The sequence below is a fragment of the Chelon labrosus genome (assembly GCF_963514085.1).
Source record: "Chelon labrosus genome assembly, chromosome: 14".
Lineage (NCBI taxonomy): Eukaryota > Metazoa > Chordata > Actinopteri > Mugiliformes > Mugilidae > Chelon > Chelon labrosus.
Window position 1 is genome coordinate 3,694,729 of NC_140347.1, and position 72,089 is coordinate 3,766,817.

The window sequence follows — 72,089 nt, forward strand, 5'->3', positions numbered from 1 at the left end:
ACGCTCCAAGTCGCTGTCGTCATGGTGGATGTTGAGGTAGGGACCAAAGTAGTGGACGGCGTTTCCTTCAGGTAAACATTAATGTCAATCAGCTGTATCCGTGGCTACCATTGGTAATCAAAGTTGACATTAGTTAAACTTCTCCAAAGGTTTTATTTCTCCTATCATCACAACGACTTTGAATTTCAACTCAACATTCATGGTTTTATGTGTTCGCCACTTAAAATGAAAATGTTCCCAAAGCAAATGCATGTAAATACAGGTAACATAAATATATTACAGAGTTTACACACTATGGTTAATTTACATGTAATGAATTCACTATCATTCCTTCGTGACTAAAGCTGTCAGTAGGTGTCTGTTTTTGTGCGTTTTGCACACCCACCATCCACCCCAACCACCTCCTGATGATTCTGATGATTCTGATGAATGTGATCCAGCCAGACATTACAGTACGTCTCCATAGAGTTGTATAGGAGTTATAAAAAGCTTTACTATAATAAAAATAATAATAGAAAGAGTTCTAAAACACAGACAGACGTGGTTATTTTGAATAATTTCAAGGAGATGCTGATAGAATGAGGTGCCCTTAAAGCTCAAAGCTTGATCACAGAACATCTCTCTGTGGGTGTTTAAGGAAAGTAGTGAAAGGGGACAAGGTGACGGGGACAACACTGCGGCTCCTGTCCTAAAGATAGTTTGCTCCTGATCTGTCCTCTTCTTTAGTGTCTTTACATATTCCACTCGAATGTGGGTGAAAGGAACACTTCTAAGTCCAGAGGTGTCCTGTATAAGGATCACACTGTGGCCTGGTTACCAACATATACACAGAGTCTTCTCAATGAATGCAAGTCAAGATTTTAGTCCTTTCTCAGTTGTTTTTTTTTTTTTTTTTTTAACTCCAGTAGCACTGCATAAATTAAAGCAGATATTTTCTGAAACGATGCCCAAGAATGTGACACGGGATATTAAAGCAGGCAACACTTACACCAAATTGTTGCGTGACTTGTTGGCAGTGAGATGTCTGCTTGTGAATCCTGTAATCACTGCTGCTTTGCTTATTCTGTAAACGGTTTTGTTAGTTTCATCTTAATCATCATAATACTGTAACGCCTTTTCATTATATTCACGTCTAAAACTAAAACTGTGCTCCTCGCCCTCGATGCTTGTTCTTCTTCTGCAGAGCTTTCGTCACGGCTCTTTTCCCTGTTACTGATAACGTCTTATTAAATTTCCTTCCCACAGCTTGTATTATAATTACTGTGGGCACACATTGGCCTAAATTGCGGCCCCCCGTCTGAGCGGCCGGGACACAGTCTAACTGGGACATTGATCTACGCCCGCACACTCATTTTTTTGGCCTTTTAAATTTCGACTACCCTGGCGGCTGCAAATGTTGATAAGTCGTACTGTGACTATTGTACATGAGTCCACTCACTGAGCTGGGTATTGTCAGGATCTGAGCTCTGAGGTGCAGCATAGAAACATAATACTGTACTGTAATGTAGAAAGGCATCATACTGTATGGGGAGTGTTGTGCAAACATTCACGTTTAATGATTCAGCTAAAAGTGTGGAGTTTTCTCCTCTGGGAAGGAAGAATGTGCAATATGATTCATTATATTTTAATAATTGACGTACATACTTCAGGTGGACGCTTCAAACTGACAGTGGTGCTATAGGGAAGCTCACAAAATTACAAGGATCCATCCTCTGGGGACCATGAAGTGAAATTCAGGACATCTCTGCACTGGACAGATTTGTATCTGATGCAAATTATGCTACCAAGCTAACATGCTAAACTATGGCAGCAAATTTGGTAAAAACGTTCTATCTGCTAGCACATTCTGAGATTAGCATTTAGCATTTACAAAGTGTTGCCTTATAGAGACATCACCGCTCTTTAAGTGCAAATGGTAACATGCTAACATGCTAAGCTAAGATTGTTGTACGAGTTTAGTGTTACTCCTGCTAAATATCTACATGTTAGCACTGCTGCATTGTAGTATGGAAATTATTTAGCATCAGCATTTCAGTACTACAGTCAATACCTTATGGGCACTGTTGCTCATTAGCTTAGCTTATTTTCTCTGGTCAACCAATAGCCTACCAAGTTTTACACCCATTAGCAGTCCGACAAGTTCCATTAGCTATAGTTAACATGCTAACATACATGCTAAACATTGTCATGCCAGTATTATGTTTCATTTTACACAATTCATTCACATGTTATAAAGTATTGCCATGTTGAGCATGTTAGCATTTAGCTGCTGCAGCAAACAACAGCCCCACTGAAACAACCAGAGGCTGTTGGATGTAAACGTGCTGCAAAGGTCACACTTCCGTCAGGTTCAATTAGAACAACAAGCTGAGTTTTGCAGCGTGAACGTTTGGTGCAGATGGATTTCACCCCTGTGAGTTTGTTCTCCCGTTTACGGGCGTCGTTATCATTCGCATTCAGCTGTATCACGTTTAAATTTATAATGTCACCTCTTCTTTTGCAATTAATAATGATGAGGTGGCGACTACTAACAGCTAAAGGCCCGTGTTAAAGTGAAACCGAGCACCGGGTGTTAATGATGTTTTGCCCAGGTGATGCAGGTACACGGAGTAATTAGTTTCCATTAATCTTCCTTTGTGTGCGCTGAAGGAATTAGACATTAGTTGTGATTTGTATTCCTCCCTGCTCCTTTTAATTGGCTCCTCTCTTCTAATTTTTTCTTTTTCTTTAATTGTCTTGCTACAGAGTCAGAAAGGTGATAATGAGGTTTGTGAGAAGGTGAAACTCTGCTTTGGTTTTGAGCCTAAAAATGAAACATCCTGCAGCTCTGTGGAGATTAGCAGAGTGTGCATGGGCTCGGAGTAAAAGAAGCCTTAAAAGGTTTAGGAACTGTGTCCAAATTCAAAGTTAAACACTGAGAGGGCATGATTTAATTAAGGAAATAAGTAAAAAACCATGAGGCCACAAGTCTCACTGATCCTGTCATACACTGATTTTGCCCATTTTTATGTGCATGCTTTAATTTGCACTGGATTAAGAAGTATTTGTTGTATTGAAAAGTTTTAAAAGTTATTGTTTAATAAAACCTAAATTTTATTGTAGTGGACAAATTCATATAGATGATTGCTTTAAGGTCCATACGTTTCCTGACTTCATCTAACTTCCAGCTTATTCAACAGCTGTCAAAGATAAATCTGTTTAAATCTGTCTAAATCTGTTCTTTTTCTGTCAACTCAAAAGGATTAATCTGCCCTTTGGTCCAGTCATGAGTATATAATAGCATGGTTATATCAAAATATATACCTTACTAAGATGATTTAGTGCTGCTTAAAAGTATTTGCCCTGTTCATAATATTCTACATTTCTGCATAAAAATGTTTCAAAACATCAGATTTTCAGACTAGTCCTGAAACTAGACAAAGAGAACCCAATCAAACACACAAAACATTAGACTTGTGTATTTATTTATTGAAGAAAACTCATCATTTGTTCACATCAGCGAGGTGCAAAACTAAGTGAACTCATATCTGCTGTACCCTAAATGTTTCTGGTAACTGCTGATCAGTGGTCTACAGCAGCTTGGAGGAATTATAGCCCATTCCTCAGAACAGAACCACTTCAGTTCTGAGATGTTGGTGGGTTTCCTCACATCAACTGCTTGCTTCAGGTCCTTCCACAACATTTCTATTGGATTAAGGTCAGGACTTTGACCTGGCCGTTCCTAAACATTCATCTTGTTCTTCTTTAACCGTTCTTTCTCTGAGGTACATGCTGCTGGAAAGGGAATAACCTGTCACCTCTCCTGGACCAAGATCTGGAAGGCAGAACCCCAGCAGATCAAGTTCTTGGTCCAGTTGGTGTATCATGTTCCTTCCTAGCCATTCTCCTTGGTCTGGGGAAATAACGACTGACCCCCATGTTCAAAAGGACTCCCTGGAGAACGGCCCTGGTTGTCTTTGTCTGTTATTTCAGTTATTTGAGGTTTAGAGCATTTAAGAAAAAAATGTTATTAAATGTTTTAACATTTCGTAGAACCAGACAATCAGGAACATAATCGTCAGTGATGACATCGCCACATTTTCTTGGAGAACAACTGCTGCAATCAATAAAAAGTTTCAGCTTCGCTTCGTATCACAGATTTGGCTGTTAGCGTAGGAACAGGAAGCATGAGAGAGTGAAATTACATTTCCTGAGGCAACAAACGTAATCTCATGGACACTGATTCACATCCAAATGGTCTTTTATTCATTATAAATTGCGGCAGCGTCATTAATGAAATCTTTCTATCTCTGCTGGCCTTTAAAAATATATTTCTTCCAGTGACGTTAAGTTCCCCTTCAGTCAGCTTTCTGTTTCAATTGAGGCTTTTTCTCCCAAATGTCAGCATTTAAGGATCACCGGAAACCTTCTTCTCACTCTGAGAACGATGTAAAATACTTTATGTGGATTTAAAAATGACTTTAATACAATAAACAAGAGAAGACTTTGAGAGAGCTGGTACAGGACATTATCTCATATATCATTATACGAGTCTAATAAATCCACCAAATAGAAAATGATCCGATGTGATGCTGCAGGATGTACCAATGACCACCCTCTCATTGGTTTGAATATCGTCTCGGAGGAGACAGGAAGTCAGTTAGCGTGCATCCATTCCTACATTACACATGTAGTCATTAATGCTCTGCATCCATTCATCATCCTTAAACAGCTCTAATTTGGTCGTAATGGAAACCAGGCTCATCAGCAGCTTTAATTGGCCTCGCTGATGAAGTGGTGGAGAGAAGGGAGTTTAAACTCAGTCAGGACCAACTTTGCAGATTAAAGGAATAATTGTTTGGTATTGTTCATATTGTTTTTGTCACATACTTGAAAACTTGTGGCGGCCCGCCTCCACTATTCACAGTCATTTATCTTAATTTGTCCTTAACTTCCTCTATTTACTGAGACAAATGTCTCTGCAAACATCCTGCAGGGTCAATGTGACGTCTTCAATATATCTGTCCATCAACCCAAAGCTCAAAGATGTTTCATAAACTACTGTCGATTTACTGTTTTTGCAGAATTTGTTTTGACAGAATTAGCTTTTTCTTTTTTCCACTGTCCACTCAGTAATCTGTAACAATCAAAGCTGCAGCTCCCGATGCCTCAGCAGAGCCAGGAACATTAGTATTGCTCAGAACCATCCAGGACATAAACTGTTCTCTGTCCTGCCCTCTGGCAAAAGACACATAAAGCTGAAAGCACAAATAGATTTAGTTTTTTATCCATGGGGCATCAGCCTGTCAAATCTACAACCTGCTCTGCAGTCTTAGTGCATTATTTGAATATTTTACTACATTTTACTACTTTAAGTCACGTTTACTGACATCATATGATGTAGGAGGTCTCTACTCTGTTGGTTTCTTATACAGAATAAATATCTGGCACTTGATTCAGACGTAGCATCTTAATCTTGTTGTATGCGCTCGTAAAATTACAATGAAGGCTTCTATCTATCTATCTATCTATCTATCTATCTGTCTATCTATCTATCTATCTATCTATCTAAATGAATGGCGCCCCCTTGTGGTGTTAAAAACCTCTTAAAGGGGAACTACTGCTTTTTACAACCCGGACCTTATTTCTGGCATAAAATATGGCCGTTTACTCACCCATATAACTTTTGTGTAATTCGTATTCCTTCGGGAGATAATTAGATCAGCTTATATCCATATAGTGGGAGTGACTGGGGCACCGAAATGCAGCCTCTGAATAACACATTATCTTCCGTGAAACTCGTTCATTTCACCAATATTTTGTCATGAAGGAATACAAATAACACAAAAGTTATATGGGTGAGTAAACAACCATATTTTATGCCAGAAATAAGGTCCAAAAAAAACAGTAACTGTAAACTGTAAAAAACAGTAGTTCCCCTTTAAATGAAAATTTTAAGAAACCTCAGAGTTCACAACTTCATTTTTTCAGAGACAGTGGAGGCTTCATCCTTCTATTAAGTCTTTTCTGTTCCTATATTCGTTTGCCCAGTCATTAGCTTGCTAGCTGTTAGCCTTGGTGGCCTCTAGACAACAAGTGTTGCAACCGCGACCTCACGTTCCATTTGACGGCAGCAGGAGGTAGCCTACTTGTGTAAAACCAGTTCTTTGTGCTGTTCCTGGTGTTTGGCCTCAGCGCTCGCAGTGATTTTATCTGTGACCGCCGTCCAAGCGGTCCTGTAGCTTTGTGTTTATTTTCGGCGTTCATGCAGTCTGAGCTGCTGGCTCGCTCCAAGCACGCGGCTAATGCCTGAGGGCAATCCATTGTCAAGCTAATCACTTTAAACTGTAAATATGCAATGTATGAATTGCAAATTATGTGCTAATCACAGAGTGCGACGACTCAATTACACGTTAATTGAGTTGATGCGACATCCCTCCACAGCTTTCATCACTGACTTGGTGCTTCCATCCAGTGATAAATGCTGTGAATCTGGTTTGGATCCAGCCCTTCAAAAAGTCAAGCAAAAAAAAAATAAAAAAAGCTGTTTAGTTAAATGTGATTCTCTGGCAGAGAAGATCACAGGGTACAGAAGTGTAGCTCTGACTCAGCTCTTCATGAAGTTCATTACGAGCTGAAGAAGCTACTTAGATGAGCATCAAAACATCTTCAAGAAACTCCTTAAAGAAAAACCTTAGTTTTTTTCATACGTACGATGACCTGGATGACTGAAAACCTTCACAGACAAATCTCACTTCAGTCTCTGAAAGTAAAACAATAAAAATGCCAATTTCTTATTCCCAGAATCCAACTTCATCCATCTTCAAATGTCTTTTTTTATTGTTTTTGCATCGTTCCTCGGTGAATCTCTGACTGTGAATGAGTCTTAAAGGATGGACTCGTCCTTGACAGCTGCTGATTGAAGCGTCGCTTTCCTTCTCATGAAAGTAGAACCAGCGATTCTTTGAGAAATGAGAAAATTCTTTTTGAATGTCACTTTTATGAAAATATTTTATTTGTCCCTCAGTGACAGTGTGTTCCAGTTTGACAAAATCAAATCAATGTTCGTTTGACTTCACAGAAACATATTATCTTTATTAAAAACATCCTACTTATATATCTATATGTATATACACAACCTTCTTATCGTCCTACTAGAGAAGATCTGGAGTCGGCTACTTTGACATGTGACGTGAATGAACTAACGAACACCAAAGAAAAGTTGTTCTCAAAGCTGAAACTGTTCTTCTGGCTGTAGTGTTTTTTTTAGGGTAATCATATTTAAGCTGCAGCGCTTGTCTTCATGAACATTTTTATTTGATTTATTCTATACCTGAGAGTAAACAGGGGTCTTAAGATTGACTGTGACAGCCTCTAGTGTAAGGCCGTTCAAATACGATCAAGTACGTAGCGACCGATGCCTAAAACCAAGCTACAGTTAATCACAGTCCTCTGATATTTGTCTAAGAAACGAGATCTGGAAGAACTTATATTCCACCAAATCTCGTTGCACCGCATAACTTAACATGAACTTTAATAATAACCTCAAACAAACAAACAAATACCAAATAAATTGGTATGATTATGTGGTGTATTATCCTGCCGTGTGAACGTTATACGGCGATTATTCTGTAAATAAACCGCGGTAAAGGAGACTTGAACCCCGGCAGGTACAGATCAAAAACAGGAATTTGTTTTGTAACCGGCGCTGTTGATGCGGCGTCTGCGGGGGAAGTCAGGAGGATTATTTTTAGGCTCAACAGAGACGCTCTGCAGACTAAATTAACTGGATTATGTGTCGTTCTGTCTGGATTTCATCGAGGTAGGATTCACCGGGAGCGGAGCCATCTGAGACGCTTCACCTCTTGACACCGTAGTACTCTGGAAACAAATATTACATTTAAGGCGTTGATTCGTCCGGCGGCTTTGTCCTTGAGAAAATATATGAAAGACTGAAATGGACCGGCTGCAGAAGCTCCCGCTGAATATGAAGTCACTTCACCCATTTTCTCAGAGAGATTCCTGCCGTCACTTCCTCTTCACTTGTCCCTGAATGCACGGCTAAATATGAGCTTTGAAAATTTCCCTATTTAATCAGATGTCAGAGTGTAGTAGTTTCCACCCAGAGAGGAGGTTTGCCTTTTTAAAATTTTAAACACATAATGCGACGGGTTGGACTTTAATGTGTGAAGTGAAACTTTAATTAGCCCCTCTTCTGCTTTATTAGATAAGGCAGCTGAGGGGCCAGAGGACAGATGGGCTGACAAAGTGTAATCAGTAACAACAAAGACTTAAATGTAGAGTGAAGTACCGCAGGACTCTGGTTTAAATGAGCTGCTTCAAACGCTGCAACGGCCGTGACAAACTGTAATTGAGTCCAGGTCAAAGCACCAGACAAACAACAAAGTACCGGCTGCTGAACAGTTGTATCACAAAGTACAACAAGGCCTAGGGACCATAAAACAGGTGTTTCTGCCAATAATACTAAAACTACTGGCATCTAGGGGTGTTGAATCTACAACACTTCTACCAACCTACCAACCAACCAACCAACCAACCACAGGAACCAAAGGAACCAAAGCGTTGGACGGTGTTTCCGTCAGGTTAACGTTTGGAGTAACTCTGTGTTTGAGTCCGATAGACACATAATCCAGTTCATGTAGTCTGCAGAGCGTCTCTGTTGAACCTTCCACCACTACAACTAATCCTCCCGACTTCCCACACAGACGCCTCATCAACAGAACCGGTTACAAAACAATTTCCTGTTTCTTGATCTGTACCTGATTCAAGTCTCCTCTACCGCGGTTTATTTACGGAACAATCGCCTTATGACGAGAGATAACGCCAAATTAAAGGCAGTGAATTGGATAATTCACAAACCACAGAGTTATATCTGGTATTTGTTTGCAGACGTGACATAAGGAGATAATAATTAACGTTCAGGTAAAGCAAAGTTTTGCAGCGGCTCAATATTTGGTGAAATATGAGTTTGAGAGTTTGTCAAGATCTTGTCAAATATTAGAGGACTGTTTCAGATACAGGAGTCCTCTGACTGCTCTTTAGTTGTAGCTTGGTTTTAGGTGTCAGGTTGGATTTTATTGACCCTGCTGACTCTCAAGCGTAGAATAACTTTCTGATTTTCATTAACATTCATAGTCGACACATCCCTCTCCGTCTCGCCCCGTAACTCTTACTACTCCCGCCACTAATCCTTCCACTACAACCACTACTACTCTACTACTACTACTGCTGCCGCTGCTGCTGCTGCTCTACATTCTGGCAGCGGCGAACCAAACCCGACGGAGCTGGAGAGTGAAACAGCCCCCGGATTAGAGATTAAATGCAATTTCTAATCTCCTTTTGCCCGGCTCCTCAGATATGGCCGAACTTGGTGATGTCTGAGCTTCGGCCGACCTACAGTAGCTTCAACTTCACCCCATTTCCTCGGGTTAAACGGGTCACCTGAAAACAACAACGACAAAAACCAAAGACGCTGCTGTGGCTGTTTCCTTACGAGGAAAAACAGCAAGAAAGTCAGCTGATAAGATACCCTCCTGAGAGGACAGTAAATCCACACGTCTTACTCCAAATCCTCGGAGAGACACAATAACCACCACCACCCCACCCCTCAATACGCGCCGACCTTCTTCCATGTTTCTTCATCCTCTGAGGATGAGGGTTGGTGTTCACTGGTATTATGGGACGGTTCATCTTGTTAGATATGCATACAACGTTGTTTATGTTTACTCTATTCAGGAAGACAGAGTGATTCAGCAAAAAGTGATTAAAAATTAAATGGTCACAGCTTTTTAAATGTGGATATTTGCTTGATAGAAGAGTTTTGGACTTCTGGACGTCAAAACAAGACTTTTTGAGGAAAGTCCTTGTTTTCAGTATCTGCTGTGACCTCTTTGTGGAGCAATAACAGCAACTAAACATTTCCAGAAACTGCTGATCAGTCGTCTACAGCTTAGAGGAATTTCAGTCCACTCCTCAGCTTTCCTGTATAATCATATATACACTTGTCAACAACACAGAGTTAAGCCTGGATTATGCTTCCGCGTAGTGATCACGCAATGGTCACGCAATGGCCACGCAGTTGCTTGGACGCAGTCGTGAGACCATGATGGTTCTGCGTGGGGTTTACGTGTCGAAATGCAATTCAATGCCACACCGGTAGAGGGCGGTATGATTTTTTGTGACCGACCGACCGAGACTCTTGTGACGTATCTCGCCTCGTATAGTTATTTACCTTCCGGCTTTTGTCGTAGTCACAGTGAACGATGGACACCGAGACAGAGAGACTGTTGTCCATTCTCAAAGACCAACCAAACTGAAGACTTTGTAAAAATGGCAGTGTTTGAGTGGAAACCGGAAAAGCGGTCTCCAGCGGATGTAGTTAGCGGACCAATCACAGCCAATGCCGCTGCGTTGCTGCTGCGTTGCTGTTGCGTCGCCTCGACGCATGTCGAGGATTTTTGGGAGGTGCACGTCTGGCCCTTGCGTAGGATGTACGGGGGTCCGCAAGGACGTAATAGGTCCGTACGCCCCCTCGCGCTGTGTCAACGCGGAAGCATAACTTGGGCTTTAGTGTTTATAGCTACAGCTATCCCGTATGGTTGTACATTTCTGCATAAAAATGACTCAAAACTTCAACAGATTTTCACACTAAGTCCTAGAAGTGTTTATTTATTCAAGTAAAACAATCATGTGACCTCCTTGAGCAGCAATAACAACTAAACGTTTCTGGTAACTGCTGACCAGTCGTCTACAGCTACAGTGGTGCTTAAACATTTGACTCAAAAAATGACTCAAAACTTCAACAGATTTTCACACAAGTCCTGAAAGTGGACAAGGAGAACCAGATCAAACCCATGAAACAGGAATATTTGACTTGTGTGTTTATTTAATCAAGTAAAACAGTCATGTGACCTCCTTAGAAGCAATGACAACTAAAACATTTCCAGTAACTGCTGACCAGTCGTCTACAGCGTCTTGGAGGAATTTTAGCTATTCTGTATAATTGTATACATCAATAACAATACAGATTTCCTATGCAGGTCTGTTTACATATTATTTTGTGTATTCTGTGTTGACATATGTTGTAGCTGGAGTAGCTAGAGTAGTAAAAGTAGTGTGGCAGCAGTTGTAGAAGTAGTTATTAGCATTTCTGCCCTATAAATGGGCATGTGACTGGAAGAAACAGTATTACACATCTCTATATGTAAATCCTGAATATTGAATAGAGCAGAATAAAAGGTTAAAAAATATATACTATACTGTGTCTCACATATGGAGCAGTTATTTTTTATTATTTTTTCTGTTTTAGCTATAATTCGGCTCCTCTAAATCTTAGTGAAGATCTTCTAAGAGACTTCCTCCCGTCTGTTACAAACACGATGTGTCTGAAGCTCTCGTGGGACTTAAAGCCTGACATGGCATAAGCTTTTGGACTTATGGGATTTGTAACAAAAGCATGAAAGTACATTGAATAGAGGGTTTAAGTATTTTTTCCTCAGAGCCCGTCGCAGTCAGAGATCCATGGACGTAAGACTGAAATAACCTGGAGGGAAGAGTCCTCTGGTCTGAGCAGACCTTTCCTTGCCTCTTAAGGACTACTCCGGCCTGTGACGACTCTCAGAGGTGAAGATGTTACTTCACAGGATAAGCACAAGCTGTCCAGTTTCCATGAGCTCCGTGATTAGTTTCGGCAGAGCGTCGGGTCTCCGTCCTGCTTTCTAAGAACTTAAAAAACTTAGAGGAGACACTGGTGTGAAGCGCCAGGGTGGGCCTGGAGGGTAGTTGTCGAACAAACTGACCGCTGTGGTTGACAGATGCCCCCAGAAAGCCACTAACAGGATGACGCCTGCGCTGCTAGGGCCGCGGGGTAAAGACGGATTATGTCTGAGCAGTAGATAAACAGATTATTCCCGAAACGGTGCCTACTCTTTTTAACCTCGTCACTCTTGCCACACTCACAGTTCCCTTTGGCCGGAGGTGGTTCAAACTGCCTCAGATGCACAACCCCGCTGGAAATCATCAGGAGCCGTTCAGACGAAGCTCAGGGCCCTGAAAGATCCGGCCCGTCCACATGCAAGCTGGACCTGCACCCATGATCTCCACCTGAGCTAGAGGACACCACCAGCTCCCTCCTCCCCTCACCCTGACGGACTTTCACGTTTTTTGGGAAACTCATCGTCTACCGTGATGATTTGGGCTTTTGGATTTGTTCTTCTGTTCGCTGCCCTCTCTACACCTGCTGCTGGAATTAAAGGTGAGCCTCGTTTTCTCTGCAAAGCCACAATCCTTTGAGCCTCGACACTTGAAAAGAAGTCACATGCTTTTATTCTTCTGAAAGTGAATAAGGCTGGCGGTTAGATATGAGGATTTTAAAGAGTAAGACTATCTTTACACCTACTAAACGGGGTCACAATGTGAAGAAAAGCTTATTACGATTGCATAAGTTCTTGGCTCTGAAATCGTTGAGGTGTTGGACCCTATCGCCACAGAGAGGCTTAGAGGTGATGATAAAACAACTCACAGTCGAGCAAATCCTCCCGAACCAAAGTGAAACGACGGGCCATGAATATGTGCAAACACGATCACAATGCAACTGCAAATACAAAACGGATAATAGCACCATTTAGTAGATTTTATTGCCGGCTCGCTGACAGCTTGACAATTTGAATTACAGCTCTCTGCTCCCTTGTTTGTGGAGGAAAGCTAAAAAAAAAAAAATTTTTAAATAAATAAAAACACGACAAAGCAGAGACTGGTGTTCAGTTTGCTGAATCATTGAAACGCCTGTGACGTCTGACACGAGAAACACCAGAGGTCTTCAATCGAGAACATTTCTTACTCTGAACGGCTCAATCTGAGAACGCCCACACTGACTCGTGCCTTTCCAACCGTATCAAACACAAACACAGGCATGAACAGGTCACTGTTGTTTAGTAGATGCCATTTATTCCAAGCACCCTTCACGTACAGTGAGTGCTTTTATATTTAGCGCGAGCGGGAGCGAGGAGGGAGAGTCGACCCTGGAACTTCACTCGGCTCGGAGCCACATTTAACGTGAAATAAAGCCACGGCGTATATAAAGACTGTAAGGAAAAATGGCCACACTAGACTCGGGCTCCTATTATAATTAAAGCTTAACACTGCTGTAGTTGAAGTTTGTCGTAAACACGATAGGATAGGGAGGTCTCAGGGAGGTCTCCTACTGTCATAACAAACCTTAAACTATAGCAACGGCAAAAACCCTCAGGGAGGTCTCCTTCTGTCATTGATTGAAAACTTAGCACATCACCACTGCTGTAATTTAAGGTCTGGGGCCCCTACTGTTGTTGGAAACTTTGCACATTGACACTGCTGTAGTTTAAGGTTTGTTATGTCGGGTAGGGGCCCCTCAGGGAGGTCTCCTACTGTCATTGATTGAAAACTAGATTTAGCTCATTGCCACTGCAGTAGTTTAAAGTTCGTCACCTCAGGTGGGGGCTCCTACTGTTGTTGGAAACTTTGCACATTGACCCTGGTGTAGTTTGAGGTTTGTTATGTCAGGTGGGGGGCCCTTAGGGAGGTCTCCTACTGTTATAACAAACTCTAAACTACAGCAGTGGCAATGTGCTAGGTTTTCAGTATCAGGTCGGGCCCCCTTAAGGAGGTCTTCTACTGTAATTTAAGACTTAGCACATTGCCACTGGTGTAGTTTGAGGTTTGTTATGCCAGTTAGGTGCCCCTCAGGGAGGTCTCCTACTCTCATTGATTGAAGACTTGGTTTAGCAGACTGCCACTTCAGTAGTTGGAAACATAGCACATTTAGGTTTTCTGGGTGCAGACTAATTCCTGTGACATGTTGTGTTTATTGTCACTGGCAGTGTTTTATGAACGTTACAGATGAATTTCCATTTCCTTCCATCAGATTTTTGTTGATCATTCTCGTGTTCGTTCTCTGGCAGCATCGTTTCTGCCGCATGTGACAGAAAATAATCTGTAAATCCTGTTTCAAGTGTTTTCAAATGTTGTCTGCGTCTCGTAGTAAACACTGTCCATCTGTCGCTCTAAACCGATGCCAGGGACCTGATCTGACCAGGCGCTGGTCTGTGGCGACTCTAACTTCCTGTTTTTTGTTTTCCTGCTCAGATGTGGACGGCAGCGGCGGAGGGCTGGATTTAGGGGTGAACACAGAGGCTGTGGTCCCTGTGGTGCGTTTGGCTGAGCTGCTAAAGATAGCCACGAACACCAGGACTCCAGGATTTGAGTTGGACAGACATCGACCCAAGAGGTCGGTGTTTTTACACTCTGGAGTGAGAATCTGCCCCCAGGAGACCATCAATGAAGTCCTCGCCAGCCACCAGGCTTACTACCAGCTCAGAGGTACTGGCCTTCCTTCATGTTACTGTTGATCTTTGAACTTCATTCCAAATAAATTCACCTTAATTTGAGCTCTTAGTTAAAGAGACACTGATTAAAGTCTTCTAAGCACCACTATCTGGCCTTTAGTGGCACATCAGCAGCACTTTTTAACAATAACTGTCATTGTCATACCTAACTGGAGACTCTTCTGCTACTGACATCTAATACACAGTTTTCTTGGTGTTACAGTGTACTTAAAGTGCATAAAACATTTAAATATTTGTACATTTCCAGGTTCTTGTGCATGATTGGACCTGAGTTAATTGAAATTGTAGTTAGTTACTTAAACTTGGTACAGTAAATACAGGGTTTCTCTTTCTCTTCTCTTATTCTGTTTTGTATCTAAATTTGTATTTTTGCACTTTGCACAAGAGCTACATTTACCCATGGGGATTAATCAAGTTGTATCGTATCTCTTTCCGAATTGTATCATATATTATCTTAGCTTAGCTTAAAATATCTCATATTATCTCATATTATCTCATTATCTCATATCGTATTGTATCATATCGTATCATTTATCTTATTTCATATTCTATATCTTGTCTCTTATCTCTTATCTTAATGTAACGTATCGTATTGTAGTGTACCGTATCGTATCGTATCGTATCGTATCGTACCGTGTATCTTATTTTATATCCTATATCTTGTCTCTTATCTCTTATCGTATCGTATCGTATCGTATTGTATCGTACCGCATCATATCGTTTATCTTATTTTATATCCTATATCTTATCTCTTCGTATCGTACCGCATCATATCGTTTATCTTATTTTATATCCTATATCTTATCTCTTCGTATCGTACCGCATCATATCATTTATCTTATTTTATATCCTATCTCTTATCTCTTATCTCTTATCGTATCGTATCGTATCGTAACGTATCGTATCGTATCGTATCGTATCGTATCGCATCATATCGTTTATCTTATTTTAAATCCTATATCTTATCTCTTGTCTTAATGTATCGTATCGTATTGTAGGGTATTATATGGTATCGTATCGTACCGCATATCTTACCTCGTATCGTAACGTATCGTATTGATTCATATCTCATTTATCTTATTTTATATCCAACATCTTATCTCTTATTGTATTGTATATTTTCTTTTATCGTATCTTATCTTATCGTCATATTGTATCCTAGCTTATCTTATCTTATTATATCTTAGCTTAGCATTACTTAGCTTATCGTAGCCTGTTTCTTGTCATCTCAAAATGATTTCAGTGATGAGCTCATTTCTTACAGATTCACATCAAGGTTTTGTCATTTCTTGCGCTGCAGATGTTTCACTGCTGACTCATATGTCAGTGAATCACTGAATGTAAAATCAGAGGAATGTTTGTTTATTATTATTTTGAGGCATCGATGAGAAGTTGATTTTCATATTTGAAAATCAAACTTGTTGTATTATGGACATTTTAGGCTCAACCAGAGAGAGATTCAGTCTACCAGGTGAACTAAAGGATGTTTCAGGATCCAGACTGGAGCCTCCGGTAGAACCACCGAGGAGCAATGTAGTGAGTCATGGACGTGACTCATCCGCCTCCTCCACAAAAGTTCTCAGAGAAAACTGACAAGCTGTGCCGTAAACTCTCTCCGTGAGCACAGAAACAAACTCCAACCTAGAAATCAAATCTTCTGCATAAAATATACACGTCGCTTTCTCCTCCATCACCGTCGGGAGTCCGATCTCTGAGTCCGATCTCTGATTCATTCTTCATCCAGAGGAAGGAGTCCTGATCTGATCCTCAGACATAAGACGCTGTGACAGACTGAATCACAGGCTTCTCCAAAAATATATACAGTATATTTGATTTAGTTTCTTTTTAGTGAATCTTACATTAGTGGGTTCCTCAAACGTCTGCCACGCCATCCCACGGCTGTCACATGTAAATCTGTTCCTTCCTCTGCTGCCATCAGTTCTCACTTCAGTGTCGATTAGGATTCTCAGAAATCTCATCAGTGATACCTCACGCCCGACACCACCAGACTCTCTGAGAATATCTCTGACACATTGATGACGAAAATCCATCAAATGGATCTGATCCCAAAAGTCTATTCAACTTTTTCTTCATTGTGTCAAACAAAATCATTTAATGTGCAATACTTTAACAATAATTTAACAAAACAAACTCTTAATTGTCAAAGTAGCACTGATGCCTCGCAGCCAGAAGGTTCTGGGTTCTAATCCATGTCTGTGTGGAGTTTGCATGGTCTCCCTGTGTCTGCATGGGTTCTCTCCAGGTTCTCCAGCTTCCTCCCACCATCCAAAGACATGCTGGTTAGGTTCACTGGTGATTCTAAATGTCCTGTCCAGCGTGTACCCCGCCTCTCGCCCCAAAGACAGCTGGGATAGGCTCAAGTCCCCCCACAACCCTCCAGAGGACAAGCGGTTACAGAAAATGAATGAATGGATGAATATTGTCAAAGTGAAAACAGATTTCTAACTAATGTCCATTAATAGAAATATAAAGTGACTCAAGGACACCAAGACACCGATGGCTGCTCTAAAGGAGACTAAAGCCCTTTGCCAACAATATTCAAACTTTATTCAAAATCTATTTAAATGTAATCCAAACATTAACCAAAGTTTATTCAAGCACTAATTAAGCTTTATTTAAACTCCCCTATTCCATCTTTACTTCTGTTTGGTCTTTATCTGTTTCTGACATAGACTTTAACGTCTCATTAAACGATGATTAACAGCAGACGTTATTGTTTTAGTTCATGATCCAGGCCTTCTGAGCAGATTTACTTCTGTAAATGTTGAAAACGTTGGAATTAACAGGAGTTAGAAATGTTAAAATCCACACTCAGAGACTCTGGTTTTATTTAAATAATCCTCTCTTCTTTTATCTCTTGCCTTGTGTCCGTCTAATGTCTAACAGCTGAGACAGGTGTTGTGTGGTGTGTTTTGTTCTGAGCGTCCGGTGTTGACGACATCATGTTGTGTTGTGTCTCTGTTTGTCGGGTCAGTCTGTCAGGAGGCCGTGTGGGAGGCGTTCAGGATCTTCTTCGACAGGATCCCCGGCACGGCCGAGTACCAGCGATGGGTTCACACGTGTCAACACGAGTCGCTCTGCATCTCCGACCTCGCCAAAAACTTCAGCAGCTCTGATGAGCACATGAGCATGATCCACAGGGTGAGGGAGACAGAAAACAGTCGGTCCAGCGTGGAAACCTTCACAATAAACGCGTCTGCTGGACGATTTTCATTAAGCTGTAAACTGAAGCATGGGTTCTGTTTATTTATGGATGTACTGAAGCTTGAATTCTGCAGATTTGTCTCTATTAAACAAGTAATTTGAGGGATGACATAAAACTGACGAGAAAAAACAGAGATAAGAAAAAATGATTCGTATAGGGCTGGGAACAAAAAACAACATTTTAGACGGAGCTTACCCAAACTTAAACATGGTGTAACTCTAGGCACAAAAATGACATTTAATCTTATTTAGCATACCCAGTTTACATCATTAAATTCTGTTCAACTCATATGATAATTATTGTAATCTGCATAACAACTTCAACTTTAATCAAAACAGGAAGTACGAAATCTAATTTTCATATTTAATAAGAAGAATGGATATCTTGATTAAAAAATCCATTTAGTTCATTAAGAAGTTGCATTTCAAATGTCACTATATTGGACTCTAGACAAAATCATTTTATTTAAATTTAGTCAAGACACAAAATAACCACTTTACTACTTCAGGTTTTAATGAACATGTTGTTTTGGGGTCATTTAGAGATATTGGTTCCAGAGAATTGTGGTATTTCTACAACATTTTCCTTTTACATCTTGATCTCGTGAGACGTTCATTATAATAAATGTTTTTATTCATTGTTTCCAGAGGATGAGCCGACTGAGAGACAGCAGGCCTCCTTCACGGTAACGTCTGAATTCACTCTGCTATAGACAGGGACATTAGACAGAGCCAGGTCAGAGGTCAGAGGTCAGACGTCAGACTGAAACTACAGGGAGGTAAAGTGAATAAAGAGATTCATGTGACAAGACTGGGTCTCAGCTATTTACTGGAAAGAAAGGAGGGAAGAGAGGAGAAGACATGAGGAGGACATGAAAGTGAGAAGTAAAGAAAAAAGAGAGGAAGAAGGAAAAAATAGATGAAGGAGGAAAGAGAGAGAAAGAAAAGCAAAAGGAAAGAGGAGAGACAAAGGAGAATAAATGAGGAGAAAAATAAGAACACTATTAACATGTATATATTTAATATTAGATTGTGAAGGTATTTCCACTCAGATTATTAATCTATGGTATTAATTAATTTATTAATTATCAGTCCAACAGTGCATTGTCATTCCATCCATTTGTCTGGATCATAAATGAATGAAGTGTGTACGTTATCAAGAAGATAACGTCTGTGTTCAGAGATAAATGAAGTCAAAGTCATTTCATCATCATAAAATAAGAAGAACGTTTCCTCTTTTCTGCCTCAAGAAAAACTAAAACTGGTTTATTTTTACTCCTGCAGAGTGGTGACTCCAGCTCCGACAAAGAAGCTTCCTCAGGCTCCAGGTAGAACATCTGTAACCATGGATATCTTTTTTCATCCCGTCTTTATTCATCCCATCTTTTTTCATTTTTTGTATTCACCTCATATTTTTCATCCCATCTGTATTCTTCCTGTCTTTTTCCACCCTGTCTTTATTCATCCCGTTTTTATTCATCCAGTCATTTTTCATCTCGTCTTTATTCATCCCATCACCTTTTTTCATCCCGTCTTTATTCATCCCATCACCTTTTTTCATCCCGTCTTTATTCATCCCATCCTTTTTCATTGTTTGTATTCACCTCATCTTTTTCATCCCATCTTTATTCTTCCTCTCTTTTTCCACCCTGTCTTTTTTCATCCCATCTTTATTCATCCCATCCTTTTTCATTGTTTGTATTCACCTCACCTTTTTTCATCCTATCTTTTTCTTCCTGACTTTTTTCATCCGTTTTTATTCATCTCATCTTTTTTATCCTGTCCTTTTTCCAGCCTGTCTTTATTCATCTCATCATAATTTTTTCATCCCGTCTTTATTCATCCTGTCCCATCTGAAAACATATTCTGTTGTTTCTGCAGCTCCAGGTCCCGAGGCTGCAACTGTTCCTCCATCAGCATCCACGCCGATTGTCACTGGCATCACCGTCTTCCTTATCCCGACCAGTAGCTCTCAGGGCCCCGGCCCCACTCAGACCCCACCCGCTGAGGAGCCGGAGGAGGAGGAGGAGGAGGAGGAGCAGCAGGAGGAGCAGCAGGAGGAGGTGGAGGAGGTACAGACGAGCTGTCCAGTAATTTACATTTATTTCCACAACAGTCTTATCAACAGCTTGAAGGAGGCATTCGATCGAGGCTGAGGAGGTCACACTGGAGAATCTGTTCAAACTGTTTTCAAACTCTATTTAAACGTTATTCAAACTTTATTTAGACATTAATCTAACTTTTTTAAACTCTATTCAACCTTTTTTCAAACTTGATTCCTAATGTATTCAAACATTAATTAGAGTTTGAATAAAGTTTCATTAAGCTTTGAATAAACTCTGTTCAAACTTTATTCAAACAACTTGAAAACCAACCTGGCGAAAACTTGAGTTTATTAGTGTGTCATAAAGATGGATCACATGACCTTCCGGTCTCAAGATGGCGTCTCTGCAGGTTGTCCTTTGGGTTCATTATCAGGGTTCTAACAGTGAGGACAGTTCACCTCCAGCTGGTTCTGCTCCTGCTCTAAAGTCCAGGTCACACTCTGTCCTCTAAGTCCTTGATGTCAGTTGTTTCTCTTTTCATCCCTCACAAATCTTTTTGGAGAAGTTGAGTTTATACGAAGGTGGATAATTTATTCCCTTCCTGGAGTTTAAAGTATTGTACCAGAGAATCAGAGGGAAATTATGTCTTTAATATCTTCTTTTCATTTCTTTCCTTCTGTCCTTTCTTATTTCCCAGCTTCCTGGCTTTATTCTCTCTTCCCTTTCATCTGTGAATCCTCCTTTCTCATTATCTGACATTTGGAGATTTTAGCAACAGAAAACCTGTCAAACATCACTACATTTCAGTTGCCGAAATCTGACGGTTTTGTTGCAGCTGGTGATATGTATGACTGGAATGTCTAATGTCTGACGATGTACTTCAAAGTGCAAATCAAAATATGAGAAAAACCTGAGCAACAGCAGAAGTTGTGTGAACTGATCCATAAATGCTGATTATGTCATATATTCTTAATGTACCCCAAGAAATAACAATAACCGGGAATAAAGCCAGGGACATTTTTGGAATATATCTTGTTAAAATATTAAAAGAAGCCTGAGGCAGATTATGAAGGAAGTCTCTCTGCAAGAAATTAAAATGGGGAAGAAGTTGAAAGACATAGACACTATCTTTGTTGACTTTCAATCGACAAAATGAATCGATCGGATGTGAGCACTTTACCATTAACAGGTTACTAATACTTGATTGGGCCTTTCTTAGCTTCAGATCTTGTTGAGATGTTCTCTATAGTCTGATTTGTTTGTTGTCCTGAAGGACTCAGACCTTCCTAACGTGGTCCCTGAGAGTCCGGTGGAGCAGATCGTTGAATTCAGTATCGATCTGGTGGATCCGGGTTACAGGGAGCTGCTGGACGACCCCGACTCCCCTCAGTACATTGACCTGGCTCAGCACCTGCAGGACCAGGTAGGACATTTTGCCCTGTCAGTTTAACTGAGGACACATCTGGAGGTAACATGTGTGGACTTGGGACAGCCAAGTATCCAAGAAGGCATTTCAAGAACAATTCTAATTCCAGGGTGACTGTACTGCGGAATCCCGTCATCCGGAATCCATACGTTAGAATCTAAGTAGTCCAAACTACCAAGATCGAGGTTGCTGCACTTTTTATTGATAAATTCCCTGAGAGTCTGCTCACCAACTCATCAGGTCCCACTGTTTGTGTTCTTGACTAGCTGAGCTGCATGGCAGGTAGAATCAGCACACAGATTGGTCGACGCTTAACTTCCTTCCTAGTCCCAAAGCATTTCATATCAATCAGAGAACTTTTCTAGTGCACTTCACTTTTTAACCAGGAGATCTTGACATTCATCCAAACCTTGCCAGTAACTAGAGATTATCATTAAGGAAAGGATCTCCATTCATATCAGCGCTGATGGTTCTGCGGCTCAGACTGTTGGTAAAGAAGCTTACACCACAGGGCAGTAAGGTCAGGGCCCAGAGAAAGGGAGAAGATTACCCTCAGTCTTACTCTTTCTGCAAGTGTTTCCTTTTTTTTGTCAAGCCCTTCAGTGTTTTTTCCTCATTTAGAGCTGCACGCGATTCGCAGCAGGACATTACCTGAGGGAGCCTTAAAGACGATTATGTCATGAGAGAGTCCATGTGCTTAACTCGCCCAAGGATAGATATCAGCGAGGGTTTCCCATTCATGCAGTCTGTTTTTATAGGCACGCACTGGCAGCTTCTTAACAAGACAACTCAGAGTTAATTACCCTGGCATCTGTGGATGGAGGAGGTGGATGGTGATGATGAGAGGTGACTGATATCTGAGGTATTAAAAAGTCATTATTTGTTTCGCAGATGCAGCATGTTTTTGACAAACTTCCAGGATTCAAAGGCATCCATGTGCTGCATATCAGGTAGGTCCTCACCGTGTAATACGCAATTAATTGTAAAAAGGAATCTGGGTGAGCAGATGAGAGGGGGGAAAACGGGGACGCCGGGGGTTAAGGCATAATCAAATCTTCAGTGGCAGCGGTGGCAAGACACTGCACCGAGTCTGGGTAATTTCATTAAATTCAAACTGAGCAGATCGTTTTGGCACGGACAGGACGGTTGTTACTGGGACTTCGTCACATGTCGCTGCAGGTGAATGTTTTCTAGCCACGACTAACTAGACTGAACAGAGTATGGTGAACTGTAAGCCGAGCACAAAATCTGCCAAAAAAGTCGACCAGAAATGATTGAAGATGTGAGGAAATTAAAAACGTTCTCAAAGTTCCTGAAGAAGAAGAAGTCTGATAAACAGAGTCACAGCAGTTTATCTAATAAAAGACACAATCAAGATCTGATCATCTGCTGGAAATAGAAAATAAGAAGAAGGAGAAGAAGGAGGAGGACGAAAAGAAGTGCACCACCTGTCCAACAAGTCCAGTCATGAAATTTCCACAGTCAACTGTCAGAGGTATTACAACAAAGTGGAGGAGATTGGAAACGACAGCAACTCAACCATGTAAAATGACAGAGTGGGGTCAGTGGATGCTGAGGTTCATAGCTCTCAGAGGTCACCAACTTTCTGCAGAGTCAATCTCTACAGACCTCCATACTTCATGTGGCCTTCAGATTAGCTCAAGAACAGTGTAGAGAGCTTCATGGAATAGGTTTCCATGGCCGAGCAGCTGCATCCAAGCCATACATCACCAAGTGCAATGCAAAGCGTCGGATGCAGTGTTGTAAAGTACGTCACCACTGCACTCTAGAGTGATGAATCATGCTTCTTCATCTGGTAATCTGATGGACCTATCTGGGTTTGGTGGTTGCCAGGAGAATGGTACTTGTCTGAATGCATTGTGCCAAGAGTGAAGTTTGGTGGTGGGGGGGATTATGATGTGGGTTTGTTTTTCAGGAGCTGGGCTTGGCCCCTTAGTTCCCGTGAGATGAACTCTGAATGCTTCAGCATACCAAGAGATTTTGGACAATTCCATGCTCCCAACTTTGTGGGAACAGTTTGGGGATGGCCCCTTCCCGTTATTGAGCACCAGTGCACAAAGAAAGGTCCATAAAGACATGGGTGAGAGAGTTTGGTGTGGAAGAACTTGACTGTCCTGCACAGAGTCCTGACCTAAACCTGATAGAACACCTTTGGGATGAATTAGAGTGAAGACTGTGAGCCAGGCCTTCTAGTCTAACATCAGTGTCTGAACTCACAAATGTGATTCTAGAAGAATGGTTAAAAATTCCCATAAACACACTCCTAAACCTTGTGGAAAGCCTTCCCAGAACGTCCACGTCATAATAAGGCAGATGAGCCAATACTGTTGGGAATATAGTGAAGGATATGAAGAAAGAGGAGGAGTAGGAGGAAGAAGAGGAGAAGAAAATCACGGAGGAGAGGAAGGTGTCTCCAGTTCCGAAAGTCTCGAGTAGAAGAAGACGACCAAGATGTCTCCACGTCTCCATCGTCTCTGTCCACATTGATTGCATCTTGGTTCATCTTGTTTTTCTACCTCCATGTTTCTGACCCTCCTGGAAACTACTCAGCCTGGTGTTGATTTATTCAGAGATGATTAGGAAACATCTCCATGGTTACCACCACACCTCCACACCTCATCCATCAGTCTGAGGTTTGATTCTGATTATTGGAGGAAGAGATACTTTATTAATAGTTAATAATAAGGGAAACTGCAGCAGCCAAGTTTCATAAAACAGAAACAATGAGAATTAAATGCACTGAAAAATCTCAGCCTTGACAAGAATACATTACAGACGCAGAAAACAATATGTACACGAGTATTACATGAGAAATCTTTTCAGAATTTCCCCGACACCGCCGTAGAGTGTATGTTTGATTCAAAGTGACACATCAGCGGGGCTCCATCTGATGCCGTTGTTATCGCTCTTCCTGTTACAGTTTCCAGCTCTGATTCCTTCTTTTCTTCTTCCCCAATGCAAGCGAGACCCAGGACGCCGACGGGTGAGTGACACGGAGATGAAACGTTCCCTGTAGCATCCAGCTCCCGTCGTTTGTGTTTGCAGCTTCCTGTTGGTATGCAGCGTTTATTTGGCTCCAGGTCAGATGCACAGAGGGCAGATTATTAGATCAGGGAGCAAAGAACTGCTAAGAGAAGAAGACGCTTTGACTCGTCTGAAGGTTACGATGCTCCGTCTTGTTCCCAAAAGTTTGTCAGAGCTCTCAGGCTGCGTCTCATTATCAGAGAAGGCAGGTGAGCAGTGAAACAGGAGGAGGACTTGTGGATACACTAATTGTCAGGCTGCTCCCGCGATTAATTTGCCTTCCCCTGTGGCGTCTGGTGCTGTCACAGCCAATAATTCGTAGGCGAGGCCTCAGTGGGAGCTCATCCCATTCCCTAATCTGGGGGAGGAATCACAACTCCTCCTGTTTGTGTCTGACAAAACAAACAAATACAAGAGGCCTCGTTCAGACCTCACATTAACATCTGATCTCCACATGGTCTTAAATAAAATGTGTCTCCACATGCGTCCCCAGCCAGCACTTGAGATCTGATATCAGTTTGTGTGTCTGTAAATAAGCAGCCCCATCATGTGGTCAGTAGAATATTGTACCAGCTGCTGTCTCTAATGGATCTCTACCTACCGCTGGATCAGAACCATCAACAGCTGGTTGTTGACTTGGAGACATGATCCAGATTTTAGAAGCTGGAGAGTCTCTCACATTTTATCCAAGTTTTCAGGGCTAAACGACTGATAGGGAGTTGGGGTTGAACCAAACCAAAGAAACCCAACAAGTCCAGTTCTCCTCGTTTCGGCTTTGTTTTTTTGGGATGTTACCTCAGAACTATTCACTTCTTCTTCTTTTGGTCTGATTGAAGGTTGGTAATCCATCTTGCAGGTGCATTATCGCCCCCTACTGGATTTTGTTTGCAGTTGTTATCAGCTTCACCATGAGATCATGAGTAAGATAATGCATTAAATGCTCTGTGATGCAACATTACAGTCAAAATAATATCTTATAGTGTGTGTGGCACTAAGATTTTCAAATCATGTAGTCGGTGCAGCTTTGAGATTAAGTGGGCAGAATGTCCATGTGAATGAGAATTTTCTCCAAAAAACAAGCTGATCCAGAGGCCCCTGGACTTGTTTCAGCCTTTATTTTGGGAATATCTGTGAAGATTCTCTTTAAGTATGTAATGCACACTGATTTCGTAGTCATTTAGGATTTTAAAAAAACAATGGAAGTCTGTGCTTGGCATGTTGAGATTCTCTAGGAAAAGGTCTCTGAAGGTTCTCAGTCATCCAGGCCATGATATATCCAAAAAATGCTTCAATAAGAGCAACTGAACTTGGAGTTCATATCAAATGAAAAAGTAAAAAGATCCACCAGAGCTTTGCACGGCAGACAAATGAAAGTGAGATGTTCACATAAAAAGACTAACAATAAAGACTACAGGTGTTTTGATGTATCCCGGAGAGGGTTCTTCCCTGAGGAAAACTTCAAGGCTCATTTCTCTGCTTGAAAAGATAAAAAAAAAGGAATCCTTTAATGTGTTGCTGCGCTCATGTGCCTCCCCAGATTTCATCAGAGCAAAAAAAAATAAGAAGAACAAAGACATTTCGACTTAGATGCTTGGATTAGGAGCCTCAAAACTGTAGTGTAACAGGTGTAGCATTTCCAAGAGCAGCATGTGGGTGGAGACTCGTGCTACCACTGTCAGGCTCTGAATCTACTGGCATGAGGCAACAGCTGTTCAGAGGGAAGAACGGCTCAAATGAAAAGAGACAATAGCAGGTGTCTTCAGAGAGCGGGAGAGGGTTTATGTTTCCAGATATGAGACTCAATCAGATCCACCCGAGACGTGGAGCTGTCTGAGTCGGGAGTAAAGTGATGCGGAGTTGAGCTGTTTCAGACACACGACAGTCACTAATGAAGAAGTACTCCTGCTCGGCAGACGTTACTTCACACAAAAGCAAGAAAAGTTCAATCAGAGCCACGTCTAGTAAATCAGCTTATGCTCTCCTGATGATTGTAGCAGAGCAGAATATTGATGAAGTTTTGATGCGGCCCCTCTTTTCACTCTCTCTCTTTTTTAAACTCTATCTATAGATAATCGTGCCTGGCATATTCATTTCTTATATCAACACTATATGACTTTCATTGCCTTTGTTGTGCAGCTGCTGGGTATTAAACTGAGGTCGTAGAGGGGGGAACGCTAAAATCCCTTTAATCCAGAAGAACATTTGAAGTCCTCACAGAAGACCTTCTGTATATGTGCATATTTGGATCGGTCCAGTTTGTGTGATCATATCTCCTCTTCCAGGCCCGGAGGAATCTCAGTGCACTACTCCCTCGTCTTTGAGATCAACTCCCCACGAATCAACTCTGAGAATTCAGAAGTGACGACCAATTCACCCAAGTCTCCAGCTGATCCTGGACTCAGGGAAATGGTGACAAAGGCTTTGCGTGAGGAGGCGTCTCTGCCAATCGATCTGGACTCACTGAACTTCGAACCAGGTATGTTAGGAAGCTTTCTCATTGATATTTCAATCCGATTCAGGGAGTAGCTGATGTAATATTTAACCATAGCTTGACTGGTGTTCACGTGACAGTCAAGAAAAAGTTCTGACAGGCCCCCAACACGACAGTCTTGCACACAGTTTTACGATTGGTCATAAATTCGTGAAAAAAATTGGATTTCAACAAATAATAATGAATATTGGTAGGACTGCATCATCAAGATGACCGCCGTGGGCTTTTAAGGGAGCATTTAAGGGAGTGTTATCGCTGTGTTCGCAGAAAGATTAACGTTCCTGGTTTCAGAACAAAGGCCTTGATGTGAAAGTAGCCTTAGTTACATCTTTTTCAGAGATGTTCCTGTTCTAACTTTTAAACGAACAAAGCCAGTGGGAAAAAGTAAATAATTGATGGTATTGGACGAGACTGTTACTTAACTTTTAAAATGCTTTTTCTGTTTTTGCAGAAACCGTCCACCTGCCAGCACTGACATCAACTTCTGCAGCAGAAATAGTGGATGAGGTGAGACAATTTGTAATTTCTAATGGAAGCAGGGTGCCTCTGCTTTGCCTCTAAGATCATTTTAAATTGCACGAAAAGGCTCAAAACTATCACTAGAGGGGATTACAAACAGGAAGAGATGGATAAGAGATCATAAACGTTACAGAAATTCACAGAGTTGTAGCTCTGAGAGAAAAACTGTGAAGTCTGTAGCACTTCTGGTAGACATCATATTTAAAAATAGAGCAATACTGCTATTGCATCATGACTCTTTGGGATTGGACTCTACAAGCCCAATTGCCTTTGATTCATTGTTTTTTTGTTGGATGAACCATGAACTGGATGACTGAGAACCTTCACATTTAAACCATCTGCTCATGCTGTGAATTTATCTCTCCACAGTCCGGTGAGCCCGATTCACATAACGAGTTTGAGGTTTTCACCGACGAGCCGGAGGCTGACAAACCTCGGCTAGTGGAGCCCCTCACCCCCAGGGAGAAAGAAAACGCCCTTGTGACGCTTCTAGATCCCACCGCTGTCCCGGATGAGGATGAGACAACGGCAGCAACGAGTTTGATATCAGACACCAGCCATCGTCCCCCGGAAGACCATACCGATGAGTCGGCTGATGTGACCGAACCCGAGCCATCAAACGAAGAAGAGGAAGAGGACGAGGAAGAAATTCTAATCATTACACATGAGATTGAAACCATTCATCACGATGAAACCGGCGAACTTGTGAGAGACTACATCCCGACCCCTCCTGAGATTCTTGAGCTGGAGACAGAGGCTCCATCTACCAGTTTGTCTCCTAACGTGATATCAGAGGACGTCCTGACTCCTGTTGAGGAGGACAGAGAGAGTCCTCGTTTGGATGTGGTTCATCTTGTCCCCACCACTCAGACTTTATTCACTGCAGCTCCTGCTGGAGCAGAGTTGACTGATATAGGACTCTCAGTCACGACACTCTCCGCCATCACAGGCCAGCCGCCCACAGAGCCAACCGCAAACCTTCAAGACGAAGAAATCAATGCTCTTCCAGATGAGGAGGAGGTAGATTTGGAAACCAAGGATGCGTCAGAGTTGGAAACTGAAGTTGAACTGCTAGAACCAGAAGAAGAGTCAGTACTCAAACCTGAAGAAGAGGGTCTTAAGGTCACCCCTGAACAACCTGAACCAGAGGAAGAGGAATTAGATGGGTCAGAACCAGAAGTAGAAACTGTTGAAATTTCAGAGTCCGATAAAGAAGTAGCGGACATTTCAGAGGAGGAAAAAGAAGAAAGAGAAGATTTAGAATCAGAGGAAGAGTCAGTGGGTGAAAGTCAAGAGGAGGTAGCAGTTTCAGAGAAACCACCAGTTGGGGTTTCAGTGCCAGAGGAGTCAGAGCCAAAGACAGAACCAGAAGATAGCACAGTAGAAGTGGAAGAAGAAGTGAGTGTTTTGCAAACAGAGGAGACAATTCATGAAGTTACAGAAGAGGTTGAAGAACCAGAGGAAGGTGGAGCTGAGGGGCCCAAGGAAGATGTGACTGAGGTTTCTGAGCAAGTTCCAGAACCAGGTGAAGAGTCAAAGGACGTTGGTGGGGATGTAGACAAGGACATTTCTGAATCAGAACTAATACCTGAAACAGTGCCTGAAGTTCCTGAGGAAACAGTATCTGAAATAGTACCCGAAGTTCCTGAAGAAACTGTACCTGAAGTTACTGAGGAATTAGTACCCGAAGTTCCTAGGGAAACAATACCTGAAGTTACTAAGGAAATAGTACCTGAAGTTCCTAAGGAAACAGTACCTGAGGTTACTAAGGAAATAGTACCTGAAGTTCCTGAGGAAACTTTACCTAAAGTTCCTAAGGAAACAGTACCTGAAGTTCCTGAGGAAACATTACCTGAAGTTCCTAATGAAATAGAACCTGAAGTTCCTAAGGAATCATTACCCGAAGTTCCTAAGGAAACAGTATCTGAAGTTCCTGAGGAAACAGTACCCGAAGTTCCTGTGGAAACATTACCTGAAGTTCCTGAGCAAATAGTACCCGAAGTTCCTAATGAAATAGTACCTGAAGTTCCTAAGGAATCATTACCCGAAGTTCCAAAGGAAATAGTACCTGAAGTTCCTAAGGAAACATTACCTGAAAGTCCTGAGGATATAGTACGTGAAGTTCCTGGGGAAACAATACCTGAAGTTCCTAAGGAAACAGTACCTGAAGTTCCTGGGGAAACAACACCTGAAGTTCCTAAGGAAATATTACCTGAAATTCCTGAGGAAATAGTACCCGAAGTTCCTGAGGAAGCAGTACCTGAAGTTCCTAAGGAAACATTACCTGAAAGTCCTGAGGATATAGTACGTGAAGTTCCGGGGGAAACAATACCTGAAGTTCCTAAGGAAACAGTACCTGAAGTTCCTGGGGAAACAATACCTGAAGTTCCTAAGGAAATATTACCTGAAATTCCTGAGGAAATAGTACCCGAAGTTCCTGAGGAAGCAGTACCTGAAGTTACTAAGGAAACAGTGGCTGAAGTTCCTGAGGAAACTTTACTTGAAGTTCCTAAGGAAACTTTACCTGAAATTCCTGAGGAAATAGTACCCGAGGTTCCTGAGGAAGTAGTACCTGAAGTTTCAAAGGAAACAATACCTGAAGTTCCAAAGGAAATAGTATCCGAAGTTCCTAATGAAATAGTACCTGAAGTTCCTAAGGAATCATTACCCAAGGTTCCTGAGGAAACAGTACCTGAAGTTCCTGAGGAAACATTGCCTGAAGTTTCAAAAGCAGAAATAGACATTACTGATGTTGTAAAACCAGGAGAAGAAAAAGTTGATGAGATTCCAGCACCAGAAGATGAAGTTGCACAAACAGAGAGGGAAGTGGTGTTGGATTTGGAAGTCGGAGAGGAAGTCGTTGCTGCTCCGACACCACTGGAACCAAAGCCAGAACCAGAATCTGGGCCAGCAGAGGAAAGCCAAGTAACGGACGTGACCGATACAAGGGCTGAAGATGTTGGTACTGCAGACTTAGAAGAGGAGCAAGTTTCAGAAGATGGTGAAAAAGTGGTAGAGGTTGTAGAGCCAGGTCCAGAACTAGAACCTGGGAAGGAATCAGTAGAAGTGCCAGAGGTAACTGAAATCACAGAACCAGAGATGGAAGTTGTTAAGGATATAAAACCACTGGTACCAGCAGAGGAGCCAGTGGATACCTCAGAGCCACAGCTTCCTTCAGAAACTGAAGAAGAATCAGAACCGGAGGAGGTAATTGTTAGTCCAGAACCAGAGGAACCATCAGAAACAGGCCCAGTGGATATTTTACCACCAGTGGAAGAGCTACCTGAGACTTCAGAGCCAGAATCAAAAGGGGAAGGTGCTGACGTAACAGAACCACTTCCAGAGGAGGGCATAGTTGAGATTTTAGAACCAGAACCGAAGAAAGACGTGACTGAGCCACCCGCTGAATCAATTAAAATCCTTCGCCCCTTGGATGGTTTGGATGATCTTCACTTTGGTCAGGACTCTATTCAGGTTGTCAAAGATAATGAGTTCCTCCATCCGGCCGGCTCCGACTATCATCGCCCATCACAAGATAATCTACCCGTGATACCGATAGACATCCAGCCCTCTGAGGAGGACACAGGCCGTCCTGAATATCCCATCATCGATGACTTTTACATCGAGGAGGATGTTGACAGTGTCGACACTCAGGTGTCAGACACGACGGCTGATATCGCAGGTGAGAAGGCATCAGTTGGTGTGCAAAGCATAATGAGACCAAAGGCAGTGAATTATGTTAATAGAGATGTGCACTGACATCATGACAGATAATTATAAATCCTCTCACGTATTAATGTTTTCTTCTAAGCTTCCTTGTAATATGTTTTAAATACAACCCCCTGCATTACATTTTCAATACTTAAGACAATACAATATATGCTGTATCATAAGTTTAAGGCTGTATGGATCATTTTAGATACCGAGATGTAATTACAAATGTAGAGATTCAAACCAAAGTTCTGCCTTTGAATGTATTTTGTATGATTTACTCAGCAGGCATATTTTGTGGAAATCTTTTGATTTTGAGCAATCGTGATTTAATACATCCTTTTCTTCCTGATATTTGAAAGAGGTGACAGCTCTTGAAGAGGAAGAAACATCAGAGGGCACAGAAGACTTGACAGAGGAAATACAAAAAGGAGATTCCTCCCCAGAAACAGACATGAGTGTGACAGCAGCGCCAGTCTCAGACTCCTTCCCTACACCTCCGGCAGTGTCGGTCGACGTGCCTAAAGTGTCCTCAGCCAGCCCGACTATAGACTCAGGACTCTTTGAGGTAGCAGAGCAATCTGTAATCCCCTCGGCTGCTGAGTCTTCAGAGGACGACAGCGCCGAGCTGGGGGCCGAGTCAGAGCACAGCGAGCCGTCTGTCATCATTATCGATGAGGACTTGGAGGAGGCAGCTAAGAAAGATGTTGAAAGCCCCACAAACCCACCGGCAGCTGCTGAAGAAACTGTCGATGAGGCCGTACAGGACCTCGCCATGGAGCTTGATCAGACAGATTTGCCGGCCACTGAGGCAAACGCGCTGCCGGACGAGGGGAGTGGTTTCGCCTCTCTGGGGGAGCAAAGCGTCACAGCCCCGCCTCCGGTTAGATACCTCACCACACCATCCACGACCACGGCCACCCATGGCCGGGAGCTGGTGGTATTCTTCAGCCTGCGTGTCACCAACATGGACTTCTCTGAGGACCTCTTCAACAAGACGTCGTCTGAGTACAGATCCCTGGAGAACACTTTCTTAGATGTGGTAAGTTGGAAAACACACGGCACCTAACCTGAAGATGATTGAAGGAGTTTTTATCCAAGTTTTCAGTTCTCAAAAAAAGGGTGGGAGTTGAGGTTTAAACAGGAACATCAGCCAAACTTCAAGTTTCACAGTCATATGTCTCAATATTTCATAAAATCCAAAAACTATTGAGAACAAATGCAATTTATATAGTTTTTATGACCTTTTGTTGTCCTTTTGAGTCTATCCGCACAATTCTCCATCAACTATGCACCACATGGTGACTTGCCTAAAAGAATTTGAGCCCTGTGCCTCAGTTTAATACATTATCCATTGCCTCCGTCTAGTGGGCTAATGGTGGTATTACGATAAAGCCATCTTGTACTGAGCAAGACCTTTACACTGATATGCAACATGCCTTGGTGATGGTTTCCCTGGGGGGAGTGAACAACAGCCATAATGATGAAGTTGCACAAACAGAATTTTCTTCTGGATTGTATAATGTGCACAACGGTAAAATGTGATGATGTCCAGGCTAAATTAAATTGTCCAAAGGTTGAATTGTGTGTACATTGCCTCCTGTAGTGGAATCAGTAGTATTTTGTAGCCAGATTCAATTTCAAGAGGTAAAAACCCAATGTGGAACACTTTGGGTTCTTTGGTTCTCCAAATGTCCAAATGGAGAGTGGGCCTGGTTCTATTTTTACTAGAACCTTTGTGGTATTTCTCTAAACTCTTGGTCCAGTTCTAGTCAAGGGGTTCCTGAATGAGTTCAGAATGATGATGATCATTGCTGTCAGGGTGTTTTCTACTATCTAATCTAGAAGACATTTTAGTTTATCACTAATTAATCAGACACAATGAAGTCTGACTTATCCATGGAGACCAGGGTCCATAGAGACCAGGGTCATAGACACCAGGGACCTGATTTATTTTGTCTTTTTAGGCAAGACTCACCTGCCAGTACTGTAGGTCTTAAGAGGTTGAAAAAGAAAATACATCCAGAACTGAAACCACGTGAAACATCTTTCATTTACTATAATTACAGGATTTTGTCCGATCTCTTTATTGGGTCTAGTTCCATTAAGTAAAATCAGTTGCTGTGATAAAGCTCCTGAATTTTAATGCTGGTGCGTGTGTGACCTTCCCATGTGAATTTCATTACGACTTGTCGGATAAAGTAGAAAAGCCAAAGACAATTACCAAACACGAGCAGCTGCCCCGTTTGTTTGCGTCTTTGTTTTCAGTCTGAATGTGTTCTCCAGAAGCCCTCGGAGTCAGACTTGCAGCCTGTTGTGTTGTGAATGGATATGTTTTGATGTATCGCATGAATAGAGGAAGCGAGACAATGATTTCAGACTCAGGCAGGTACAATGCAGCTTTTATTTCACTGCAAACAATGGCTGGGCTAAATTAATACGGCAGCCAGAACATGACTTGGGAATAGAGTCGTAAATAGATGCTGTGAGTTATCCTTGCCATGAGACACATATTACCATGCTGTAGATGATTTTGTTAAGATATTTAACTGGGTTTGTTTAAGTTGAGAGGAGGTGAAAAATGTCAGTTTTTATTTTTTCATTATCAGCAACTATCAGCATCCGTTTGTAAATTTTTACAGCGTACCAGGAAAATTAGCTCAACTCTTCTTTCTGCCACTTCTAAATACTCAGCGGGATGCTTCTTCGTAGTGACTCTCGTTTGAATGCAGCTGTGATTAGCACTCTTCCCTAAACAAGTGAGTAAATCCCTTCAATAAGCAGCCAGGCAGCAGCTTAATTTAGATGCCCTTTTGGCTGCCTGACTTATTTGCATCAAAGTAGCAATGTTGGGGTTTCTCTGAGAAACTACTCCATAAAAAAAATACTCCCTCTGATCTCAACTGCAGCGGAGGAATTACGCTTTAAAAGCAGATATTTGTAATTAATTGATAGTCATGAAGCAGAGCTGCAGCAGCAAGGGTTTATTTTGTTACAGATGAATGATTCGTTCATTGATTTCCCTGATCGATTTGTTTGTTCTATGAAATGTCAGGAACTGCTTCTGTAGCCCAAGTTGATTTCTTCAACTTCATGTTTAGTTCAACATCAGTGCAAAACTTAAAGAGGCCCAGTGATGCTTGAAGTGATTCTCTGTTTGTCCATCTCTTTGGGTTAGTGTCCCTCACTGGAGTATGGAGATATAAACTCACAGCATGACATCGAAAAAAAAAAACAAAAAACATTAAACATTATTTTAAGCCTTAAACATTTATTTAATCCCAACGGCTCATGTTGTAGTATCAGCATCACTTTAGTTTGAAAGATGAAAGATGCTAGAAGTGCTACAAACCACCCTCACAACTTTAAAGACCAATTGTTTTGGTTGTTTCAGTTGGTCTCTAGAGATGTTTCAGACTCTGTTTGCTTTCTTTTATAGTTCACATAATAAACAGAACATGAAAATTCGTCTAGTGGATGGACGGAGCTAGCTCTTCTTCTATTTGAAAATACCGTCAGTGACATCAACACCGCTCCGTCTGGGTTCACCCACCGCCAACCAAACTTTTGGACGGTGTTTTGTCAGTGTTTGTGGTCAATCAACTGTATTAGTTGCTCCCATTGGTCGTTGCCTCAAAGATGTGCTTTGCATCAAAGTAGCCTGCAAGCTCACCCGACTTCCTCCACCCACAAAAGTTTTGCTGCAGAAATTGGTCTGGAGTCTCTGTTGGGAACTAATTATTATGATTCCTGAGACCTCTGAACTCGCCACATAATCAATATCTGCCCCCTGGTGGATTTAGTCATGCTCTGCAGTCGGTAGCTTTTGGCAGTCATTTCCAATATGGCCGCTTTCACAATGCAATCTGCATTATCCCTGCAACAATTTGTAGTCAAATTTTATAATTAAACTATTATTTAAAATGTCATCTTAAAATACATATACATTTATTCCATGAGTGGAATTTTTTGAATATTTAGATGTGGTTTTGTTTTTTGTTCTAAAAAAAGAGCAATGGTCAGTTCTATCAAATATGATACAAGACAAAAATTATAAAAAAAAAATCTTTTAAGTCCTGATATATATACAGTTTAGCTCCAAATTAATGAGCTGATTTGTAGTTTTTCTACTGTGGGTGAATCAAACTCCTTAAATAGCAGCGATCCATCAGTTGCATTGGGACGTTCCCAGTGGCCTCTATTAGGAGTGTGAGACTGCACAAGAAAACTCTCAGGAGTGAATATTAATCAGGCCAGGACCATGCACACTCAGCAAAGCTACATATGATCAAGGGAAACTCTCTGAGGTTTGAGTCTCTGTGAGCTGCAACCTAATGTTCTTCACATGATGACAGCATAAAAATCAATCAGACTTACTCTGGGTTTGTCGTGGGGGCGGCACAGAAACACTGTGTTAATCCAAACCAAATAAAGATCGTTAGAGATCTTTAGTTCTCATTAATTTATTATATTCTACTCACAATTTACAATCTACTGTGTAGAAATCAATGGTAATATTTTGTAAAATGAACCAATTGAACGGACGTGGTGCAGAAAAAGTGTGGAGCTAGTAGAGCACAAAAACAAGAATAAGAACTAAAAGAACTGGAATTAGAAGGCTAGAACTTTAACAAGAAGAAGAACTAGAATTAGAATAACTGCAAGAACTGGGATGACAACTAGAACTGAAAGAAGAACTACAACTACTAGAAAAGGAATCAATATAAGAAGATCTAAAACTACAGAAAAAAAAGAAGAACAAAAGAAGAACTTGAACCAGAAGAAGAAAGAGGAACCAAAATAAGAACTAGAAGTAGAACTGGAATTAGAAGAAGAACTAGAGGAAGAAGAACTGAGACCAGAAGAAGACTTAAGAAGACTACTAAGGAAATCTAGAATTTGAAGAAGAACTAGAATTAGAACTAGATGAAGAATAACCAGGACTAAGAGAACAACAAGAACTTGAAGAAGAGCTAGAAAATGAGGAAGAACCAACCAAAGAACATTTTAGTTTATTTTTGCAGGGGAACTGAAGATAGCTGCAGGAGAAGCTGACTGGATCATCAGTTAACCCTCAGCTCATTGTCAAAGAGCACGAGGTGAAGATTAATGATGAATAAATGGAGATGGAGCAGAGTTCCTCCGAGACCCTGGACTCGGCTGGAGAGATGAATACCACCGTTTGAAAAGGTGCGTGAAAGTCACTGCCTCGAACTCCCCACGATCAATAAACCTGAACTAACCAAACCAAGTGAACATGTAGTCAGACTCTTTTTAATCATCTGTTTACCTCGAGGAATCAAACCAGCAGCATTTCACATCACAATAAGAAAAAAATAAACAATTCAGAAAGTGTAATTATCTGATGAATAGAATATATTCGCTCAGACCCGTAGACATCAGCTCTTTAGAAAAAGGCTTTAAATCCTTGAGAGGCTCAGATTCTCTGAATAGATTTCACTAAACAGTTTGGTTCAATGCATCAATAGGTAATTACAGACGGCCGAATGGGACAGAAACCAAATTATAGTTTGTGTTTTATTTTTATTTTTTTTGTGATTGTTCAGGAATGCAGCATCTCTGAGGCTTTTTGGGAGTGAATGAGGTTAAGGGAGTTTTCAAATATTCCATGATATTGATGTGGCGTCTGTTTTGAGGTGAAAGAAACCTCGATGGTGGAAGGAACAGATGAATAAAACTCAATGGGTGGAGCCAAGTGATTCAACCAGAGAGCAGCGTGATGCTTTACTGCATCTCCTCAGTAAACAGTTTAATCACACCAGTGACCGGCGCTGCTAGCAGCACATAGAGATGGATTTAGAAGTTTAGTGTCCAGCCATATTGCGCAAAAATGACAATAAGTAGATAGGGAAATATAAGAAGAAGATAAATTTGAGTATACTGGAGTTTAGGTGCTCTCCATTAAACATTTCTGCAGCCGATTGTGAAGAGAAGAGCTTCTGGTTGATATCGATCATGGGGTCTGTCTGAAGCCTCCTCAAAATTGATTTTAACTCATTTCTGTTCAGTGTGTGGATCGAATAACTTTAAAAGTCACTATAAGGAGTTTCTCTTCCATCAGTTCCTCTGGAATACTGAACCTGGACAGCTGGCAGAAAGTAGAACAGCTACTATAGACCTGCCTTCCTCTGAAATAAACCTTAGCTTTGGTTTCAGACGTGTAGAACAACTAAAAGAAGAAAAACTAGAGTTAGAAGAAATAGCTAAAATGAGAAGAACTAGAACTAGAAGAACTAATAGAATACTAAGAACTAAAAGAAGTAGAAAAACTAGAGTTCTGTCAAACTAGAACAGGTAGAATAAAGCCTAGTTGGTGCTTTTATCTTGAGTTTCTTATTATCTGTGTGATGCTAACTGATTTTAAACCTCCCATAGCCTTAAAAGCATGACTGATTAAACTCGTACAGGACTGATCTGGTGTCCAGCGTCTGGTCGAGGTGAAGAATAATCTTCACATTTTAAATAAAATAAACCTTAAGAAGCTCAACATCTTCTCAAACCAGCGCCTTGAAACCAAACTCAAGCTGAACGATTCGGCTATCCACACAGTTTGGGAGATGGTTTTGAAGACTATATTGGTCTCCTGCATATGTTTGTGAAATAACGTGGCTGTGGTGCGGTGACACGACCGTGAACTAAGATAAACCAAGCAACGACTACTGTTGGATTTACTTCAGATCAGGTATCACCTCAAGTTTCTCAATTTGACGAATGAGAAAAAAAAATAAATGTCAAGTTCTCAGGTGGAGTAGAACCCAAACTCTCAAAATTTAGAGTTAAAGGTGCTGCAGGGAGGGAAGGAAAGACAGAAACCAACATGAAACTGGTGAAGACCAAAAAATAAATCAAGACAAGAAGACAGAAACACAAGGAAGCAAGAGGAACTGAAGAGATAAGACTAAGACAAGACCATATATACACCTGGGCAGAGGAGTTGTAACGAGACACAGGTGAGACTAATGAGGGCGGAGCCACAAGGACAAACCAATCAATCAAAGTAGGAAAACACAGGAAGTAAAGCAAGACAAGAAACACCAAGGAGGAACTTCACAAAATAAGAACGGGAAACACAAGGCCAAACCCAGAGTTTAGTGACTCCACTCTAACCTGTACGTTAAATAACAAATAAACACGTTTAAATTAAACAAGTTTAGGATTATGTTTGTCTTTCTTCAGCAGCTCAGTAAAGCCAGAGCTCCCGCTGTGGTCTGGAGTACCTGAACCCAGTGGGTTCAGTTAGACGTGTGATTGTCTCCATTGTTCATTCTGGACTCAGGATCAAGTGCTTCAGTCGTGGCATCAGTAATAATAGTGTTGGAGCTCGTTCACTCGTGTACAGGCTACAGATGGAAAGGCATGCTCTTTGTGAGAGATGAATGTGTTTTCTTTGAGGAGACGACAAAGAAATTAATTAAACGTAGTGAGAAGAGAATGGAAAATAGGAATTTAAAAGAAAAAAAGGCTTGGATGATAGTGGATGAACATGAAGAAGTGATGAGTATCGATCTGACGAGGCCGTGAGGGGAAGGAAATATTAACAGGGACTAATTCTGACGTTTCTGAAGACCGGGCCGTGCATCAGCTTTTAAAATATGAGTTTAATCTCTGCGAGCAGAAGATGGCATGATTTCTTCCTCCAGAGCTCCGGCTCGTCCTCCAGGGAGATGTTTGTATGATTTAAATAGACGTGCTGTGGTCTTTCACAAGCCATGAATGAGAATGTAAATCTTTAATTCATGCGCAGGAAACAGTGGAGCGCTCTGCTCCAACCAGCGGGACGACAAAGTGAGGCATTGATTTATGGAAAGAAATCTGAGGCGCTCATACTCAGACTGGACGGGTCGATTCACGCAGCAGTCGAGGCTGAACCAAGTTATTCACAACCTTAGTCGCTTTGGACAGAAGAGACGCTTTAATTGACACAAAGACACATTTATATGCGTTTTAATTTTCTGTGTTTGTCTCCTGGAGCAGTTTGGAGAGTTTTTAAGGAGAAATCCGACCTCTCATGTTTGTAAATGAGACCCAACCCTTGTTTGTAAATGAGACCCAACCCTTGTTTGTAAATGAGACCCAACCCTCGGTCATTGGCGTCGTCCTTCTCCCTGCAGCTGCTGCCGTTCCTCCAGGCCAACCTGACCGGCTTCAAGAAGCTGGAGATCCTCAACTTCAGGAAGGGCAGCGTGGTCGTCAACAGCAAGATGAAGTTCGCCAAGTCAGTGCCGTACAACATCACCGAGGCCGTCCACTGCGTCCTGGAGGAGTTCTGCTCCTCCGCCGCCAGAAACCTGCACATCCAGATCGACACGCACTCCCTGGACGTCGAACCAGGTACGGAGTCATGACCAGGAAGTGGTAACCGTGGTAACCGGAAACATGGAGGTAGAAAGACAGAGATGGATCAAGATGGAATCCATGTGGACAGAGACGTTGGAGACGTGGAGACATCTTGGTTCATCTTCTGAGACTCTACACATTCAGGACATGGAGGAGGACATGGAGGAGGACATACTTGTTCTCATCCTCCTCCTTCTCTTCCTCCTCCTCCTTGTCCTCTTCCTTCTTCTCCTCTGTTCCCTTCCTTCTCCTTTCTCTCCTCCCTCTTGTCCTTCATCCTCCTCTACCTCATTTGTCCTTCTCTTCTTTCTTTTTCTCCATCCCATTCCTCCTCCTTGTCTATCCTCTTCCTCTCTTCCTCTTCTTTTTCTCCTCCTCCCCCTCCTCCTCCTCCTCCTCCACCACCACCTTCCACTTCTCCTCCTCTCCTCCTCCTTCTACTCCCTTCTTGTTACTCCTCTTCTCCCCCTCCTTCCTTCTTCTCCCTGCTCTTCTCCTCCTTCCTCTTCTCCTCCTCCTCCTCCTTTTTCTTGTCCTCCACCCTCTTCTTTTTCTCCTCCTCCCTCTCCTCCTCCTCCACCTCCTCTTCTTCCCCCCCTCCTCCTCCCTCTCCTCCTCCTCCACCTCCTCTTCTTCCCCCCCTCCTCCTCCCTCTCCTGCTCCTCCACCTCCTCTCCCCTCTCCTCCTCCTTCTCCCTTCTCCCTCTTCTTTTTCTCCTCCTCCTCCTCCTCACCCTCCTTCTCCTCCTTACCCTCCCTCTCCTCCTCCCCCCTCTCCACCTCCTCCTCCTCCCCCCCCATTTCCAGTAGATGTGATGTATCTGATCACATCATTTTTATCCGGTCTCCATGGTAACGGCTCGTCCCTGATCAGACGTATTGATTGGTGTAAAGCTTTAATGACATGTGTCAGAGTTGCATCACTTCTTCTCCAGCTGGTCTGTTGATGAGAGAAACTCTTTCACTGTCGTCGTCCTGGGAAAGAGACTTCTGTCTTTAGTCTGACAGCTTCTCTACTATGTATATTCCTAATTCGTGCACTAAAGATGTAGTTTTATAACCTACCACTGAGGATGAAACCCCCTGAGTGTCTCCTCGCCTCACAGAGATGATCTGTATCGTCCCATGATGTCTATTCATTCAGCAGATAGAACACAGACCAGCGGCGTATCATAAGTCTGACTGTAGCCTCGGCGGCTCTTCTTTGTATTCAGCTCACGCTCCTCCAGCTTTGTGTTGTAATATTCTCCTCAGATGAGTGTTGAGGCAGCGAGCCCAGATCACAAACACATTCCAGTAGACTCAGTAATTAGGTCTATATGTCAAATCCACCAATACACAGCGGGATGGTTCAGAACATTACAGGGCTGGAATAATAGAGATGGAGAGATGCATTTCTTTTTTTTTTTGTGTCTCGGAGGCGCACGGTTGTGTTTCAGCAGATTCTTGATTGGGGATCAGCTTTTTGCTGAAACGGTCGTGTTGTACATGAGGCCCAACAGAATATTTAATGCTCAGCCCAACACGAGCAACGTGAGGTTTAGATCCCTGAATCAAAGCAGCAGCAACAAAACCACTTCAACATTAGAAGACCACTACAAATCTGGGCCGCCACTAGATTGTGGCGCTGTACGACGGTTTGTAGCTCTACCTAGCTTCCTAACCTCCAAGCCAATAGTAGCTTTTCCTAGCTTTCTAGCCTCCTAGCTTAAATTAGCTCTTCCCAGCCTCCCAGCTAACAGTAGCTCTTCCCAGCTCCCCAGCTAACAGTAGCCCTCCTATCTTCCTAGCCTCTAAGCTAACAATAGCTCTTCCTAGCTTCCCAGCTAACAGTAGCTCTTCCTAGCTTCCTGGCCTCCCAGCTAACAATAGCTCTTCCTAGCTTCCCAGCTAACAGTAACTCTTCCTAGCTTCCTGGCCTCCCAGCTAACAATAGCTCTTCCTAGCTTCACAGCTAACAATAGCTCTTCCTAGCTTCCCAGCTAACAGTAGCTGTTCCTAGCTTCCTGGCCTCCCGGCTAACAATAACTCTTCCTAGCTTCCCAGCTAACAATAGCTCTTCCTAGCTTCCCAGCTAACAGTAGCTCTTCCTAGCTTCCTGGCCTCCCAGCTAACAATAGCTCTTCCTAGCTTCCCAGCTAACAATAGCTCTTCCTAGCTTCCCAGCAAACAGTAGCTGTTCCTAGCTTCCTGGCCTCCCGGCTAACAATAGCTCTTCCTAGCTTCCCAGCTAACAATAGCTCTTCCCAGCTTCCCAGCTAACAGTAGCTCTTCCCAGCTTCCCAGCTAACAGTAGCTCTTCCTAGATTCCTAACCTTCCAGCTAACAGTAGCTTTTCCTATCTTCCTAACCCCCCAGCTAACAGTAGCCCTCCTATCTTCCTAGCCTCTAAGCTAACAGTAGCTGTTCCTAGCTTCCTGGCCTCCCAGCTAATAGTAGCTCTTCCTAGCTTCCTAGCCTCCCAGCTAATGGTAGCTATTCCTAGCATTGAAACACGTCAGTCAGGCAACAGTTTCTAAATAACTGACAATAAACCCCTTTCACATTTCTGTACTACACATATTTCTGAGCAGCTGATATGTACTGATGTCTTTGTGACCAGATAAATGAGAGACGTTCTCCGTTAGCGTTGCCCAAGCTGTGCATCCGTGTTGACCTCAGCAGAAACTTTGATTCACCCGTGCACGCTGATGTATGTGTGATTTACAGATGCATACTGACCGCATGCTGGGGAGTCCATCTCATGCCTAAAACCCTCCAGACATGCTAATTTAGTCTCGTTTAGTCTCAGAAGCCGTCCACGCCAGAGGCTAAATCTTACGTTTTGCTGCAGACCAGAAGCTGAGGATCTCATTAAAATCAAAAGCACCTCCCGGAGAGAGGAGCGTGGGTTGGAGGAGGTGCAGACACACTCCTCAAGAATACTAATGTTTGTGATGTGTCTGTTTTTTTCCCCTCTCTCTCTTTCTCTCTCAACAGCTGATCAGGCAGATCCCTGCAAGTTCCAGGCGTGCGATGAGTTTTCTCGCTGTGTGGTGAACGTCCGCACAAAGGAAGCTCAGTGTCTGTGCAAGCCGGGCTTCCTGTCGGTGGACGGCCTGCCCTGTCAAAGCCTGTGTGTGCTCCAGCCGGACTACTGCCAAGGAGGACGGGAGTGCCACATAGTACCTGGACGCGGAGCCATGTGCAGGTAAATAAGTCACATATAGCCTCAATCATCGTCGTCTTTATTTACCTATTCCTTCCATATCATGACGCACACACAACAGCTGTTCTTGGTTCTGAAACGGCGGTAGAGATCCATTAAGCTTGTTACATACTCTGTGAGAAATAGGAAATTTCATAGCGAGAACAAAGTTCGTTCAGGTCAGGCCGTTGATACCGAACTCTGAGGAAGTCCTCCTAGGCCCCGCCCACTGCAGCATATGTCACACACGCTAAGCATTGTGGGAGATGCGGGAGACAGATCATGAGAGGCACTTTCCGTATTATTTTTGGATGTTGGCCGGTCGTTTTGACGACTGTGTCCGGCATTCATTCAGTATGCACCCACACACAGTATGAGCTCTACCCAGGAGAGATTAGTGGTCACACTGCAAATATTAGCATCTGGGAGCTAACAGAGAGGCAGCTAGCATTTCTGCTTTTCCCCATTAACCACGCCCACTACCAATTTCTGACCAATTACAGCATAGTAAACGGACACCACACAAGAAGAAAGTTCTGCCCGGTTGATGTGTAGAGAACAAGCTGAGAGAACAAACCTCTGTATATAAATAAACTTCATCATTTGGGGCGGCGCAGTAGAGTATTTTAACAGCGACTGTCGCTAAAGGCTGTTACATACACGAGAAGCGAGATCTCTAAACTGTGATCAGATCTCAAGTGCTGGCTGGGGACGCATGTGGAGACATTTTAAAACACAGAGTGACCAGCATGAGTTAAGTATTGTTTAACGACCCCGTCCTTGAATTTGCACAAGTGATGACGCTTGAAAGGCTAATTAATATTGTGGTTCATTAACCGTCAACCTGCATGCATGAGGTTTTATTCAATTATGAAACTTTTACTGAATTAAAAGTTAATAAGCTGCCTCGTTGGGGGTCATGGGACATTTAGTGATGACAGGACGGCTTTCACAGACTGAATCAACATTTGAAAAACGTTCCCTGACTGTTATAGAAACTTTCAGTGACTCTTATTGGTGATGAATCCTATAAAGAAATCTTTAAAAACTCTTCATAAACAAAAAATACTCCAATAAGATTTCACTTTAACTCCATTTGCACACTACCTCAATTCATTGCTGTTAAATTCTATGTTGATACTTTTACCGCCTATATTTATACATTTTTTTTTTATACCTGCTATTTTGTATAATACTTGGAAAGCTAATTTTTATTCTATATTCTATATTTATACTTTTGTTTTTTTGTTTCTTTACTTACGGCTTGAATCGGGACCAGAGTAACCAATTTCGTTCCTTCCCATGTACCAACATGTGTCGTAATGACAATAAAGAATCCTTGAATCCTTGAATTATGAGGCGTGTTTCAACTCATACAGAGACAAAAAAAGCTGATTTGACTTCCAGCTGCAGCCTGAATGCGCTGAGCGCTAGCGGAGATATTAAAGGTTTTATAGAAACATTAACTTCAACCATTCGTACAATAAACTACATCCTCCAGCAGGTGCGTCTCAGTTCAAGGAGAAACCTGAAGCCTTTAAGACGTCTAACAAATGATTCAACGCCAGTGTGTCTGCAGAGTAAAGCTAACAGGAGGGTGAAGATGAACAGCTTTGTGCGAAAGCTTTAGGCCCTAAAAGTAAAGAGAGGAGGGTTTTAAAGGAGTGATGCAGCCTTTTATTCCTGCTCGTCAGGTACGGTGGCCGGCTGTAAATCTTTTAAATAGTTTCCCTCTCACAAGTTAAATGTTGTAGAGAAGAAATATCTCAAACTATGCATGTTTTTAATGGCCTTTGGTTGCTGTTGATTTATTTTAATGGAGGTTTCCATCCCGTTTTTATATACACAGTCCTACTTAACAGTTTTTGCACCCCTCACATTTTTCAACATTTCTGCATAAAATGACTCAAAACTTTGGTGGATGTTGGACCACTCCTGTGGAGGGGAACAGTCGTCTTCAATCTGTCTGACTGGATTATTTGTGGGTTCCAAACTATTTAGAGATGGCTCTGGAACCTTTTCCAGCCTGATGAGCAACAACAACTCTTTCTCTGAGCTCCTCAGAAAGCTCCTTTGTCCACAAACATGTGTTGTGAAGATCAGACTGAGACAAATCCCTGATTTATTGAAACTAAACCAGGAACTGAACCACACCTGAGTCTCATTACATTGATGGAAACACTTCTGAACACATGGACTCTGATTGGATCCTTGAGGAGCACCTCTAGAAAATTCTAAAGTGATCAAATACTTTTTAAGTGTCTGTATTTGAGGGAATTGAATCAAAGTCATAGACGTTTTCTTACTTGTATTTTGTCTATTTGCATGTGGTTTCTTGAAATGCATTGCGTTGAGCTTTCTCGACAACGTAAACGTCCTAAACTGCTAGTAGACTAATATCAGACACGATATTTAGGATTTAATTCAAGTGATTACATCAGTGCTTTTCACTTCTTCTGATTGATGGTTGCAAACACAACCTGCAGCGGCCAGAAGGGCCCTTTGAAAGATTGCAGAGCACCAAAAGTAACATGACAAAGTAGTTTTAAATAGGTAAATATAAAACTAGAGCGCTATATTCTAAATAAAGATGGCAGCTAAACATCCTTCCGGCCACAAATGACAAGTGAATGATTTGCAATCACCCGCAGCAGCACCAGACATTTCAATACTGACATTTAGTCGATGAACTGAATGTCTTCATTTGCATGTGGAGCTGGAGACTCTGAAGTCATTTTTCTCCAAATTGGAGCCACAGTGGTTTTGTTCCACATGAATATTTGATCACGAAGGAACAGCAGAGGGAAGAAAGCTGAAGCTGGTGTCCTCTCGTCTGGGGGATGGAAGACGTTCCGAGGAGGAGGAGGATAAGGAGGGATGTGGGTGGGGGGAGGGGAGGTGGAGGGGGTTTGCAGTTGTCTTGGATTTGCCACATTTCATTAACACTGAACCCAGTTTGGTCTAATCCAGCCTCCAGACCGGCCAGCGACGGGCCAGAGAGTCAGAAAACGTCAGTAAACACTGAGCGCAGCCCGGCAGGTTAATACCGTGGAGCTGCATGCTCCTTTTAATCTCAGTCGGCAGCTTGACGGCGCAGTGAGCAGGTGGGGAGACGCAATTTAAAGGCTTGTTAATCAAACCAGTCCTTAAAAAAAAAGATAAATAAATAAATCCCAGAGAAGAAGACAGGCTTTTTTGTCCATAGTAGTAGTTTAAGTTTCACCTTGCTCTCCGTGTGCCCCTGGTACTCCGGGTCATGTTGTTGTTTTTTAAAACCTGCACATTTAAACCAATTATCTTGTTGTCCGTCTCTTGGTAGCAGTTGACAGTTGGTCTCTAGTGGATGTTCTGTGCTCTGGTTGCCTAGGCAACCCTCTTGTATATTGAATGAAAAATATTGCCAGTGTTCGGACGGAGCTAGCTCTTCTTCCGTTTGGAAGAAGAAAATCCCGCCAACAATGCCACTACTCCATCTGGGTTCACCCGAAGTGCCAGGTCGCTATCAGCACGGTGAATTTAGTGAAATGTTTAGAAATGGTGGAGGCCTCGTTTCATTTAACCTTTGCATTTCCTACTTTCAGTTGTTAGCTTGCTAGCTGTTTGCCTTCATAGCCTCTAGATTTTTGCTGGAGCAGAATCGGTTGCCAGTGGAGAGACTCCGGATGAAGTTTCCCAAACTAAAATTTTGTAGGTGGAAGAAGTTCAGGTTAATTAGGATGAGACAGGATTTGGAATTTGTCCAGAGCAGCAGCTGCTTGAACGACAACTATATTCCAAGAAAACAGTGAATATCTTCATCGTCTTTATCAATAGTCCACGTCGTCACGTGGTTCATCTCCTGCGTTTAATATCCCAACAATTCAGCTAATAAACACTTTCCAGCTTTGAACTCTCAAGATTCACATGTCCAAAAGATGACGTGTACAACCACAGTTACTCTTCTGTCCTTCACCTCATTAAGCCCCGTCCCCAAACAATCTGATCGGCCTGGCAGATCTTTGCTCGAGCAGAATCAGTTACAGATCAAAAAAGTTTTTTTAATTTGTGAAAACGTAAAAACAACAAAACTCTGAAGAAGAAAAAAACTACTAGAGCTTAACAAATACCAGAGGTATCTGGACAGAGGGCCACATGTTTTCAATGCCGACACCACGTCCCACTAGATCAGAACTAGTCTCTCTGGCCTCCAGGCTGTTACGACCCAGCTCAAGGGCGGCAACATAAAGTGGAGACACATGACACAGTTACAGAAATAAAGGTTTATTTTATTAAAAATAAAACAAAAAAGCTACAGGTGAGATTCTGCTGCTGAAGTAATTAAGCACAAACACTGGAGCCAACTTCCCCACACACACTAAAGATCACAAACACACAAAGCACCTTTAATATGATGTTCACACATACAGTAATACCTCCTGTCAGCTCATTCAAAACACCCCCCATTTAAACAAAGAACACTGTAAAAACAAAGGCCAGTGAATGCCGCCACAAAATTAGAGTCTCTCCAGTCAAACTGTTCCAGTACTTGCCTGGTCTCCTCTCTACCTAAGAGACTGAACTTCTAACTAACTAGACCTCAACTAGTCTTCATCGGTTTTCCCGGCCGCGTCGGGGGCCGTGCCAGGGTTATCGCACAAAATAATAAAATTTGGAAAATTGACCTCATGTAGCAACATTAGCTTGGACCTACCATCTCCTCAAAAAAATAAAAAACATCTACTGCAAGTTAAGCTTCGGATAATAATGATTCTAACCCCAAGAAAAAGAAAAGCACTCATCAGTCTCAAAAAAAACACCCAAAAGAGTGGAGACACATGACTGAGTTACAGAAATAAAGGTTTATTTCCTTAAAAAGAAATGATGAGACATGGTGATCTGCTGCTGCTGCTGCTGAAGACTGGTCGTCTTCAACAACGTCCTTTACTCACATCATCTCAGGTGTATCTAGTTAAGGTAATTAAGCTCAGGCCAACCACTGCAAGGCCAGTGGAGGAGCAGAGGGCTGGACCACGTTCTGGTTTATATTATCTATTATTTACTGCCAGCAAATAAATCAGAGTGAGTAATGTCCAGACACCAGGACTTCAACATAAAGGTCACAACCAGCATCCATCACCTCCAGATTAACGGCATGCATGTATGGTGTCAGAAAGGGAGGAGACCACGCGACTTAAACTTTACATTTTAAGATTTTACTGCTTGTTTTTGAAGCGTTGCAGGACCTGGCCACCATCACATTTGTGTCCTTTACTGCTTATGAGTTAGATTGTTGTCCGAGACCTTTTGCCGGTGACCAGAGACCAATGGGTCTTCCTCCCTTTTATCATGACACCTTCTCTGAATTATTTTGGGATCTGCTCTGTTCCACTGTGGTCATTTTCTTTTTGTGTCTGCTTGTTTTAATCCCTTGCATTTAAACGGCTCCTTCGTTCACACCTTGTTCAGGAAGGTGCTGTGTAAAATGCACTAAGTATCATCCTTATTATTATTACTGGAGTAATGTGAGTCTAATTAATCCGCTGACTGCCCTTGTGGCTTCCTGCAGAGAGGACTCTTTCTCCTCCTCCTCTCCTGTATTCTAACACACTTGCCATATTTGCAGATCCTTTATCTCTGAATCTCTTTTAACGTTTCGGGACGTGTGCCGAGTTGCTGTGGCTGCAGTTTCGTTTTCACACCTGCCTCATTTTTCTCTTTTCACAGACACAAAGGCAGATCCTCTCCCCCGGGCCTGACCAGTTAAGAGAGAGCACCGGATCGGACGGCACCTGAGAATAAGGTAAAAGATGGTGCACACTCAGCAAGGCTTTACAAATTAGAGCCGATTAAGGTGATGCCGTTATCAGATGACGCGGGGGAACCCTCCCCACCTCCGTGCTCCAATCCCAGTTTGAGATCAGCTCCAAGCCCAAACACAAACACCTGCGCACGCCGTTATCTTCCTGTGATTATTTTATTGAGGCTGTAATCCGGCCCGCCGGTCGGGACGCAAATTGGTTTAAAGCTGCAGTGTGTTCAAGCAGACGCAGAGCTCAAAGCCGAGTAATTAAAACCTCCCAAAGGATGGATGGAAGGATGGAGGAGGAGGACTGAATGTCAGGACTGAAACCGTCCAGAGCCTTGGTCCGATTAGTCTGCTCCTCGCTGATCCTCTTTTAGGGTCTAAGTGGCGGCCAGGCGGTGAGGGAGGTTCATGACCCAACAGGAACATGGGTACTTCTTGATTTTAGTCGTCGGTCTGTTGGCCTAGGGTTAGGGTTGATTGGAGAGGCTAAACATCAGAGCAGTTGAAGAGCAGAAAGCCAAATGTACAAAACAGAAAAGCACTGGTACTGCTTCCTCAGGGCGCAGATTGCTTCTTCTACTTCTTCTCCTGCTTTAATTGTGGATGGCTGGCGGCAAAGCTGCCAAAAAATAAAATAAGTGAAGAACCAGAAGAAGAAGAAGAACCAAAATCCTGTGTCCAACCATGTCTGCTGTGTAAAAGACAGCATTGAGTAACTAGTGTAATGTGGATGTTTGGTGAGTTGGTAGTAGTTGATCATCTAAACAGAATCCATGGAGTCCACTCAGTCAACGGCTGCACCCATATACAGACACATATCTTTGGTTCAGCACTCTCTAAGTGAAGCCTCTTCTTGCAGACAGCGTCTCTAACATCGTCTCATGCCCCCACAGACTCCACGGACCAGGACCCGGCTGCAGAAACTCTTCAAGGCTTCATTCTGTGATTTGGCTTCAAAATCCCGAGACGGTGCGTCGCGGAGGAGGTTTCAGGACAAAACTGCTGCTGACCTACAAACTCTTCAGGGCTTCGCATCAGAGGACAATCTCCCTCCGGGGAAAACGAGACATTTAGGACGCTTTTAAAACTGTCAGACGGCCGCCGTCGTCTGCGGCTGACAGAGCAGAGGAGCTCTGCTCGGCGGACGGCTCTGCGGCATCGATCGGGTTGATATTGATTGACCCTGGACTGTTTTTGTACATGTCTGCTGACTCTGTGTGTGTCTGTAGTGAATAGGTTGGTCAGGTGAAGGCAGGTGATAAGGAGAGAATCTGAGAGCTCCCCCCCCAAACAAGGAAGAGAAAAACTGAGATAGTCGTCGCAGAATTTTAAAATCAGATCTTCTAGATAAATAAAAGAGACATTATTTAAGTGACTGCACTTTCACTTTAATGATGTCATCTCATCCCAGTCTGATGGTCTGATCCAGGAAGTTACAAACTGGTGAAACTGCAGCCGCAAAACCTGAAGTGACACCAGCCATGCAACGTGTTCACACCCGTTATTAACAGGAGGGATCTGATCTCAGGTGTCCAGGTGTGAACACTGATCTGGTTTCTAGAGTCCAGGTTAGAGTCCAGGTGTGAACACTAATTTGGTCTCTAGAGTCCAGGTGTGAACACTGATCTGGTCTCTAGAGTCCAGGTTAAACAGGTCCAGGTGTGAACACTGATCTGGTCTCTAGTGTCCAGGTTAAACAGGTCCAGGTGTGAACACTGATCTGGTGTCAGTCCACATGTGGAGGTGGTCTGGGACACATGTGACCTCCTTCCTTTGGTAGTGTGAACACACAATGAGTCCTGGGTCACATTAAAGACCATCTACTCAACAGGGCTGATCTGAGGAAGAGGAGTTTAACTCATTCATTCAACCACTAGTAGAAATGATCACATGAATCAGTGATGTCTGTTCATTAGTAATGAGAGCCTTTTAAAAGATTCTGGCCTTGGAGCTGAGAACCAAACTAAACTAGAAACTGATCTGAACTAGAATCAACTCAGGAGATGATTTACTGTTTGTCAATCATGTTGATGTGGAATAATGACTCAGCTCAGCAGTGACATTACTCTGAAGATGGAAGCTTCCTTCCTTCTTTCCTTCCTTCCTTCCTTTCCTTCCCTCAGCAGTGACCTGATTTCTCTGAGGATGGAAGCTTCCAGGGTTCAGTTCTAATCTGAGCTTTGTCTCTGAGAGTCTTTCCATCTTGTTCCAAAATCTGGATCATGTCTCCAAGTCAACAACCAACTGTTCATGGTTCTGAAACAGCAGTTGAAACAACAGCTGTTACGTTACCGTACTGTGCCCCAAATAAAGTTAATCTGCGTACAAACTGTGATCAGATCTCAAGTGGCGGCTCAGGACTCATTTAATACCAGGTGTGAACACATGTACCTAAAGCCGGATACCTGTGATCAGATCATTCAGGACCTGAAGTCTGAACAGGCCTATGGCAACGGATTAAGTGCACCTCAGGTTAGATTTATTTGGTTAATAAAACCTAGGGATCATTATTATTATTTAGATTTTTTTCGAGTTGCACAGAAAAGTCAGGTTAATAACCAGTTGACAGTGTTAACCTGGTTTTATCTCGTTGTAATTATAAAGCTCCTTCAGAAATGCTGAGACTGATTTGTATGATTTTTAAAACCAGGAAGCCAGACCAACATTATTTATATGTCTCAATAACTGACTGATGTTTATAGTTTGTCTTTTACGAAAGGGATAATGCTTGATCCTGATGGGACAGCCACTAAAAGTAGTAGACAGACCAACGGTCAGGTTCCTACATCTTGGGTTTAATCAGCTGTTAGTGATCAAATAGATCCTGAATGTCTTCATCGTGTAAATAATGTGTCACTGATGTTTAATGCTGCTTACGGGGAGAAACCCCAACGACTGTAAGGTGGTCTTTTCTTATGTAAAATGTTAAAAGATTATTATTTTCCGTGTTACGACTCACAAACATTTAGCTGAAAATACAAACTATTGAAAAAGAGTTCCTTGCTTTGCTTTTATTTCCAGTGTTCTTCAGGTTATTTTTATTTTTTCCAGCTGCTGACGTGAAAGAACGAGCAGAGAGGTGAGTGAAACATGGAATGCATTTATTCATCCGTTAGAGAGATCAGCGTTAGAAAAATGACAGCGGACAAAAGGCAGTGCTCCCCGGAGGAATGATTGTAGCGCGTGGCGAGAAACGGCTCGGAGCAACTTCACGACACCTCCGTGTTTCTTCCTGTTGGGAAACGTTTCAAGGTCGTCGCGGCGGCGTTGAAGCGAACGCCGAGTGTTGAATCATGGGCGGAGCTCTGGACGTGACCCCTTTACGCTCGGCTTTAACGCGCAGACAAACACTTTGTGGGTCTCGTTGCTTCACCTCTACACAAAGGTTTTCAGCCTTTTTCTGATCAGATTTAAACAAAACTCCTTCACCTGAACTCATCTCATTTGAAAGGTTCTTCACTCTGCATGTGTTTCACGTCAGAGAAGCAACAAACGACAAAGAAGAAATGCCAGCAGAGAGAAAACGAGGCTCTGAAAGCAGCCAGAGACGAATCCATTGTAGTCCAGTGTTCACCTCTCCAGAAATTAAACTACCCGTTGCAGCAATGCAATCTGATTGGTCTGAAACACATCTCCTAACCTCTCAGTGCTCAGACAACTAAATCATTCTTCCCTCCTTCAGCCTCCTCCAAACCATCGACTCAGATGTCTTCTCTCTTTTCTGCTGCAGTGAAAGTAACTGCTCCAGCTCTAAAACCAGAGCTTAACAATGAACAATGAAGAACAGTGAAGGAAAGAAGTAAAAACCAAGCTCTTAAGTTGACGGCACTTAATGATGAGTTAGCCTTGGTTGTAAAGGACTTATAAGTTGGGACAGACCCACAGCTCAGACTGCACAGCAAAATCCAAGAGCCCATTTGCATTCAAATGTAGAACGGCTGCTAAAAATGGGATCTACGTTTTAAGCGTTAAACATTTAAGCGTTAAACTCCAGTCGTTGTTGCGATAAGATCTGATCTCGGTTTAATCACATAGCTGAGCTCTTTAGCGGCCCTGAGACGTCGACCTGGTTTTGGTTTTCCGGCCGTGTTGTTACTTGCAGCGACGTTCGCAGTCGCAACTACAAATACAGTAGAAGTGCACTCACAATGTTAGCCTAGTGTAGTATGGTAATGCACCACTGGATAGTCCTCCAACCAATCAGAGCCATTTAGTTGTACCCCCGCCCCAAACGATCTGATTGGCCCGGCAGATTTTTGCAGGACCAGAATCAGTTCCCAAAGGAGAGACTCCAGACCAAGTTGGTCTGGCTTCCAGGCTACACTGAAGAAGCAAAGTTGGTCAATTTGAACTAATCTCAACTTTCAGGCAACGACCAATGGCAGCGACTGATTCACCTGCAGGAAACAACGTCCACCAACTTGGTTCCTACGCTGAGAACCAAAATCCACCATGATGACAGCGGCTTGGAGTATTGATGGTATTAATGGTCCTCAACTGGGCTCAGATTTAATTATGTTGTTAGTCTTCCAGTATTTCCCATTATTGCACAGATCTAATTTGCAAGAATCTCACAACAAAACAAAAAGTTTTACACATGTGGTGAAGGTGGAACTAGGAATGCTTAGTGGCGTCTCAGTTTGACACCTCACAAAAATTCTGTCGGAAACTCGGTCTTCTGTCCATCACCATGTTAAGCCCCGCCCACAAATGATCTGATTGGCCCAGCAGATCTTTGCAGGAGCACGTTTCCCAACGGAGAGACTCCAGAACAAACGAATTTAATGGAACCAGGAGGATCAAGTCAGTTAACATCACCTTGACAGCTTCAGTCACATCCATAACTACAGTCACTGGCTGTAACTACAAATTGCTGTAAATTAAACTCAAGAAGGTTTTTTTTCAAGTCAAATTTCTAAATCTTTATGAGCCACAGATGCTTTGTGTTTGAGCCTGCGTGTTAATGCCGTTCATAAAAGGGGAATCAGCTTCTGTGCGACAACAGATCTTCATGCGTTCAGACAATCTGAGTCACCTTGTTCTTGTGCGAAGCGTCGAAGGGAACAGAACAAGGAACAACGCAGCGTGAGGTCACGACAGATTGTCTTTTGTTTCTTTACGTACACGACCAAGAAAACCTGTTTTCCTTTTCTCTCAGCGTAGCGATTTATTGCTTCTCGTTACGACCTGGCGCGTCCGAGCCACTGGAGTTAAAACGTTTTCTCTCAAAAATAAACTTTCACACCGCGGCAGGAACGTCGCCGTTGGCTGCACATGCCGTATAGAAAATGTCCGCGCTCAACAAGCTTCTCACACACAGCAGGAAGAAAAATGTCCTGGAATCAAACGGTGGATTTATTATTATTTCTTTTTTTTTTTTTTGTCAGTGGAAAAATACATGGATGTACCTTGGGAATCACTGCGTTGGCAAAGACGATCAAATTCAAGGAGTTCAAAGATGACACGGCTGAGCTGCTCGTCTCAGCTGTTGCATAATTAATTCACATTTTCTGCTTTTCTGACAGAAACTAATCACGGAGTTCACGACGTTTGGTCTCAAAGGTTCCTGGACCCTTTCTCATCAGCTTCACCGATTCAAAGCACACACACAATGAGAAGAACAAGAGGAATCACTGCATGGACAAATCAATGAGGTCTCCAGTTACATTCGGTCGGAAAGACAAAATAAAAAAAAAAAAAAAAGGACTTAATTAGGAGTGGAATAATCTGACAGTCATGCAGCACTGCCTCACGCTGAGAACTACTTGTGCAAGTTTTCTTGTTGCCCTGTAAGAACCACATGAAGACAATGTAAACAGCAGGTTTAGGTCTGAGGGGTCACCAGCTAGCTGTTAAGATGGAAGCAACACACCAGTGAGACTTCAGTGTAATCATCAGGAATGCATAATTACAGAGGAATTTAACGTTTTCTGGTTCGGGGAGGCAGAGTCCAACAAACAAACAAAGAAATTAAATAAAATAAAAGTCCTACTTTTCAGCAATTAAACCCTGTTAAAGTAGTATTAAGGCCTCATAGTTAGACTTGCAGAGATGTTACAGAGAACTCGGAAAACAACCAGATGTGATCATTTAGTATGATTTTTTTTTTTTTTTTTTTTTTATCCTGCATAGGGTTCAATGGAAAAACTGCCCTCACTCGCCCATCCCCCCCCCCCTCGGCCAGCAAAGAACAAAAACGAATCAACAGAAGACGAAAACAAAAGGACAGCAGAGAGAAAAAAAAAAACGTTGTTCACGCCGAACGCCTCCCAGTCAGGACCTGGTGCGCTCGGACGCCATCTGTGTCAGGTAGCTGGTGCATTCGTCCTTTTGTTTGCAGCGCGAGGCCCCAGAGCCCCCCCCTCCACCTCCACGCCCCCGCCTCCCACGTCACTTGAACATGCTCTGCAGCATGGCGGTGGCGTAGGTGGGCCGAGCCTGCCGGCTCTCGATGGCGCTGCGGAGGTACTGGATGCCGCCGCAGCGCTCCCAGATCTCCTCGTACTGCCGGGGGAGGATCTCGGCGCCCCTCTTCCTGGACAGGCCCGTCTCCTCCAGGCTCAGCTCGCACATCTCCATGTCGTCCTTCCCTGAGAAACGAGACGCAGTTTGTTAGTAGACTGAAAACGCAAATGAGGAACTCGAGAGAACCATTAGGTTAGGGTTAGGGCAGCAGGTTCTCAGTCATCCAGGACAAACAAAGACAGTTGGACTTGTAGAGATTCTTGAAGACGTTTCATCCAAGTCTTCAGTTCTAAAAGCCTAATGGGGAGTTGAGGTTTAACTACGAACATCTGTGGGTGGTGTTCACCTGAAACTCACATGACTAGAGTTTGTTGACGACCAAATACTGACCTGGAATTAGAGGAAACAGTTTGATCCCGTTCTCCAGGAGCTCGGCTAAATACCCAAAACATTTAGTCATGGGTTACGCCAAAGGTTGTTATGCTAGGGTTCTCTAAAGGTTTTGATCCGGCCATGTGCTATGTGTCCATCTGCATTTACTCTGCCTTTGGGCTGCAACGACTGGACGACATAAATACGTCAATTTGCCACAGCGTTTACTGAAAAAGCTCAAACACAACCATCAACAGTGAGGAAATTCCTTAAACAGACACCCAGACACTTCTCTGTGTTAAAAATGTCATACTGTAAAGTGCAGTGACACCATCACTGCGTTAAAACTGCTTTTTGATCATGAGGCATTCGTTTTTAGATACCAGGGTCACATCAATAACCACTTCAGCATTGGAACATCTCTAAGGGAGCTTTAACGCCTGTGTTTTGAAGTTGCTGTATTGATAAAACCCAAGAAGAAGTTGTTGAACACTTCCTAAAACTGAAACTACTCCCTACTGTAGCTGAGCCGTTGAGTATCTGGACTACTCCAGTGGGTTTAGTCAGATTTTTGGTTGGTAGTCAACATCCTCTACCTTGACCACATTTTTGTTTCCCCACCCTCCCAGCCTCCACCTCTGTCCTCAGGCGCTGAACTCACCTGCCACCAGCAGGATGGGCTGTTTGTCTGGATGCAGCTCCATCTGCCGGGCGATCCAGGGCCCGTCGAAGTGGGCGTACCACCAGCCCTTCTTCTTGTTCTGGGGGTCTTTGTACTGGTCGGTCGGCCGGATGAACGGGATGCGGAAGTAGCGCTGCTGCCGGTTCATCGCCACCTCGTACTGCCGGGCCGGGATCGGCGGGGCCGGGTTCTGCTGGGCTGTTGATTGGACGGGAAAGGAATGAGAGAGTGAGACGGGTTTCACCGGCCAATCAGCAGGCGGCATTCTGTTTACATGCAGCTTGGGGAAGCAGATGACTGGAAATGTCCTTATTCCCGTTTATCGACCTGTGTATTAACTCATGAGACAGTGTTGAGACTACGGACCTTTAATGACAAGACATAATTAAGCTGTAAAAATATTTTGAGGCTAAAATAATTTCAATAAAACTAAACTAAACTGGCGTTCGTTGGGTTGGGAGCAACAAGTCCAGAAAAATCTATATATACACGACTCTTTTTAGGATATTAAAAGTTCTCTTTTAGTAAATCTGATGTTAGTCTTGAATACAGAAGGAATATTTTTGGCAAGCGTGAGAAAGAAGCTTAACGGTTAACTTAGTTTAGTTGGCATCATTTAAAGGGAAAGGGATGACTCTAAACGTCTACAAAAATCTTAAATTTATGCAGAGTTCTGTCTGCGTTTACTCTGCCTCAGGGCTACAAAGACTGGACTACATAAATCCGTCAATTTGCGTTGATACGTTGACGCGTTGCAGTGTTTATTGAAAAGACTTAACCTAATTGGCAAAAGGGAGGAAATGCATTAAACGGAGACACTAATGCTTGAGAAACACTTGCTGTGGTAAATAATTTCATCCTGCAAAGGGCAGTAATACGACCAGTTGATCAAAACTGCCTTTTAATTACAAGACACATGTTTTAGATACCAGGGTCATATCAATAACCACCTCAGCTTAAACCATCTCTCAAGGTGGTTTCACTTCTGTATTATGATGTTGTTGTGTTATTGTTGTAGAGTTGCAATGAGATCTTTTTATTAAATGTGAAGTTAGTGTTGAATACACAGGTTTAAAGGATTTTTTTGGGGGAATGTGAGAAAGTTGCAGCTGGTTATCTTAGCTTAGCATAAGGCCCGACTCTGCTCGGATAACAAAAGTATCTATGACGGCTCTCCAATTAAAAAATAAACAACACAGTGTTTATTTAATCTGCACAAAGTGTAAAATGTGCAGTGGTATTTCTTTTTTTTATAAACTAGTTTCCTGGCAACCTAAAAAACGAACAATAAACGTGTTAATTAATGAGCTTCGGAGGTGCCGCTAGGTTGCTTTTGTAACCTTTGGACGAGCGGAGAGTGTTTAACTCTGGACTAAAATAACCGCCTGCCGGATGTAGCTTGGTGTTCAGCTACAGACATGAGAGTGGCACCAGAAAGAAAGCATCTAAATGTAAAAACTTTATGTCAAAAGTCATTCATGTTGTTGATTTTTCAGGCCAAATTTCCACAGATTAGGACGGACTTCACTGAAAGGATGTTACTGCAGCATTAATCTGCATTAATAGACTTCCTGAGACACCTGTGCTAATGATTTCTACTAAACCAGCAATAAACCCAGACTCTATAGAGGACATTAGCACAGCTGGATGTCTGGAAGTGCTTCTATATTATTTCTGCAGTTGTTAATACACAGGTGAGTCCACTGGAATATAAAATGAGAAACCAAACTAAGCTGAGATATGAAAGGGATTTTAAGCATCCGTTCAGTGGGGAGATTTCCCATCTCTACATGTAAACATGAAGCCGTGCTCGCTCCCTGCAGGTCTGAATTATGAACCCATCCCCTGGCCTCCATGTTTAAGAACAGCCTCGCTGTTAGAGCTGGAGGAGGGGCAGCAGAGACTGCAGCAGCGCTGACGACGGGGATGGGGAAATCAGCGAGTTGTGAAGCAAGGTAGGCGTTTGAGAAAACATGAAACGTAACTTCATCTGCCTTTTTCTACAAACTGGAGCGTAAAATAAAATCTACAGAGGCTGAAGAAGCTTCTCTACGCGGCGAAGGGAGATTGAGCTGCAGGTTGAGGTTCATCTCAAGATGTCACTACGCCTTACGTTCAGCTTTAAAATCACAGGAAAGCAATTGTTTGTTTCCAGACTCGGTTCTTATCACAATCAGAGTCTGATAACGCGCCGTCTGGATTTCATTATGAGGCGTCTTTCAACCGAGAAAAAAGTACCTCTACACACAATCAGAAAGTCTTACAACTAATCAGAGCAACAAAGTATGTGTTCAGACAACACGGCAACGACAAAAGCTACAACTTGGTCTGCTGCTGTTGGAGTGTCGCTCAAGCACTGGCCATTGACGGGGTTGTTTGGAACAGGCATTGACTATAACTATAAAACGGCAACATGTGACGCAAACGCAGATGGTTGAATAATGCATGAGCAACAAAAAAACGTTGAAGGCGGCTCAAATGTCATGCCGTGTTTTCATCGTCTTTTTGGTGAAGGTCGAGGATAAACAGCAACAGAGCGAACGCAAAGTCCTCAGCGACGCCAAGGAAGCTCAGAGTGATTACGAGATGTATGCACCTTGTTAAAATGCTTCAAGAGACAACCTTGTGTTTCAGAGCAACGCATTGTTTTACTGTTCGCCCACGACACAGCGCCCTCAAACCACCTTTAAACACAGAAACAGACGAGAAGCTGAAAAAGAACCAACAGCTTTTGAAATAATAATATTAATAATAGAAAGATCCTCAGCAACAAAAACACCACCCAAAAAAAAAAAATCAGGCGTTTTTGTTCAGAGGACGAAGCAGAACATGGAGGAATATTCTTCAGAGAGGCACTTGAGCTGAACCCCCTGCCACATTCACTCAGGTTGTTGATTACCGCTTGTCGTACTTCCTGGCTCGCTGCTACAAAAGCCGCCTGATGTGAATGAATGAGAGGTCGAGAGGTGCGTTCAGGATTCAAGGCTGCCGAGAGCACGGGTTACAGGCGTAGACCGTAACCCGAGCTCAAACTGCCGAGACGTGAGGGAGACGCTGCTGTCAAACACATAGTGAGCCCAGAGGATGAATTTATTCTGGTTTGACTGAGCTTTAAAGGGTCAGTTCATCCAAACAGCTAAAATGATCCCACTTTAGTCTGGTGGTAGATGTGTTGTTAACGTCTAGATATGAAGAGATTTGTGCAGAGTATTCCACTACAGACAGACAAACTTCCCCTGTTCACGACTTTTTTCTGAACAAAGTTGTTCTGGATTCTCTCCGTTAGGAACTGATTCAAAGATCTGCCGGGCCAATCAGATCGTTTGTAAAAAGACCACATTAAAGGGGAACTACTGTATTTTTACAACCTGGACCTTATTTCTGGCATAAAATACGGTCGTTTACTCACCCATATGAGATTTGTGCCAGTTGTAGTCGTTCGGGAGATATTTAGATCAGCGTATATCCATATAGTGGGAGTGACTGGGGCACCGAAACACAGCCTCTAAATAACGAATTATCTGCCGCGATACTGGTTTATTTCACCAATATTTTGTTATGATATGCTAGTGCTATTCTCCGTTAAGTCCAGAGTTACCTGTTATCATCATCCGGGGTCTGTGGATTGACCTACAGACCCCGGATTATGTCTTCTGACCTGGATGATGTCATCTCTGAGCGCGACGTTCGGCTCGTTTACCTGTAATTTGCTACTGCTATGGTTCGTCCACAACCTCAGAATCGGAAAAAGTATTCAGCCATGTTGTAAAAAACTAGATCAGGTAACTCTGGACTCAACGGGGAATAGCACTAGCGTATCATAACAAAATATCGGTGAAATGAACGGGTTTCGTGGCAGATAATGCGTTATTTAGAGGTGCCCGGTGCCCGGTGCCCCAGTCACTCCCACTATATGGATACACGCAGATCTAAATATCTCCCGACTGACAAATGACACAAAACTTATATGGGTGAGTAAACGACCGTATTTTATGTCAGAATTAAGGTCCAGGTTGTAAAAAACAGTAGTTTTAAACCTAATGAGGTGATGGTCAGAAGAGTAACAGTAGTAACACACGTCTAATACAGTCTGTTGTTGCTGGATAATTAAACACGGGGGACAAACCGTGTGCCGACATGAGTTTTGATAAAGACGATGAGGATGTTCGTTGTTTTCTTGCACTAAAACTGTCGTTTAAGCAGCTAACTCCACGATGCTCAGATGACGTGTATACAGTTGACGGGCCGGGCATTTTCCACCAACCTTCTTCAAAACACGTCTTAATGTGATCGTTATGACGCCACTGCTATAGAAACCATCAACAACATATGGATACGCAATAAAACAGGAGGTTTTGTGATCGACACGTGTTCCCCAGACACCGTCCTCCACTTTGGTTCATACCACTGACAGTGTCTTGGAGCAGCTGGTGAACCCAGATGGAGCAACGGTGGCGGTGTTTGCTTTTCAAACAGACGAGGAGATAGAGCTGTTCATACACTAGAACGACTTTTTATGTCACTCTGAATAACACAAGAGTCAAGTAAAGCCTAGAGCGCCCTACGGTCACGATGATGATGAGCAGGAAGTACGTATTCACCGTATTTAAACTATTTAATTGTAATTAACGTAACAGTGACGAAGTAGAACAAGAGGTTATGGTTTTATTTGGGTGAAGTGAATCTTTTTTACTGTCGGGGCTCCAGCTTCTTATCGTTTATGAGTTTTTTTTCTGGACGAATTTACAGATTTTATAAATCGACCATCTGCCCCCACTAAAAATGTAAAACCTCTCCGGTAGCAGCAGCAGCAGACGTTAGAGTTCGCTGAATGGGCAGTTATGTATCTAAAATCTTCATTAAGTCGGGAATGAAGTAACCTTTTAACACCTAAACCTCAAAATGTCTGCCCAGACTTTTCTTTTTTTACTTGTTCTGACTATAAAAAGGTCAGAAAATGTCCTGTGAGTGAGTAAGCGAGGGCTTAAGTCCATTTTTCCCAGAATATCTGGACCTTTAAATATCTGGCAGTTATTTACAATTTGCTGCATGTTATTAGTGTGTAATAACCTACTGGGGGAGAGGCACAAGTGAAATTACCATATTTACACCATATTGGCTGTAAGGAGTAGAGTCAAGTTTTCAGAAAGTGATGGAATTCTTCTGATAGTGGAAACTTTGGTGTAATTACGGTAATCCAAAGTTGTGCAAACGTGTCGCCAGCAACAGTTTAGGTTTTAAAGCGTTACGTAAAGCGACGACACTCTTTACGACGTCGGCTGAGGCTTCTTCCTCCTGTCACGCTTCCTCATCGTCAAACTTGCCCCGTCTATGTTTTGTTTCCTTGAGAATTCGTCCACGTGGGAGTTTCAATAACCGCGGCCCGAGGAGCTCAGAGTCACGCCTCGGTTCTTTATTAAATCGTTAAGAGCTGCCGGCGCCGTAAACACCGGCGAACCTCAAAATCATTCAAATCATCTCCTCCACGCTCAAATGGAGGCAGCGGGTTGCCAGGGAAACCCATAAACCCCCCTCCACCTCCTCTTCCACCTCCTCCTCCTACCCTTCCTCCACCGCCACCAAAACGAGGAAGCTTCCCGTCAAACACAGAACAGCAGCGAGCGACAAAACCCGAGGCCAGCAGCGATCCCCGCTAACACCAGGAGCTAACTCTGCCATGGTGGTGGGTGGGTGGTTGGCGGGGGAGGGGAGGGGAAGGGTTGGGGCGGGGGTGGGGTGGTAAGGTTAATAGAAAGGTGGAGCTGTGCGGTTAGTAGCGTTACACACTAGAGGAGCACTTACATGCTGTTCTCACGGGAGGCGCATGATCTGAAAGTAAACATGCCAGGTTACACAGACGTGACGTGACAACAATGACCAAGACGAGAGAGGAGAATGAAAACATACTGTTGTTCATCATCTGTCAGTGTCGGCGACGTGTGTTCAGATATGGTGACAAAATGATAAAGAGATGAAAGAGTGGAGATGTCTTCCTAAACTTCTTCAACCCTTTACCTCCAGTAATGTGGAATAATGTCATGTGACGCTTTTAATTTGTAAAAATTACAAAAAAAATGAGTCCTAGGAGAAAACAGATCCAGTGTGAAATCACATCTCTGTATTTTCCAGGTTTGTTTTTATATTTTTTAATGAGTTTTGAACTTTTTTCTGCCTCATTTCACTTCATAACGATGAAGTCTGTGTTTTAAATTAAAGTCTGGACAGACGTTTGGTTGCAAAGTCCAGATGTTTCACCGCAAGAAGAAAAAAAAAAAAAAAAGCTGAAAAACCTTCAGAAGAACTGAATCTTAGGAGATGATGAGATGGAGGACACGTGCTGCAGCAGATTTAGACGCGTTGGATTTTATTTAGTGGTGCATTCATGTGTTCATCACATCGGTAAAGGTGGAGCTGATCCATACGGTCTCATCACATCATGTTTTATCTTTAATAACAGTCAGAAAGTAAAAGAGAGGTATAAAATGAATTAATCACTATTAACTCAGAGTGTAAATAACATAACCAGGAATAAAAGACTTATCCATGCAGGGTCAGTTTGACCTGGATCAATCTCACAGGATAAATAAACTACATTTACTGACTTTATTTCTAATAATGATGTCCCTGCTGCTTCCTGCTTCCACTCCTCTACATGTCAGAGTTAATATTCTACCTTTTATAGACTTTCTGACAGCGTTAGCTATAGATTCAGATTAATAATAAAAATAAAACCCGATGTGATGAGTCTGTATTGATCCTGGAGGAGGATTTATGAACCACCTGTCAATATTTAAATCAGCTGGACACACGAACGCACCCATTAATAAAATCCATCACATCTAGATCTGCTGCCTTACATTCCTTCCATCTCATGATTTCATTTCTTCTGACACAGAGTCTCCCTTTTTAAAACTCAGAGTCACGTTTGCAGGATTTCCGTCAGCAGCAGCGGCGGCGGCACAAAAAGCTGCGTCTCTGTTTCTCACGTGGACGACGAGGACGAAGGACGGCAGAGATGTGTGAGGGCTCGCCGTCCAATCGGCGGCCTGGGCACAATAGACGGCTCTGAGCGAGAGCTCTCCGTCGCCATGACAACTCGACGTGTGGAGACGAGGCGGACGGGAGACGGTGGGAGACAGAAAAGACTGAAAACGTCTTCGTTGATGTTCGGTCAAATTAAGAAGAAGAAGAAAAAAAAGAAAACCGTCTGGGCCAGATTTAAACCTGCAGGTTTGTGTTGGAGGTTTGAATAAACGGTCGTGTTACTGGGTGATATTTAAGAGTCAGGAGCAACGAAAGGCGTCGTACCGTAGTCGGTGATGCATTTGGGCGCTCGGTGCTCCGTCTCGGTGTTCCTCTTCTTGTTCTTGGACTTCCAGGCGTGGTAGACTTTGAGCCGGCGGTGGAACTCCTCCCTGCAGGCGGCCAGCAGCTCGATGTCTGCGGAGGACAAAAAAATATTATTATATTATGAATGACTGACACCAACGAGTCCAACCTGATCGATGGCTGTTACCATGGAGACTGAATCAAATGATATGATCAGGTTCATGAGTTCAACATCTAAACATCAACGACTGTAGAGGAGCATCACATCTACTGGAAATAGAACAGAAGAAGAAGATGGAGAAGAAAGGGAAGAGGAGGAGGAGGAAGACCAGGAGGATGAGGTAGAAGATGATGGTGGTGAGGACAACTAGGAGGCCAAGGAGATAAAGGCTAGGATGACAAAGAGAAGAAGAAGGAGAAGGAGAAGAAGGAGGACCAGAAGAAGAAGAAGGAAGACCAAGAGGAGGAGAAGGAGGATGAGGAGGAGGAGAAGGAGGATGAGGAGGAGGAGGAGGAGGAGGAGAAGAAGAGGAACGAGGAGGAAGATGGTGGAGAAGACAACAAGGAGATAATGCCTAGGATGACATAGAGGAGGAGGAGAAGGAGGACCGGAGGAAGAATAATGAAGACCAGGAGAGGATACGAAGGAGAAGGAGTAGAAGAAGAAGAGGGATGAGGAGGAAGAAGACAACAAGGAGGACAAGGGGATAAAGGCTAGGATGGCAAAGAGAAGAAGAAGGGGAAAGAGGAGGAGCAGAAGGAGGACCACAAGAAGAAGAAGAAGAGACGGAGAAGGAGGGGGAGGAGGATGAGAAAGAGGAAGAGGAAGACGAAGCTAAAGAAGAGGAGGATGATAGAAGGTGCAGGAAAAGGAGAAACAGAAGAACAGAGGACAACGAGGAGGGGAAGAAGATAAAGACAGAGGACAAGAAAGAGAAGAAGAAAGAGGAGGAGGAGGAGGAGGAGGAGCAGTAGAAGTATTCTCCTCCATGGTCTCTGTCCACATAGATTCCATCTTGATTCATCTTGTTTCTCTACCTCCATGTTTCTGTCCCTCACCTGATGTTGATTAGTAAAGGTTACCATGGTTACCACCACCACCACCTCTCCTCCATCAATCTGAGGTTTTGATTCTGATATTTGACTTGATGACTGGTGTCCAACGACCTTCACCAGCTCAGATCACATAAAGAATCAGTCTGTTCCTGTCGTTAAAGCCTCGTCTCTTTATTGTCTCTCACTGTGAGATCTAATAAACTGTTCAAACCTCTACACAATTAATATCGACAGACGATTCAATTTCACTTTTTTCCAACGTGCCACAATATCCTTCTACGATCGATGTGCTCTGAATCAGACCGAGGCTGGATTCATCACACACTGACTGATTTCTGTCGGCCGCCTCTCGCCGCTCTGCCTCGTTGTCTCGTGATGATCTGCAGACGTGATCACATCAGTATTCGACCGGCGGCTCCGTCTGAGCGCTGAGCGGCCTGTTAACGGCTAACACAGTCATTTCTGGAGGTTTATGAGCGGGCTCGGACTCAAACACACCGGTGGCCGTCGACCTTCCTTTGTCCTCCACGGGCTCCTGCGGCGTGGACGAGGGCAGGCGAGCCCTCAGGTTAAACAAAAAAAAAAAAAAAGAGGAAGAAGGTGCTGCATGTTCTCTTCTGTGTGAATCTAAATGTTTTGAATTTTCAGCTAATTATTAAAATATATCTTCACTTTATCGTGAAGCCTCTTCAAACTGACTTACAGGAGAGAAACTAAATGATATAAATGTTTTAATCTATATCATGGCTGAGTCTTTGTTTTAATCTACTTCTCTTAATCTGACTCTTTCTCAACTGTCAAAACGATGAGAAAATTTGATTTTAAAGGTCCAGCGTGTGGGGATTAGTGACATCTAGTGGTCAGCTTGTAAATTGCATGTGACTGAATGACGCTCTGTATCCAAGCCACTAAAACCTGTGTACAGTCAGCAACTGATTTGTACATTTTAGGCTTTTGTAGAAAGATGGTGGAGACACTGAAGAACTTAAATGTGCAGTTCCTCTAACATCCACTAGGGACTCCAACGGTAAGTCAGTCCCTCATATACACAGTCAATATAGACCTCCATGTTAAATAAACGGGTTTACAAGCCTGGTACTTGGTCTCTAGAGATCATTTCATAAAATAAATTAGTATAAATGCTCAGCATGTATAATTTGTTGTATAAAGGTTTGTCCTCAAAGGAAGAGGCTTAAATTAGTTTGTTCTTTAAAAAAGGGGCTCACAGCGTTCTCAGGACCAGGGCCTCCTCTAGAGGGGACTGGGAACAGTCTTCCACTCTCCATAAGGGAGTGTCCCACATTACAAACCTTCAAAACTCACCTCAAGCATTGGTTGAAAGCAAACCAGTATTGCAGCCATTGACTTTCTTCTTAGTAATGTACTGTCATGTGATGCGCTCTTATTATGATCTATTGTCCTGTCCTATGTCTTATCATGTTTTTGTGTTACCTGCCTAGGGACTGTGGATGCTAATTAGCATTGTTGCTATAATCAGACATTTTTATGTCTATTGGTGTCTGAATAGATGTTCACAGATGTGCTGAATGAATGAATGTTAATGGAATCCTGCTGATACTTTACACTTTCCAGTTGATATATTAATAATATCAAAAACAAATCGTCTACAACCCAAACATTCATTTGTTTTAATTTAGTCAAAAGCACATTTTCAACATTCTTGTGCTGGACAAAAAGAAGCTAAATTAACTGAGAAATTCGGTTTTGTGGCAAAAACAGAAGTAACGCACATGCTGTATTTGTACCTTAGGCTTTTCCCATTGGTCCACAGGTCTGTGCAAACAAATGAATAAAGATGAACCCTGACTAGGTACTAATTACTGAGAATTATGTTTACAAGTCACTAAAAAACACTGAAGAACCAAAAACTGCTGTTCCTCCAACGTCCTCTAGAAGCTACATGTTAAATCAACGCGTTTACAGCCTGGTACTAAAACAGTATTGGTCTCTAGAGATAATTTCTCCATTCATGACGACTGTACAGAGAGATTCTTTAAATAATTGATGCCTAATGAATGGCTTGGCTGCTTTGAGTGACAGGTAGTTGTCCTACAGGTTTCCAAGTGCAACATTTTTTTTGTTGCTTCCCAAATCAGACTAATTATGTAAAACCAACGAGAGGTCAAATATCTTCTCAGTCCTTGTCTCATATTCTATCGTAACATTTTAAAATCACATAACGGTGACTCCATAAGAGTAAAATGCTGCGGCGACTCCTCCAAACCGCCCTAGATGAGATCCTCGACGGCTTTTTAAATGTCAGCGTAAAGGTTAAGGAGGTTGCAGCACTCAGTGTTGTGTTTTTCTTTGTTTGTCACGGGGACACGGCTGGCGTATCGTCACGACGGGTTTCTGTGAAAGAGGTCGTTCTTTGATCACACTGAGAGACAAAATAAAAGTCAGTAGACAGGACTCAAACAACTCGTTGACTGTTCTCAGCAAAAATGGAGCTGGTTTATCTTCTAGGATCGCTTGAATTGGACCAAGACATTTCAAGAAAGCCTACTTGTGTTTAAAGATTAACCTTTGGTTGGGGCTAGAACACATGTCATCAAGTCAAAATCTATACAGGTCATCCTCTGGGGAGCATGAATCCGCTCAGGGTGATTCATTTTGCTGCCAGTTTGTCAGTATTTTAAATGTATGAGTGGTCATTTTATCCAAATGACAGTCCTGGAAAAGTCAAAGATTAAATCTGGATTCATCCTCTGAGGATCAAGAGAAGTCACTTCAAACGTCAATGAACTATAGCAGGACTCTTTCAGGATTACGTTGTCGGATTAAAGTCCGGCAACATCTCGGTGGCAACTGTCTTCAGGAGGACTTTACATCAACGCCTCGTACACCGTGGAGATGAATTAAAGCGCGACACTCACCACATGAGGTATTGATGGCATCCCGGAGTTCGGCGTACTTCCACTTGCTCAGCTCGTACTTCTTGGCGCCGGCGGCAGCCTTGGAGGCCTGGACCTGAGGACCTCTGATGGAGGAAACAAGAAGGAAAGAAAAGCAAGAAGTCAGCGACACTGAACCACGGCGGAGGACTGGGGGACGCCGGCAGCAGGAGGTCCGAGGGTCGGGGTCACTATTCACTTCAGTTCAGATGAGGCAGACGGGTGGAGTTTACTAAAGAGTTTTATTGGATTACAGAGGAGTCACCAAAAGTGTGACACAAAACTTTTTATCCAGATGCTGTTACCAGATGTTTTGCAACATTATTGGTTAATAAGGAAATAATAAAAGCGTCACAGACCAGATATAATCCAAAGAGAACGTCAGGGCTGTCTGGTGGAGAAATAATAAATCATCCTGAAGACAACTTTTGTTTTAATTTTAGCTCTAATGATCCTCCAATAGACGACTACAACTGGATCTGGTCCAAAAATCAATCTACGCTCCTTTGCCAATTCATTAGGTACACTAGTGAATGTATTCTAATCTAAATCCTCCTTCATGACTGTTCTAATGTTCAGCTGATGTTCAAACGGCGTCAGAAAGGTGGTGATTCAACTGGATGATCATTGTGGAGGATGGAGTTTGTTGTTTAGCCTGGTCCACTGACTACAGTGTCAAAATAATAGGAACACATGTCGGTTCAATAGTTCTATACAATGAAAACACAGTTGAATCAACTTCTCTCAGTTATTTGAAACGAACGCTGAACACCTTCATGAAGACAAGATCTAGAGCAGGACTGTTAGAATGCATTCACTAGTGTACCTAATGAACTGGCAAAGGAGTGTATAAACTGAAAATTAGTTTAAACTTTTCCAGAAGTTGCAAACTTTTGGACGAGTCTCAGAAAAGGAGGAAAATTTTGTGCAACTTGGCAATGAGTACAATGTTCTTAATGGATCATATCTGATCAGTAAAGCCTTTATTAATCATTTATTGACTATTATTAAAGACATTAATCACCAGCACCGCCTGGTTTCTAGTTTAGTTGCGGATCTCCACTTTAATTTGAGGATATGGATCAGGATTAGATCAGGATTAGACATTTTACTTCCCTCAAGGTTTCATTCCTGTTTCTTAAGCTACAGTAAGATGTTGACATCAGCGTGCATGTCCACACTCTGTTGACAACTCCTTTCAGTAAACTCCACCCTGGTGAAAGTCATCAGGTGAGACAGGAATCAGAGATCTGACGCTGGTTTGCTGCAGCTACAGGTTCATTCCACGGAGGGGAAAGCGAGGAAAAGCATCGGCGTTAGAGGGAGAGAGGGAGGTAGGGAGGGAGGGTCTATGGAGGGTCATTAAAATGCATGCTGTTTCAGTCTCCAGGAGGCCAGGGAGCCTCTGGTAAGACGGCGTGGAGCCACGGCACGAGTGGCAGCTCGCCGTTAAATTTGAAGCGACTGCTTTGACAGCAGAGTGTGGAGCTCGTCTCCAGCTGTGGGCCGTGATGCCGGCGTGGCACTCGCTCCTTCGCGCCGACACTGACAAGCCTGATTAACCCGTGACCGGGATTTGCCCCTTTTTTTAGAACACGGGGAAGTTGGAGGCGGGACCCTGCTGCTCCTCTAATCCCATTGGCCCGTCCTGAGTCTCATGATGACTCGGCGGCCTGCTGCCAACTTCCTGTCGCCGCGCGTTGGAGGCGTCCTGAGCCAATTAGCAGCAGACGGCCGAACGCAGGCATGACTCCAGCTGACGTCGCTCATTCACACCGGCTCTAACGCTGACGGGAACCAGTAATCTGGTGAGAACGGGAAGTGACTGGCATCAAGTTTACTTTTACCTGCTTAGCTCTCTGAAAGGTCAGAGGTCACCTGGAGGATTCTCACGTCAAATCTGTATCAGCTGCTTCTGAACCAGCGTCTACTTCAGGTAACAAGATGGAATCAGGGCGAATAAATTAAATAAATAAATAAATAAAATGTTTTGAAACTCAGTTTTTAAAAGCTGGAAATGAAATTTAAAAATGTGGTCAGCTCTGAAACAACGGGCCTACGGCAGAATAAATACACCTTTTCAAAGTTTTAGAGGATATGCACCGGCACATATCCTCTAAAATAATGTGATTTAGATCCAGAACACGACAGAAGCTCCGACTCTGAGAGCAGCGTCAGGGCTGGAAGCTGATTGGATTTTAAAAAGTATGACGACATAGTTGGTGCTGGCTCAGCTATGCTGCTATAGGCCTAGGCTGCTGGGGTCACTCCCCATGACGCTCTGAACACTTGTCCTCTACTCTCTTCTCTCTTGCTATCCATGCATTTGTGAGCTAATACTGAATACCAGTTGTCCTCAAACCTAGAAAAGCCTGTTTCCGACATAGACTGTAAAAAAAGTGGACGCCATGACAGCTGCTATAAAGTAGAAAGCCAAAACACGTGGAGCTCCCCCTGGTGGCTGGAGGCTGTAGTGTGGCTCACATCAGCCCCTAATGTTAGGTGGTTAATATAATGCTGATGCGTGTTCATTTTAGCGAGACGTTTTTAAGTTATTTGTCGCTATAGAAACAGGATGTGACATCACAATGATTGACAGTTGCCACGGACAATAACATTTGTTTGTGTGAAAGCTACTAAATGCGCAGTCGTGCTGTAAATGAACTGACCTCAAGGATCTGAGCTTAAAGTTTAGTTTAGTGAAACTGTTGGTGAATTTATGTCCATAACTAGCTAGCTAAAACAGCTAGCTAAAACAACACTACAACGTTAGGGATCAGTAGTTCGCAATTACAAAGTACAACAAACGGTGCTTCTTGGTAACTGGTGGAGGTAGAGCAGAGTGTTAACCAGTCACCAGTGAGTCTAGAGGAAGTGTGGGCGGGTCATAGCCTTAGTTTGACCAATCAGAGGATGTGGAGAAGTGTCGTCCATTTTTTTTTTTACAGTCTATGTTTTCTGATCTGCAGAGATGCACCAACCTACCCAGAGTTCATAGCTTGTAGTTGTCTTATATTCACTATTTACAGCAGCTAGCTCACCTGTAGTAGAACAACTATTGTCACTGACAGTTTTAATCTCGTTAATTCCTATAAAAGTAGCTCTGTATACAAACTAAACCTTTCTACAATGAATAGCTCTTATTCATTATCCATTCTTTCTCTGGAGGTTTCAGGCTCCAGGTTCTGTAACTCATCTTGACACAATCTGAATTAATATCAATGCAGTATATAATGAAAAAGACTTTCTGCATTTAGATTTTTTGTTATATTAACAGTCTGTAAACTAAAACGACAGGTGTAAGCCTTTAAACACTGGTGTCTCTCTGGGTTCAGGCCGTGGAGCAGACTCCGGTGACATTTCACCAGCAGCTACTTCGTCCTGTAAAGGTCAACGGGGCTGAATGACGACTGAGAGGACGCATTAGAGAAAGATCAGAGGTCGTGGATTGTTATTGGCCTTTCTAACAGGGAATTAACCCTGTGAATCAAGATCCATGGATTCGATCATCAACAATCACATTTAATTTGACTTTCTTTTGTCACGAATTTGATTCAAATCGAGGAAAACAAATCGACTGATTGTGCTCAGATTGGCATCGGACGAACGGACGGACGGAGGTTTTTTTGTTGTTTACCCACCGAGCCAGAAGTTCAGTCATTTCCTTGGCCATTTCCTCCCTAAAAAGCATTCGGTCCAGTTTAAAAACAGTTAGTATGTGCTGCAGCTGGATGTGGAGTTTTAAATAATATTTAACAACGTATTGTAACGTTAAAGAAGGAAAGAGAAGAAGAAGAGTTAAGTAGGAGTAAATGGAAAAAACAGAGGAATGTGATTTTATACTATTTTAAAACAGCAAATGTTGTAGAGATTTGACTCTAATATTGTGTTTACTTTACTATTCACTCAAGAATCTTCCATCCTGAATAAAATTTTTATGGTTATGTTTGTCAGTCACAGAACTTGCTTGGGAAACTGTTGGCTCCTCCAAACATTTCCAATCAGAAAAGCATTTAACAAATCAACAACTCCCTGTTAAAGACTGGTCCCTGACTTCCTGGTTCCTCCCTGACCCGCCTTAAATCTTCTAACTCCCTGGATGTTAATGCAACACCTGAACGTCCCATGAGCCCTAACCTCAGACACGTTTTGAGTTTGATGATGCTCCGCTCTGATATTCAGCCTGTTTGTGATCTGAACAACGAGCGACTGTGTGTGGGACGAGAAAATAAAACGTTAACGGGAGAAGAGCGAGGCTGTGGACGAGTAAAGTGCCTCAGTGATCCTCTCTCAGCGTGACCTCTACTACAGCTGACTCACGACATGAAGCATCTATTTCAACTTCCAGAGTGACTCTGTGGGCGAGCAGCTTCGGGGCTACGCTCACAGAGGAGCGTGAAGGAGGCCGAGGCCAACGAGCCGCCGAGCCGCCGCAGCTCTGAGTGCTTCACTATTTCAGATGGCTCTGGCTCCTGATGGGAGTCTCTGCTCTGTAAACACTCTGTAAAGCCTCAGTGTCCTGGAGGTGTTTGGTGTTGGTGTGAGAGGAAACCTACATGGTCAAGCTCTTGAGCTTTGTGGATGCAGGAGCGCTGTAAACAGAGGATTAGAGGATTAGAAGACGGCGCAGCAGTGCACAATATAACAAACCAATCAGAGAAGGGGGAAGGCGCCCCCCCCGCCCCCGATCTGCACCCCCGCCCGCCCCACCCCCCCCCAGAGCTCATCGAGGACTGATTCTCCTTCCAGACTCTGATCAGAGGACACGGCTCGAATTTATCAAACGGCTGAAAGATGAACTCCTTCAGACAAAGTACGACTTGAAAACAAGAATCTGTTTAGGATTTGACGCCTGATGTCTAGGATGTTTAGATCAACATGTTTCTGCAGCAGGATTTATAAATGTACAACCGTTTTAGGCTTTAGTTTTCTTACATAAACAAATATTTTACATAATTTTTTATTTTTTAATGATAAAAACTAAATGTCTGGATCAGTAAACCAGACATTTAGTTATTTTCAGAATATGATGCAACGTAGAAAATTTTAAATAATTTATTCAAATTTTGTGATTTCGGATGAACAGCGGCCCCTGTG

At 42.8% G+C, this 72,089-nt stretch overlaps 2 protein-coding genes across 5 annotated transcripts in view; one reads left to right on the forward strand and one right to left on the reverse strand.

The window, feature by feature from the left end:
* Positions 1-12,186: 12,186 nt before the first annotated feature.
* LOC311499384 (uncharacterized protein) lies at positions 12,187-42,523 on the forward strand (the record flags this gene model as incomplete). Its single annotated transcript, XM_084560339.1, has 16 exons — positions 12,187-12,253; positions 14,122-14,355; positions 17,377-17,543; positions 18,255-18,292; positions 18,891-18,934; positions 19,488-19,645; positions 20,925-21,074; positions 21,969-22,027; positions 24,061-24,081; positions 26,405-26,644; positions 26,881-26,897; positions 27,065-27,120; positions 27,502-30,814; positions 31,197-31,885; positions 38,976-39,195; positions 42,181-42,523. 16 exons carry the CDS (start codon positions 12,187-12,189, stop codon positions 42,393-42,395), a joined length of 5,688 nt encoding a protein of 1,895 aa, XP_084416465.1. The 3' UTR covers positions 42,396-42,523.
* An 11,835-nt stretch (positions 42,524-54,358) lies between these two features.
* LOC311499305 (unconventional myosin-VI-like) overlaps positions 54,359-72,089 on the reverse strand; it is a 114,623-nt gene continuing 96,892 nt past the window's right edge. For 2 of the 4 annotated variants that reach the window (XM_084560243.1, XM_084560242.1), the window contains 5 exons: positions 66,975-67,078; positions 63,001-63,132; positions 61,495-61,521; positions 55,672-55,890; positions 54,359-54,763 (listed from right to left, as the gene is read on the reverse strand). In XM_084560243.1, the coding sequence (XP_084416369.1) occupies positions 54,564-54,763; positions 55,672-55,890; positions 61,495-61,521; positions 63,001-63,132; positions 66,975-67,078 (682 nt within the window). In that variant the 3' untranslated portion in view covers positions 54,359-54,563. Of the gene's footprint in view, positions 54,764-55,671; positions 55,891-61,494; positions 61,522-63,000; positions 63,133-66,974; positions 67,079-71,548; positions 71,585-72,089 lie in introns of all 4 variants that reach the window. The other 2 variants (XM_084560241.1, XM_084560244.1) reach the window with 2 other exon arrangements.